The 72,089-nt window shown below is 38.6% G+C and overlaps 3 protein-coding genes across 3 annotated transcripts; 2 read left to right on the top strand and 1 right to left on the bottom strand.

Annotated features, from left to right (window-relative positions):
• Positions 1 to 12,067: 12,067 nt before the first annotated feature.
• Positions 12,068 to 42,138, bottom strand: LOC113278901. The gene is made up of 6 exons (XM_026527624.1): positions 41,894 to 42,138; positions 17,682 to 17,751; positions 15,782 to 17,123; positions 15,498 to 15,660; positions 15,257 to 15,366; positions 12,068 to 12,531 (listed from the first exon to the last, which is right to left on the bottom strand). The coding sequence occupies exons 1-6, from the start codon at positions 42,136 to 42,138 to the stop codon at positions 12,068 to 12,070; spliced, it is 2,394 nt and encodes a 797-aa protein (XP_026383409.1).
• Positions 42,139 to 42,395: 257 nt separating this feature from the next.
• On the top strand, positions 42,396 to 43,028 carry LOC113278900. The gene has a single exon (XM_026527623.1). It carries the CDS (start codon positions 42,396 to 42,398, stop codon positions 43,026 to 43,028), a length of 633 nt encoding a protein of 210 aa, XP_026383408.1.
• A 16,839-nt stretch (positions 43,029 to 59,867) lies between these two features.
• LOC113277354 lies at positions 59,868 to 61,176 on the top strand. Its single transcript, XM_026526476.1, has one exon. The coding sequence runs from the start codon at positions 60,056 to 60,058 to the stop codon at positions 61,037 to 61,039; it is 984 nt and encodes a 327-aa protein (XP_026382261.1). The 5' UTR covers positions 59,868 to 60,055; the 3' UTR covers positions 61,040 to 61,176.
• The last annotated feature ends 10,913 nt before the right edge of the window (positions 61,177 to 72,089 follow it).

Raw genomic sequence — 72,089 nt, 5'->3', positions numbered from 1 at the left:
CTTGAACGTGTCATTCGAATACTGGACGAAGAAAAATTATCTGAATTGTAAGAAGCGTAAAATAATTATTTTGCAGCAAAAATCTATTAGGGAAACCAATAAATCCAGTTAAGGCACCCCAATCATGAATAACAAAGTAATCCTTCTTGAAAATGCGGGGGTCTAACAACCACACCCAAAAATCCGTTTGGCAATCTGAGAGGACTTACTCCAATACACTTTCCAGAGAATCAACTAGACAGTCAGACTCAATCTATAATAAAGTATATCAAAGAGTTTAATATATCTAACTCTTAATTCAATCCGCAATCAACAAATAGAAATCTGCAATCCCAATTGAATATAAGAGGAATTACTTGAACGGTACCAAAGACCAATGTTCAAGTATCAATCAATGTAAATCAACAACCCAAGGTTGGATATTCTAATTGATTGATCTTAACGTACAACCTGTGATATTTCAATTATACAACAAAATATAATGCAGAAAAGAAATAACACAGACACAACATTTTGTTAATGGGGAACTACAAATGCAAAAAAACCCCGGGACCTAGTCCAGATTGAACACCACACTGTATTAAGCCGTTACAGACACTAGCCTACTACCAATTAACTTCGGAATGGACTGTAATTGAACCCTAGTCAATCTCACATTGATTCAAGGTACAATTGCGCTCCTTACGTCTCTGATCCCAGCAGGATACTACACACTTGATTCCCTTAGCTGATCTCACCCACAACTAAGAGTTGCTATGACCCAAAGTCGAAGACTTGATAAACAAATCTGTCTCACACAGAAAAGTCTATAGGATTGAATAAATCTGTCTCCCATAGTAATACCCAAGAGTTTTTGTCCCGTCTTTTGATACATCAAGGTGAACAGGAACCAATTGATAAACATGACGTGTATTCCCGAAGAACAGCCTAGTATTATCAATCACCTCACAATAAACTTAATCGATTAGCGAAACAAGTTATTGTGGAATCAAAAACGATGAGACGAAGGTGTTTGTGACCACTTTTGTATCTTACCTATCGGAGATATAAAGCTCAATCCAATTTTACAATTGCACTCAATCACGATAGAAACAGCAAGATCATATCGCGCAACTACAAAGAGAATAGTTGGGTCTGGCTTCACAATCCCAATGAAGTCTTCAAGTCGTTAACCTACAGGGTCTCGAGAAGAAACCTAAGGTTAAAGCAGAATCGACTCTAGTTATGCAACTAGTAGCACACAAGAGGTGTGGGGATTAGGTTTCCCAGTTGCTAGAGTTCTCCTTTATATAGTTTTCAAACCCGGGTTTGCAATCCAAGTTACCTTGGTAACAAAGCATTCAATATTCACCGTTATATGAAAAACCTGATTCAACCAAGCTAATATCTTTCAACCGTTAGATCGAACTTAGACTGTTACACACAAATGAAATGTACCCTCATTTAGGTTTATTTAACCGTACCCAAACGTGTACACCATGTTGGTTCACAAATAGTTAACCGAGGTTATCCATATGATTACTCTCATATCAACCTTATTCATCTTAACCAGAACTAGTTCAAATGACTCAAATGAAACTAGTTAAAGAGTTGTTCAATTGCTATATTCTCATGGATTTATACAAGAACACAATTGAAGCAAAATCGGTTTGATTCACTCGAATCGATACATGAACATTATAGCCACGGTTTGCAAAGATTGCATTCCTTGTTGATAAATATTTTAGGATCATGTACAACCGATTTTAGAAAGTAACCTACTTAAGTATGCGTACGCGTATGCGTACTTAAGTAACCGGATTTGAGTTTGTTTTAGTTTTCAAACTCAGCAGATATTCATGGACGTAAGCTTTCCGCGTAATTTAGGTAACCGGATGAGTTTGGTTTTGGTTTTCAAACTCAGCAAAAAATGACGGAGTGAACTTCTGCCAGTATACATACAGGTACACATACTTACCCAGTCTCCTACAACCTTTTTGTATACACACGAGTATGCATACTTTAAGCTCCCAGTTTTGGACTTATACACTAATGTGCGAACACACTATGCTTATATCCAAAGATGGTTACAGGTATCTAAACTCTTTATTTCAATCATTGAAACATTATTCTATAATGACAATAGACGTTTTCACACACTATTAGCATCAAAGCAATTTTCAAGATATTGAAATAATCATTATCGAAACATTCCAAGTCTTAAACCAAATGATTGTATCACACAAACCATGTAAGATTTTACTCGACAATTTTCTCATGATATAAGATGAACTTGGTCGAAGCGAAAGCTTACCAACGTATATTTCGAGAAATATGTAAGCGAGATATACTCAGCTCGAAATCTCAAATGTGTATAGAGAAAATTATATCGTAAGACGACTTATGTCTCAATAATGGAGATAGAGTAGAAATAGACTTTCCAAATGATGGATGAGTTTAAGTCTCCACATACCTTTTGTTGATGAAGTTCCACAATCTCTCCTTAGTAGTTCTTCGTCTTCAAGTGAAAAACGCCGAGAAGTCTAAGCTCAACTACACAAACTATGTCCTAGTCCTAGACATCTATAAATAGGCTAGAAATCAAGACTTATAGTTTTGATCACTAACATTGACAAACATGCTTGAGATAGCAACGCATGCGAGTTCGACCGAGAAGTGCTCTAACACTTCTCGACTGCCCATATCCATTTTCTCAGGTAATTAGTAAAACCCATTGGTTTTGGGTAAAAACCAAATCGATTCGAGAAGAAGTGGACTCATTTTCTTCTTGCTTCTATTTTTTTTTTCTTATCCTCCATTTTTCTTAGTATGTGAGATTTTGAGAGATGAAATTGAGATGGGTTTGAGGTGTGAGTTTAGGATGAAAAAGAATAGAGAATTCAGATTTGAATTTAAGTTTTTAGTGAAACTAAATCTAGGATATACGAGAATTAGGTATGAAACTGAAGAGAAGATTGGGGAATTTGAGTAATCAGTAAATTAGGGTTTTGTTTAGAAATTTCTGGTGAACCTCAAAATGAGCAATTGAAATAGCATTGATATCGACGAAAAAGAGTTGTGTTTTATGAGGTGATAATTGGCCGGCTGTTAAGTAGGTCTTCTATACGGTGACTTAACTGTAATCTGTCAGTAAATATTTTGGCTCAATTGTTTCAATTTTCTTTCCTATTTCATCAGAATTCGATCAAATTGGACCTGATTGATCATTTATTTTGAAATCTTAATCAGATATATGCAGTCCCAATTTCATTTATGATCCATCAAATCAATCAAAAAATATCAAAATGGTCTTCAATTGTGTTAAACCGTCGCGCAGTTGAACCCACCAAGCGTTGGTATGTCAAAGTTGGTTTTCATATTTTAGTATGATAAGTCGCTTGATTAGATTACTAAAGTCAACTTCGTTAGGTTAGACTAGGAAGTTTAGAAATATTGAGACATACAAGTATTACTCTGAAGACCTGAAGATTCCGAAGACGTATCAACATCAATAATAACATCATCCTTTCTTTTGAGGTTAGTAATGCATGACTTGACTTGTTTTCGCTTCTATATCATAAGCTTTCAAGTCATTTATGATTGAAAACATAATATGCAAAGTTATATATATGAAACTCTAGAATAAGAGACTTGATCATCATATTGTGATCAAAGTGTCAAAGAAGTGATGAATGTTTTATATTGGTATATGGAATACGAAGTATAATTCTTATATTTTGAACTTTGTTCGCGAAATCAACATAATCTTTGTCACTCGTTACTAAATTGTGTAGTGAACATAGATTTGATTTCATGCCTAGAAAACTATGTTCAATTATATGAGTTTAAGGAAGTAGACTTACAAATTTGTTTCGTAGTTGAAAGAAATCAAAAGGATCAAAGGTACGTTTTTCATTGAAGATCTTAAGGTTGGACCGATCCTAACCTATATAAGGAGTCATGGTAGAGCCGATCCCTACCTATATTCGGAGTCAAGGTATAACTGATTCCTAACCCATGTTGGGAGTCAAGATAGAACTGGTCTCAATAGGCAAAACCAATTTATCTAAGTCACGTACACTTTATGGTTTGTGTGATTTGGACATTGGGTTTGGAAAATAGGAAAGTTCAAGATGTCGACATAATAAGTAATTTGAACTTGTGCTGAAATCTTATTTCTTAATTGTTCAAAGATAATCCTTGATACTCAAGGTGAGATCCCAAACCGAAATACTTAATTTTTTTTTTTTTTTTTTTTTGAGATTTTCAAATTAATATGTTTTTTTTATCGGCAAGCAAAACATATCTCTGGAAAGATATATTAGTTAAGTGCTAGCTAGTATTGAGTTTTCTAAGAGATTTCAGTTATACAGTTGGATATAACCGAAATATTGGTTGGAATTAGACAAAACTGATTTTTGGTGCTTTATTGCACATCTTGAGAATATTTTTAGTTATGGAAATTCCTTGGTGTCCAAACTATCTTGGTCTAGAAGATCATGCATATTTGGCGAGTCAAGCTCTGCAAATCGGGCGACTGACTCGGTGATTTTTTTCTTCCCAGATCTTGGTTTTCGAGCGTTTTCATCATTAATTCATGTGAAAATCAGTCTTTGATTCGTAGTTTTCAAGCGTTTTCATCATTAAGTGGGAAGTTAATAATCAAGTTTTACATATTAGAAATTGGATTTCAAATTTTAGGCCATTATTTCAACGTACTTCTAAAGCTCAAGTATGGGTTCGTTTTCCAGGATTGGGTTTAGAATTTTGGAAAGAAATTATCTTATTCACTATATGTCAGGAGATTGGTACGCCAGTGAAAATTGATGATGCTACTGCAAATGTGAAGTAGACTATGAAAAAACGGGGGTCTAACAACACCACCCAATAATTCGATTAGCAATATGTATGGACTAACTCCAAAATACTTTGCTAGAGAATCAACTAGACAGTCAGACTCAATCTAGATAAAAGTATCTCAAAGAGTTAATATCTCTCTCTTGTTTTTGATATCACTCAAGCTAAAAGAAATCAGCGAGTCCTAATCAAAACACAAGGAATACTTGGACGATACCAAAGACCAATGTCCAAGGATCAATCAATATCAATCAACAACCAAAGGCTGGATTTCCAATTGATGATCACGAATGCACAACCTGTATTATTTCAATTATATAAAATATAATGCGGAAAAGAAATAACACATACACCAGAAATTTTGTTAACGAGGAAACCGCAAATGCAGAAAAACCCCGGGACCTACTCCAGATTGAATACACACTGTATTAAGCCGATACAGACACTAGACTACTGCAAACTAACTTCGGACTGGACTATAATTGAACCCCTATCAATCTCCCACTGATACAAGGTACAGTTGTACTCCTACGCCTCTGATCCCAGCAGGATACTGCGCACTTGATTCCCTTAGCTGATCTCATCCACAACCAAGAGTTGATGCAACCCAAAATCACAGACTTGATAATAAACAGATCTGTCTCACACAGAAAAGTCTATCGAAGGATAAATCTGTCTCCCACAGATAAACCCTAGGTTTTGTTCTGTCTTTTGATATAGAATCAAGGTGAATAGAAACCAATTGATAATCCGTTATTATATTCCCGAAGAGCATCCTAGATTAATCAATCACCTGTCTACAATCCTTCCTGACTACACAAGCGGATTTTCGAGGAATCACAAAAAGTGAGACGAAGATGTTTGTGACTTCTTTATCTTGCCTATCGGATAGCTCTCACGATCTCAAGACAATCAATCGATTGTACTCGTACGATAGAAGATGCAAGATCAGATCACACAACTACGATAAAGTAGTATCGGTCTGGCTTCACAATACGAATGAAGTCTTTAAGTCGTTAAGCTGATTTTAGAGAAGAAAATCAAAGGTTAATGGAGATCGAATCTAGCGAGCGCACTAGTAGCACACAGACGTGTGGGGATTAGGTTTTCTCAATGCTAGATGTCTCCTTTATATAGCCTTCAAATCAGGGTTTTAACTTAGTTACAAAGCAATCCATATTCACCGTCAGATGAAAACCTGATTTAAATTCAAGCTAATATTTCTCAAACGTTAGATCGAAAACTTTGCTTGTCACACACACTTGGGTATACGTTTACTGGGTTCGTGAAAACCATGCCCAAACGTGTACGTTCATGTTGGTTCAACATAGTAACCCAAAAGGTCAACCATATGAGCATTTCATATTAACCTTGTTCTTCTTCACCATAACTAGTTCAATTGACTCAAATGAACTATTTAAAGAGTTGTTCAATTGCTATGAGATCTTATGTAACTACACAAGACACAATTGAAACACAGATTATTCGAGTCGATCGAATCGGTTCATGAACATTATAGCCACGGTTTGCATAAAGCATTCCTTAGTAATTTAATGTTTCTTGTTCAGAGAACATCTTTAGATCATAACCTCTTAAGTTCACAAACAAGTTCGCGGACTTAAGTTAATCGGTTGAGTTTTCCAAACTCAACAGAAATTCTCGGCAAGAGAACTTCCGCCAGTTCGCGGACTGGGTTCGCGGACTGAGTTCGCGGACTTAGCACACAAACAAGTTTTGGAAATCCCAACAGAAATTCTCGGTCGAGAACTTCCGTCAGTTCGCGGACTGAGTCTGCGGACTGGGTTCGCGGACTTGGCAAGCCAATTCCACAATCCTCCCGATTTCACTTGATCAACAAAGTTCGAAAACTTAGGTTCAAGGAATACATGGTTATGTAATCTTTACTCTTATTTCAATTATTGAGACATTCTCAGAGGACGCTATGTAGCCGTTATTCATAGACCGATTCACGTCAGAGCAATTCTCAAAGTGATTGAAACTTTCATGACTTTCGGCACTAGGTGAAGATAAACTTGATCAAAGCGAAACGCTTTACCAACACACGATTTAGAGATAAAATATAAGCAATGAATGCTCAGCTTGAAATGTCAAGTGTGTATGATCTAGTCTATATAGCGTACGACTTTTGTCTCATATGAAGTTGGAGATAGAATAAACAGACTTTTGAGTGATAGATAAGTTCAAGTCTCCACATACTTTTTTGTTGATGAAGTTCCACGGTTCCTTGTGTAGATCTTTGTCGTTGTCGTTGAATCGCCAGGAAGTCCTTGAGCTCAACTACACTTTTCCTATCCTAGTCCGAGACTTAACTATGTAGGCTAGAAATCAAGACTCATAGTTTTGATCACTAACATTGACAAACATGCTTGAGATAGCAACGCATGCGAGGTTGACCGAGCTATGCTCTAACAGACTATTATGCTAATGTTTTAGTGGAAATTTATTTTGCTAATCCTATTCCTAATAAAATTTGGATAAGAACCAAATTTGGAGGATTCTTTCAAGATATTCTCATCCCTGATTGTCCTAATTTTTTTCATACTTGCAAGATTATTGGTCACTTGGTTTCTGAATGCAGAGTGAAGAAAGGTAAAAATCATTTTGCTGGTAGAAATCCTCAGCACACAAGTACAGTATAACTTCTATAAAATAATAGGCTTGGGACCAAGAAAAATTATTATTTTAAAGAAATATTATATTATCGATAATATAATAAATTATTATTTTATAATTAAATAATGTACAATTACTTTAAAAAGTAATTCCTAGCTTGGAGGTTGAATAATACTTGTAGGTTAAGTAAAATATCAACTAATTTTGTAAAAACATTATATTATTGATTAATTGCAGTATAAATACATGCATTCCAAGTATAATGACACTTAAAAATTACTTCTTTGTTGTATAACAATGTGGCCCCGAGTACTTTGATTGCATTACGAATTATTGTGTATGAACTACAACTTGATTTGAGTTCTAAAGAAAAATAAATCAATATTAAATCATATTTTGGAAAAGTTTAATATGTATGATATTAATTTTTTATTTTTCTAGTAGCATTATTATTTTATATATTATTTGGGACCTAATAATCATTAAGGTGAACTTTAAAATGTATTATTTTATAATTTTATCGAATTTATTATTTTAGCACTATGGGCCCGAGTCGGGACCAGGAAATTTTATTATTTTAACGAGAATATTATATTATCGAGTATTACTTTAAAGAAGTTATACTGTATTGGTAGAGTAACTCCACACACTCCTTTTGATATATGTGACAGATCAGAAGTTGAATGCAGCCCCACAAAACAAGTGAGCACTTCTAGCCCTGTGCACAAGCTTAATTTAGAAGAAGATTCTATTGTGAACAATGAAAAATATCGATTGAATGAACTTTTGACAAACAAAAGTTAAGCTATTATGTCATTATGCATATATGATGGAAGATAGGATGAACTTTTGTTTACAAAGATTAAAGTCTATTATATATTATTGTGCAAATAGTGATGAAAAATAGAATGAATCTTTGTTTATTCCGCAGTATTGATCTTCCCTGATCCATATCTTTATGTAAATACTGTGCGGCTCTGTAAGTTTTCTTATGTGAGCATTTCTGATTAAATTAATCATGGATTCTCTTGTGGTTAATTTAATTGAGATTTTTGGATACAAATTCATATTCTTATGTGATTTGTTAATGTCCAAATAAATCCTTCTTTTCTTGTGAAAGTAAGGTCGCTCTTGTTGTTCTTTCGGGAATGACATTTTACGGGGGAGAGTTCTTAATTGAACTTGTGCTTATTTTCCAAATCTTTGTGGGGAGTGCGGCTGTGGAATATTATAGGGTTATCTTGTATCTTTATAAACTCCTTGATGAATGCATTTAGTTTCGGCTATACGATTGCATCTAAAAAAGTTGATATGTGCTTATCTTTTGATCATGAAGTATCTCTATGGAAATTTCATTAGGATCCCACTAATTCTCGTACCTTTGCCAGTTTTATTGACAAAAGGGGGGAGAATTAATGTGTAGTTCACACTACAAATATATATGGTTTTCGGATCATTATGTAAGGGGGAGTGGTTTTCATGTGAGATGAAGTACTGACTAAGGAGGAGCGATACATATCACAATAGTATTGTTGTCGAAGTTGTGATACAATTGAACTTTGATGTTGTGTAATAATACTATGACACTGTATAACAATGACTGATAGCTATTGTTTTCTCATTGTTATAGCTACAGATCTTGAACAACGATGATACTAAATTGAATGCATTTAGAATCATTGGAGTACTTGGAAGTGATGAAGATTTCGAGTAATGTTGAAGAACCAAGGAGATCAAGCATTTGGATGAGAAGCTATAAAGTTTATTTATTTTGTATTCCATATGCATTGATAGTTTTGTCACTAAAATTGACAAAGGGGGAGATTGTTAGAGCATTGCTATCTCAAGCTTGTTTGTCAAGTTTAGTTTCCAAAACTATAAGTCTTGATTTCTAGTCTACTTATAGCTAAGTCTCGGATTAGGATAACAAGTGTAGTTGAGCCTTAGACTCCACGACCATCGATTGAAGACGAAGAACTACTCAAGGGAACTTATGGAACTTCATCAACAAAAGGCATGTGGAGACTTGAACTTATCTATCACTCAAAAGTCTATCTATTCTATCTCCTATTTTGTGACAAAAGTCGTTGTAACACTCCCTGTCTTCTTCTCGGGTTTAACCAAATCCATTGACCCAAATTTTGGACTTTGCATGCCTAAAACTCTACTCAATTTTTTTTTGAAAATTCTTAGGTTGCCTTAAAGAATAAATGTAAATGCCTAATAATACGAGTCTTCCCAAAACCAAAATATGCGTTCTTAGAAGGCAACTTGTAGCTTAGATCATAAGCTTGGGTGCCACAATAGTGACCCATGCAGCTGGGCACGTGCCACGTTTCTGTCCACATGTAAAAGAGATCTCGGAGAAAACGGGGTGATCTATTTTTATTTTATTTTTTAAGATTTGGGGGATTTTTTTCTTCGTTTTTGGTTTCCCATCTTTTCTTCCTCCGATGATTAGAAAAATAAAAAGGAAGCAAAGAGATGAAGGGGGCTTCTTTATTTTCTCTGGGATTTTGTGATGTACTGAGATATATGATGAGGTAATATAGAACATTAAGTGGTACTAAAAAGTATTCAAGTCACACAGTACATCTAAGTAGAAGAGTAATGGAGATATATCAAGTAAACACAGTAACCTCAGTAACACTGTGCTGCCTCTTCTCTTCTATTTTCATGATAAACATTCAATTCCAGGTACAGGCATAATAAAGGGAAAGAGACTTTACAAAACCCTAATGCATCACTGACCGCACACGTGTTTGTACTAAACCCGTACAAACTTATCAGACTATTAACTTAAAGCAGAATTAACTGAAGTAAAATGACTAATTAACTGAAACAGAATTTACTGAGGACTAAATACACCCCAAGGGTGGTTGTAGGCACCATTGTATCATGGCAACACTCCCTCCTTCAGAATATCCTTGTCCTCAAGGATGGTAATTTGGAAAATGCGCCCTTACATGGAATAAGTCCTCCCAGGTTGCATCTGCTGGTGTGGTGTGAAACCATTGAATGAGAAGTTGTTGCACTGTTGTGCCTTGGCGAAAAACCTGGCGGGAGTATAAGGTGGCAATAGGTTTGAGTATGATCTCAACCTATGAATCCACCAAGGGCAATTAAGGAATAATAGTGGCAGTAACTCTTATCTTCTTCTTCAACTGGGACACATGGAAGACATGGTGAATCTTGGAGTTTGGAGGCAGTTGTAGTTTGTAAGCAACCTGACCAACCTTCTGAATCACTGCAAATGGTCCATAATATCTGGCAGATAACTTGAAGTTCTTTCGCAAGGCCATAGTAGTCTGTCTATAGGGCTGCAACTTCAAGTAGACTAGATCACCAACAACAAATGACCTATTTGTTCTTTTCTTGTCAGCAAACCACTTCATTCTTTCTTGTTCCTTATGCAAATTTTCCTTGAGAATGTCCAGAAATGCATCTCTCCTTTGTAAATACTCCTCAACTGATGCTACAAATGTATTTGAAGTTGTAGGAAAAGCCAAGTGAGGTGGCACATAACCATAGAGGGCCTGGAAGGGTGATATCTTCAAGACGGTGTAATAGTTGGTGTTGTACCACCATTCAACAAGTGGCAGCCAGTTATACCACTGTTTTGGCTTGTGACCTGACATGCATCTCAAGTAACTCTCCAAGCAAGAATTTACCCTTTCAGATTGTCCATCTGACTGCGGGTGATAAGCAGTACTCATGGAGAGATGGGTGCCAAGGGTTTTGAAGAGTTCTTGCCAAAACTTGCTGGTGAAAACCTTGTCTCTATCAGAAATAATTAAAGCTGGTAGGACATGGAGCTTAAAGACAGTGTTCAAGAATTCTTGAGCTACCGTGATAGCTGTATATGGATGAGTAAGTCCACTAAAGTGACTATACTTAGTGAATCTATCCACCACAACTAGGATAACATATTTATTGTGTGATTTGGGGAGACCCTCAATGAAATCCATGCTAATGTGTTGCCAAGCTTGAGTATGAACTGGGAGTGGTTGCAGAAGACCAGCAGGGTGATGGTGATCAAGCTTGTTCTGCTGGCAAGTATCACATTGGCTCACTAAGAGCAAATTGTCTTGTTTTAAGCCTTTCCAGTAGAAATAGGTTTTGGCTCTAACATAACTGCCATGAATACCATAATGGACACCAATGGCAGAGGAGTGAATAGAATGTAAAATGTGTCGCCTCAGGTTGGAGTTAGTACCCACATAGATCTTGCCCTTGAATCTGAGAATTCCCTCCAAGTAAGTGAAGTGAGGAAGTGCAGAAGGGTTGATCAAGAGTTTTGGAATAAGTGTAGAGGCCACTGCATCATTAGGTAACTGTTGATGATGTCCTGAGCCTAAACTGGAGTACATAATTCTACAGCACTGGAAGTTGAGGTAGATGAAGCATTTGGGAGCCTAGAAAGAGCATCTGCAGCTTTGTTTTCTAAGCTTTTTTTGTAGTGAATTGTGTAATAAAACCCCAAAATCTTGATGAGTCACCTTTGCTGCAATAAAGTTGTAATTTTCTGTTCCATGAACTGCCTGATACTCTTTTGGTCGGTGTTGATGATGAAGTGGTGCCCAGTGAGATAATGTCTCTATTGGGTTACTGTATTGACAACAGCCAACAACTCTTTCTCATAAGTAGATAGTCCCAAAGCTTTTGAACCTAATAGCTTGTTGTAGAAAGCAATGACGCTCCCTTCCTGCATGAGAAGAGATCCAACGCCTCTAGAACATGCATCAGTTTCTACCACAAATTGTTTGGTGAAATCGGGAAGTGCAAGCACAAGAGTAGTGCACATAGCATTTTTAAGGGTATTGAAAGCTTCTTCATCTAATGAAGACCAAAATAAGGAATTTTTCTTTAGTAAATCAGTGAGAGGTTTACTGATTGTGCCATAACCTTTTACAAACTTTCTATAGTAGCCTGTGAGGCCCAAGAAACCTCTTAACTGCTTGAGAGTAGTAGGAATAGGCCAAGACTTCATACAAGCAATCTTTTCAGGATCAACAACCACTCCATCTGAAGTAATAATGTGGCCTAAGTATTCTAGAGAATCTTAGGCAAAAAAATATTTAGAAAATTTGACAAATAACTTGTGTTCTCTAAGCAAGGAAAGAATCAGTGAGAGATGTTGCACAAGTTCTTGAATGTTGGATCTATAAACCAGGATGTCATCAAAGAATACAAGAATAAATTTCCTCAAATATGGACCAAAGACAGAATTCATAAGTGCTTGAAAAGTGGCAGGAGCATTTGTAAGGACAAATTGCATTACCTTGAACTCATAATGGCCATGATGGGTTCTGAATGCTGTTTTATGTATGTCAGGGGTATTGTTAGAGCATAGCTCGGTCGACCTCGCATGCGTTGTTATATCAAGCATGTTTGTCAATGTTAATGATCAAAACTATAAGTGTTGATTTCTAGTCTATTATATCTAAGTCTCGGACTAGGATAAAAAAGTGTAGTTGAGCTCAAGGACTTCATGGCGTTTCATCATACAACGACGAAGATCTATACTAGGAACCGTGGAACTTCATCAACAAAAAGGTATGTGGAGACTTGAACTTATCTATCACTCAAAAGTCTATCTCTTCTATCTCCTACTTCTTATGAGACAAAAGTCGTATGCTATATAGACTAGATCATACACATTTGACATTTCGAGATGAGTATTCATTGCTTATGTTTTCTCGAAATAGTATGTTGGTAAAGCGTTTCGCTTTGATCAAGTTTATCTTCACCTAGTGACGAAAGTCATGAAAAGTTTCAATTACTTTGAGAATTGCTCTGACGTAAACCGGCCTGTGAATAACGGATACATAGCGTCCTCTGGGAATGTCTCAATGATTGGAATTATAGTTTATATTACATAACCATATATTCCTTGAACCGAAGTTTTCGAACTTTGTTGATCAAGAGAAATCGGGAGGATTGTGGAATTGGCTTGCCAAGTCCGCGAACCCAGTCCGGGAACTCAGTCAGCGAACTTTCGGAAGTTCTCGACCGAGAATTTCTGCTGGATTTTCCAAAACTCGTTTGTGTGCTAAGTCCGCGAACTCAGTCCGCGAATTGGCGGAAGTTCTCTTTCCGAGAATTTCTGCTGAGTTTGGAAAACTCAACCGATTAACTTAAGTCCGCGAACTTGTTTGTGAACTTAAGAGGTTATGATCTAAAGATATGCTCTTAACATGAAACTTAAATTACTAAGGAATGCTTTATGCAAACCGTGGACATAGAGTTCATGATCCGATTTAATAAAATCGAATCATCTTTGTTTCAATTGTGTCTTGTGTAGTTACATAAGATCTCATAGCAATTGAACAACTCTTTAACTAGTTCATTTGAGTCAATTGAACTAGTTATGGTGAAGAAGAACAAGGTTAATATGAAATGCTCATATGGTTGACCTTTTGGGTTACTATGTTGAACCAACATACACGTACACGTTTTGGAATGGTTTTCACGAACCCAGTAAACGTTTACCAAAGTGTGTGTGACAAGCTATGTTTTTCGATCTAACGGTTGAGTAATATTAGCTTGAATCTAAATCAGGTTTTCATCTAACGGTGAATATGGATTGCTTTGTAACTAAGGCAAAACCCTGATTTGAAGGCTATATAAAGGAGACATCTAGCATTGTGCAAAACTAATCCCCACACATCTGTGTGCTAATAGTGATCTCGCTAGAGTAGATCTCCATTAACTCTTGAGTTTCTTCTCTAAACTCGAGTTTACGACTTAAAGACTTCATTGAGATTGTGAAGCCAGACCGATACTACTTTTATCGTAGTTGTGTGATCCGATCTTGCATCTTCTATCGTACGAGTACAATCGATTGATTGGATTAAGATCGTGAGAGTTCTCCGATATGCAAGATAAAGAATTCCAAACATCTTCGTCTCACTGTTTGTGATTCCTCGACAATCTGCTTGTGTAGTCAGGAAGGATTGTAGAGAGGTGATTGATTAATCTAGGCTGTTATTCGGGAATATAAGACCGGATTATCAATTGGTTCCTGGTTACCTTGATTTTATATCTTAAGATGGAACAAAACCTAGGGTTTATCTGCGGGAGACAAATTTATCCTTTGATATACTTTTCTGTGTGAGACAGATATGTTTATTATCAAGTCTGTGATTTTGGGTTACAACAACTCTTGGTTGTGGGTGAGATCAGCTAAGGGAATCAAGTGCGTAGTATCCTGCTGGGATTAGAGGCGTAGGAGTACAACTATACCTTGTATCAGTGGGAGATTGATAAGGGTTCAACTATAGTCCAGTCTGAAGTTAGTTTGCAGTAGGCTAGTGTATGTAGCGACTTAATATAGTGTGTATTCTATCTGGACTAGGTCCCGGGGTTTTTCTGCATTTGCGGTTTCCTCGTTAACAAAATTTCTGGTGTCTGTGTTATTTCTTTCCCACATTATATTTTTATATAATTGAAATAATACAGGTTGTGCGTTCGTGATCATCAATTGGATATCCAACCTTTGGTTGTTGATTGATATTGATTGATCCTTGGACATTGGTCTTTGGTACTGTCCAAGTTCTTCCTTGTATTTGATAAAGACTCACTATTGATTTTAGCTTGAGTAAAAATCAAATCAAGAGAGAGATATTAACTCCTTGAGATACTTTTATCTAGATTGAGTCTGACTATCTAGTTGATTCTCTAGCAAAGTATTTCAGAGTTAGTCAATACAGATTGCTAAGCGAAATATTGGGTGGTGTTGTTAGACCCCCGCTTTTTCAGGTATGAACTCTGATTTGGTGATAACCAGCTCTTAAATCCAGCTTAGTAAAAATTCTTAATCCATGTAACTCATCCAAAATCTCTTCAATAACAGTGATAGGTAATTTATCCTGGATGATTATGAAATTGAGCTTCCTATAATCAACACAAAACCTCCAAGTATTATCCTTCTTTTTCACTAAAAGTATTGGAGAAGCAAAGGGACTATGACTGTCTTGAATATCCCATTTTTGAGCATTTCTTGGACCAAGGATTCCACTACTGACTTGTGGATGTAAGGGCATTTATATGGTCTGAGATTGACAGCTTGTGAATCAGGTTTAAGAGGAATTTGGTGGTCCAAAATTCTGGGTGGTGGTAATTGTGTTGGCTCCTCAAAGACATCAGAGAATGTGTTGAGTACTTCTTGAACAAGTGTGGGTATGTCAGCTGGCAAAAGAGTAAGAGTAATAGAAAAAAAATTGGCCAACTAAAGCTGGAGTGTTCTTCCTGATAAAGTGTTTCATGGCATTATTACTAAGCATCATGAGAGTTAGTTTAGTAGATGCACCTTGGAGAGTAATCTCTTGACCATTGTGAATAAAGGAAATAAAAAGTTTGGCCAAGTTAAAGGTGACATCTCCTAAGGTTCTCAGCCAATCAGACCCCAAAACTATATCACACCCTCCTAGAGAAAGTAATCTCAAGTTTGCAAAAAATTGTTGTTGTTGCATTGTCCATTGGAGTTGTTGATAGATTCCAGTGCTTGTAGTTTTAGCTCCATTAGCCACAGTAACTAACATGTGAGCAGTAGGGTGGACTTCACAACCTAATTGAGTTGCAAGAGCAGAGTCAATGAAGCTATGAGTACTACCTGTGTCAATTAGAACAATTATAGCTTTCTTTTTAATGAATCCTGGGATTCTAATGGTGTCAGGATTGGCATTGCCAGTAAGAGCATGACAAGAAATCTCCATATCCGAGTCAACGAATTGCTCTTCCATAGGCACTTGTGAAGGTTCTACTTCGTCAGCTTCATTATCAGCCACCATCAAAAATAACTGTTGGGACTTGCATCTATGACCTGGTTGGTATTTGTCATCACAATTGAAGCAAAGTCCTTGGGATCTTCTTTTACTCATCTGCTCATAAGAGAGTCTTCTGATTGGTGGTATATAGGGAGTTTTAGGTGGTGTGTTTGGAGGAGCTGATGTATTGGATGTGGATGCTCCAAAAGTGGAAGGTGGAAGAATTGGTTTGGAACTAGAAAATCTGCTAAAACCAGAAGTAGTTGGAGGTGATTTGAGTGAGATGGGGTTTGAAGGTTGCTGTTGAGATGCAAGTGCAACTTTTTGTAATCTAGCCAAAAAAAAAGATTGAGAGAGTGTTGTAGGTTTGTGCATCTGAACTGAGCTCTTAAGAACTTCTTTTAACCCACTGATAAAGCTCAGTATAAAGTACTCCTCAGTAAGATGAGGGTTTTTACTCAGCATTAAGGCCTTTAATTGTTCAAACTGCTCAAAATATTCTTCAACAGATGTAAGTTGAGACAATTTTTTAAAACATCCCACATAGTTATCATTTTCTAGATCCTCAAAACGATTACAAATAGCTTCAACAAAAACAAGCCAATAGATGAAGGTTTTACCAGTAAGGAAATCTAGAAACCAAGAATCAACTTTGCCTTCCAAGTATAAAGAAGTAATTTTTGTCTTTTGTTCATCAACAGTTGAGTGGATCTGAAAGAACCTCTCACACTTACATATCCAACTGCGAGGGTTATCACCAGAAAATCTAGGAAAATCAAGTTTTGGAGCTTTAGAGAAGTGACTGAAAGTACCCTTTTGATTGTTGTTGTTGGAGCTCGCAGCAAAAGGAGATCCCTGTGGTTCTGGTTGAGGTCTAGAAAGAACCTGTATTAGTCAAACTTAGCTTGATTCGCCTCAAAAATTTTCACCAAAGAAGCAAACAAGGTATCTTGTCGCTGAGCAGCTGATGTACGTTCTGCTGCTTCATGAGTATGTAGATTTGTGAGATTTTTGATGAGTTGAGACAGTTCACGGGTGGCCGAATCTACATCTTTGATGGTTGGACCAGTCATGGTGTGAAGGAAGAAAGAGAAAAGATCGACTGAATGATACAAAATGTGATCTACTGAGATATATGATGAGGTAATATAGAAGATTAAGCGGAAATGTTATTCCCCTCCCCTTTCTACTCCCTACTCCCCTCCCTGATGACGTGTTTGCCCACATGTTTAGCTGATTTGGACGAAATACATTATCTATCTCTCTGACGTGTGGTGTATTTTATTTATTTCATTGACTTTCCCCTTTCTCTATTCTCGTCTTCCTTCATTCTTCTTCTTTATTTTCATCTCTGATGTTAATGGTGATATAATTCTCTTATACACCGAAGAATGGATTTTGATCAACAAATATAAAATTCTTCCTTATATAAGAGAATCTCACCTCCATTACCATCAGCAGTTTACCATCACCTTCGTAACAGTTTTGTTTTACAGGCTTACTATCAATACAACTAACACAAAATCCAACATTAAAATCAAGTTATTGATCAAATTGCATATGACCCATTGTTTAATAGGAAATTTCGTTACCAAATATGATCTTAAACCTATTCTAGATCTTGATTTCATATTTTCCATCATCATATCTATCTTGTTTAGATAAATCTCAACACCTGTATCGTACTTTCCAATCCATATCAATGAAATAGACCTAGAAAATCTAGGATTTCCAATGGTAAATTGATCAATTTAATTCAGGAGCTAAGATTTTTTTTTTTAATTTTTTTTAATTTAATTTTTTTGAGATGAAGTAGAGATTGGAGGGTTACCTTTTCCAAATAGCAGAAAATTTGAAATCTTTAGTTTACAGAAAGATCATAGCTTTTGATAAAAAATTTGAAGTTCATCCATTTGTGACTGGAAAAAACTTAATCAGAAATAGTAGGAAAGAACAGAAGAGATAGAGGAGAAAACAGTGAAAAAAAATATAAGAGTTTTGTGGATGACGTGTTTTATTGATTTTATTTATCAAGTGACACATGTAAAAAACCCTCATCAGGTAGGAGAGTGAGGAGGAGAAAGGGGAGGTGTATAGCACTGCCGAAGATTAAGTGGGACTAAACAATATTCAGGTCACACAGTACATCTGGGTAGAAGAGTAATGGAGATATATCAAGTAAACACGGTATCCTCAGTACCACTGTATTGCCTCTTCTCTTCTATTTTCATGATAAACATTCAATTCCAGGTACAGGCATAATAGTGGCGTGAGCTAAGTCCACGAACTGGCAGAAGTTCTCGACCCGAGAAATTCTGCTGGAGTTTGTGAACTCAGTCCGGGAACTTAAGTCCGCGAACCCAGTCCGCGAACTTGAGTAGGTTATATCTAAAAACGATGTTTGTGAACTTATTCTTATATAAACTAAGGAATGCAAATTGCAAACCGTGGCTATATAGTTCATGAACCGATTCGAGTGAATCAAATCGTTTTTGCTTCGATTGTGTCTTGTGTAGTTACATAAGATTTCCTTGCAATTGAAAAACTCTCTAACTAGTTCATTTGAGTCACTTGAACTAGTTATGGTGAAGAAGAATATGGTTGATATGAAAGTGATCATTTGGCTAACCATTTGGTTGACTATTGTTGAACCAACAAATGTACAAGTTTGGGTACGGTTACACAAGCCTAGAAACGTGCATTTCATTTGTGTGTAACAAGCTAGTTTGCGATCTAACGGTTGAAAGATATTAGCTTCAATCTAATCAGGTTTTCATCTAACGGTGAATATTGAATGCTTTGTTACCAAGCTAACATTGATTGCAAACCCTGATTTGAAAGACTATATAAGGGAGAACTCTAGCAACTGGGAAACCTAATCCCCACACCTTCTGTGTGGTACTAGTTGTGTTAATCTAGAGTCGATTCTCCTTTGACCTTTGGTTTCTTCTTCTAAACCAGGTTAATGACTTAAAGACTTTATTGGGATTGTGAATCCAGACCGATACCACTTTCTTGTAGTTGTGTGATATGATCTTGTTGTTTCTATCGTACGAGTACAATTGTAATAATTGGCTTGAGATTGATATCTCTGATAGGAAAGATATAAAAGTAATCACAAACACTTCGTCTCATCATTTGTGATTCCGTAATATCTTTTTTCGCTGTGTCGATTAAGATTATTGTGAGGTGATTGATAATACTAGGCTGTTCTTCGGGAATATAAGTCCGGGTTATCAATTGGTTCCTGTTCACCTTGATTTATCAAAATACAGAACAAAACTCGTAGGTATAATCGTGGGAGACGGATTTATCTATTACAGTAGACTTTTCTGTGTGATACAGATTTGTTTATTAAAGTCTTCGACTTTGGGTAGTAGCAACTCTTAGTTGTGGGTGAGACCAGCTAAGGGAATCAAGTGCGTAGTATCCTGGTGGGATCAGAGACGTAAGGAGCGAAACTGTACCTTGGATCAGTGTGAGATTGATTGGGATTCAACTAAAGTTCAGATCGAAGTTAATTTGGAGTAGGCTAGTGTATGTAGTGGCTTAATACAGTGTGTGTTCAAACTGGACTAGGTCACGGGGTTTTTCTGCATTTGCGGTTTCCTCGTTAACAAAATTCTGGTGTCTGTGTTATTTTTTTTCCGCATTATATTTTGTTATATAATTGAAATATTACAGGTTGTGCGTTGTTCAATCAATTAGAATATCCGACCTTTTGGATGTTGATTTAAATTGGTTGACACTTGGATATTGGTCTTTGATACCATCCAAGTTATCTCTCTAGTATTTGATAAAGACTCGCAGATTTCGATTTGCTTGAGTATATATCAAATTGAGAGATTGAGATATAAACTCTTTGATATACTTTTTATCTAAATTGAGTCTGACTGTCTAGTTGATTCTCTAGAAAGTATATTGGAGTTTGTCCACACAGATTGCTAAGCGAAATATTGGGTGTGGTTGTTGTACCCCCGCTTTTTCACTTAGGATAGTTTGCAAGAAATGAAAACTCAAGTATTTAAGACCAAAGTTATCTGGACATCAAGGAAATTCCATAACCGAAAATATTCTCAAGATATGCACTAAAGTACCTAATTTTTTTTTTCTATTTCCAATTAATGTCAAACCATATTTCCGAAATCTCTCTTAGAAAAATCCTATTATTAGTTTTGCACATTAACTAACTAATAAACCTTTTCCAGAGGATATGCATTAATTGATGGTAATTATAACATATATGCTTGAAAATCATAATTAAATATTTTTGAATATTTCGGTTTGGGATCACCTTGAGCATCAAGGAATATCTTTGGATAGTTAATGATAAGAGTTATGCACATGTTCAAATAATTTCGACATCTAGAAGTTTCCTATCTTAGCAAACCTAATTCCAAATTCGCACACAACATAGAGAAATATGTGAATATTGGAAACTCGGTTTTGCTCGTGGGACCTGTTATACCATGACTCACAATATAGGTTGTGATCGGTTACACCATGCTTCCCAGTGTAGGTTGTGAGCGGTTACACCTTGCTTCCCAAAGTAGGTTGTGAGCGGTTACACCTTGCTTCCCAAAGTAGGTTGTGATCGGTTACACCATGCTTCCCAGTGTAGGTTGTGACCGGTTACACCTTGATTCCCAAAGCTAGTTAGGATCGGCTACACCTTGTCACACAATATAGGCTATGACCGGTTATACCTTGATTCTCAATATAAGTTAATATCGGTTCTACATTGTCATCTTACTTTGGTCATGCAAATATTATTCAATGAAGAATCGGACCAACAAACTTGTGATTTCCCTTTCGATTATGAAACAAGTTCATACATCTACTTCCTTAAACCAATGTAATAATACATAGTTTCCTAGGATGAAATCACACCAATATCACACACATAATCAAGTAACTAAATACACAGATTATGTTGATGTCGTATTTACGAAGTTCAAAAGATAAGCGTTATACTTCATAATTTATTATAATTTCTTGATACTTTGATCATTATGCTATGACCAAGTCTAATCACTAGAGTGTCATAAATAGAGCTTCGCATATTATGTTTTCGATATAAATTGACTTGAAAGATATATTAGGAACGAAAACAAGTCAAGTCAGTATTACTAACCTCAAGTGGAAGGATGATGAATTCGCTGCAGTCCTTACTTTTTCACATTCTTCAGGTCTTCAGAGTGATACTTGTAAGTCTCAACATTTCTGAACTTTCTAGTCTAACCTAAACGAAGTTGACTCTAGTAATTAATCAAGCGACTCTAGATGAGTTTTGATACTAAAATATGACAACCAAACTTGATATATAAATGCTTGGTGGGTTCAATCTAGCATGCTCTAACCCTTGGTCTTACTAATGTCATCATAGAAGAAGATAATCTGGCTATAGTCAAAGGTTGTCATGGTAATCTGAAAGAGGGGCAATGGGAAGATATGATTTTGTTAAATGAGTGTCAGAGTGTGCTAAAATCTATTAGTGGTTGTGTTGTTCAATTTCAAAGAAGGGACTATAACCAGGCATCTGATAAGCTTGCCAAAGCAGCTATAAATAGTATTAGGCATCAAGTTTGGTGGGAATGCCACCCAAATCATTTAGTTAATGTCCTCAGTCAGGATCAAATGTAAGCGCCTGTTTGGTTTTCCCTCCCAATGAAAGTTTCTTCCTGTTTGCTCACCAAAAAAAAAAAAAGAGGAATCCCATATAATTATTCTTTTTGATTTATGAAATGCTCTTTTATAAGTAGTGGTTTGCTACCTACAAATCCATGTAACTAACTCGGAAACCAAAAGAAAAAAAAAACTATCGCCACGTACAAGTGGAGTTCGAATTCTTTTTTACAGCCACCAAGTGTCTATCTTCAGGTATAACATAGTTCAAAATATATTATCATACATAAAAAAATGGATATTGTGTCATCCAAAAGGCACGTAATTGTCTTTATCCTTAAAACATTGAAATGGGGGTTGCAGTCGCTTAAACTCTACCTAGCAACTTTCAGGAACAAATTATGGACTCCAAATTTGTTAGGGAATTTTTTTTGGGAATGAACATACCATAGATTTGCCAATCTTGCTCCCACTATGGGATGAGAAATTACAAAAAAGGATGGGTAAATGGACAAAATTATTGGTCTACCCATTCCAGTCCAACAAGAGACGTGTGTCTCATCACAGTGCGTGTGGGTCATCTTAAGACGCGCAGGCCTTCTTGAACCGCTAATAATTGTGCTTTAACCGCCCGAGAGGCTTTTTTGACCGTCCAATACTTTTTGGGTTCCCGATGGATTTTTTCATTACACTGTTGTTTATGGGTGAAATCTGTTTCTACTGGTTTTGGTAAATTTGGATGTGTGTGGATGAGAAACGAATCTAAACCCTAAAAAAATGCAATGCACGGGAGTGCTTTTGATTCGAGAGATCAATCTATACAATTCTGGCCTAAACCAAGAAATGGCCGTTCCAGACTTGCTTCGGTCACAAAGTGAAGGAGATGGGGTTGATCTTAGGGAGGGAAGCGAAGAAGGTGTTGAGATTGTGAAGGTGTTGGCTGTTTATGACTTGTATCAGAATGTTGAACTGGCTTGCACAATGTAAGCTATCAGTTCTGGGTGTTTTTTGGATACTGTAACAACACTTGGTTTTTACAAGTGTTGTTTGGAAATTTGTGAAGGACCTATTTATACAAGTCATGAGGCGCAACCCTCATCTCTCGTAGGAAGTGGAGGAGGTGAAGTGATGGAGTAGTGGGGTCGTGTATGAGTGGTGATTGTCACACGATCACACCTTTGCCCACTTCCCTCATCACTGTTAACCGTCCACCTTTTCCTGACACGTTCTCATAATGGCGCGTTGCACGCTGTAAACCGCCAGACCAATACCCCAGTAAGTATCCCCCAGTTTGTGACATGCTTGATGTCTCGAATGAGTGGATCGTGGGACCCACTGCAGGAAATAACATACAATCTAAGTTAAATAATTAAGTTATTTAAGAAATTGATATTCATGAAATATCGTGTATGCTCGATGCATGTAATGCATCGAAAACAATCAATATGTATGAAGCATTGCTGTTTTAAAGCTTAACCGAATAAGTCGCGGATTAAGCGTCCTAAAATAGTATCACGTACAACCATCTTCGAGTAATCGTTTGGAGGCCGCATGGGCGAGCCATCACCTGGTCGATCACTCCCTGTTGAAGAGTGGCAGACGCTGATCATCGAGGTGCTTCATTAGTCGCCTAACTTTTAACCTAGGTTGTCCGACCAAGCTGGAAAAGTTGGTCGGACAAGATGGTTTACGAAATATATTTGCACCGTTGATGGAATTTTAGGGTTTTTAAGAGGTGCGCAAGCATACCTCTTTGGCTTGATCGAACTCAAGCATGGGCTTTAATTTTGGTGGGACTGACCGGGCATGCATGTAGACGGCTTGCCGGCGAGCATGTCTACACCTCTCGGTTTCACAAATATTCGATCTAGGCCGCTCAATTTGACCGACAAAGATGAGTGGTTGTGATCGATTAACGACAGAAATCCATTGCCGCAAAGGATTGAAGGCCGCGTGGCATGCCACCTTCGGGAGTGCGTTTCGAGGCGCTTGGCCATAGTTCGCCTAGGCCGGTTGGTCACACCCACAGGTGGGCCCGCGGTGATCACGTCAACATCCTTGGGACCTCTTGAGTCCATATCTACACCTTCCGTTTAGGCTGACGAAGATAGATGGACGTGATCGAACTACGACAGACATGCATTGCCGCAAACTCTAATTAGGGTTTTTAAATAGTCATGCACGCGTGACTTTGTCCAAACAGTTTGGCGAGCTATGCTTCTCCTTGGGAGAGACCGATCGTGTGGGGCCCATATTGGGATGACGGTGAACATGTGTGCACCTTCCTGATGGTCCTAGGCGCGATCTAGGCCATCCAATTATGCTGGCTAAGTTGGATAGTTGTGATCGTTCTAAGACGCTAGTAGAATTTCCGCGACCCTTTAAACCATCACGCCAGCCATGTTTCGAGCAAACGTTCATTGATCCATGGCTTTGCCATGAGAAAACTGATCAGGTAGGTGAGGAGCGGGTCCGCCAACGTGTGCGTTAGCGCTTTCCTGATCATTCGCGGGACGATCCAAGCCGTCCAACCAGGCTGGCGAAGCTGGACGGTTGTGACATTTTTAAGACTGACCTGATCCGTCTCGCTCGTTCGAGCCTTTCCAAAAACAACATGGCCACCCTATTTTAGGGCTGGCGTTCGGCGGGCGTTGGGAGTATAGCGTGGTGTTCGACCGACTAGGGCATAAGCGGGACCGCCGGTGGTCATCACAGTGATAGCCTGCTCCTATTAGGGTTCATCTAGGCTGGTTAAATCATGCGGTCAACTTGCATGGCCGTGATCGTTTCTGAGACTGATACGGACAGTCCAGATTTCCCTTAGGAAATTAAATATGCTCGATAGGGATAATATAAGCACGCAGATACGAGATTCTCTTCGTTAGAGAATGGTGTAGTCTGTACGGGTATTTCGTGCATACCTCACTATTGACACTTAGAGATTCATGTTAATCTTCTGAGAGTAACACTCAGTCATCATGCCACACCAATAATGAGTGTTCTGCTGAGAACAACACAAGAAATATTAGGAAAATCATGCATTAATTAATAATTCTATAAATTCACAGAATATTTCGGATTGTTGCTACATGCACCATTCTGGGTGAATTTTGTATATTTATTGAATTGCTTCAAATAAATAAAGCGAGAGGTTTTCTGCGCTCATCGCTTATCAAATGGATTTATCCTTTGCAGGATGTCAGCACATTAAATATGGTTTTAGAATTTTATACCTGAACTAAAATCCACCATCAACATTAAGTCCCCTACCTAACACATAATGGTTGCATTATTATGGGGTAGGCATTAGATGGTGAGAAATAAAGATAAAACTTATGAGAAAAAGTTAGATGTTACCAGGAAAGATGGGTCGTCCTGTCCTTGGAGCATGTCACGTTCAAGAGGCGTACAGGTGAGCGTTCCCCTAGCATGATGTCGGTTGTCCCCAGGTAGATTAGGCATATGGTTGTGTTAGAGCATAGCTCGGTCAACCTCGCATGCGTTGCTATCTCAAGCATGTTTGTCAATGTTAGTGATAAAAACTATAAAGTCTTGATTTATAGCCTATTATCTAAGTCTCGGATTAGGATAGGAAAAGTGTAGTTTAGCTCAAGGACTTCATGGTGATTCAACGACAATGACGAAGATCTACACCAAGGAACCGTGGAACTTCATCAACAAAAAGGTATGTGAAGACTTGAACTTATCTATCACTCGAAAGTCTATCTATTCTTCTCCTACTTCTTATGAGATAAAAGTCGTATGCTATATAGACTATATCATATACACTTGATATTTCGGCTGAGTATTCATTGCTTATTTTTTACTCGAAATCATGTCGTTTATCTTCACCTAGTGACGAAAGTCAAGAAAGTTTCAATCACTTTGGAAATTGCTCTGACGAGAAAGGTCTGTTGTTCTTCACGAATGAATATCGCCCTCTGAGAATGTTTCAATGATTGAAATGAGAGTTTAGATTATATAACCATGTATTCCTTGAACCGAAGTTTTCAAACTTTGTTGATCAAGAGAAATCGGTAGGATTGTGGAATTGTCTTGCCAAGTCCGCAGACTCAGTCTGCGAACTGATGGAAGTTCTCGACCTAGAATTTATGTTGGGATTTCCAAAACTCGTTTGTGTGCTAAGTACGCGAACCCAGTCCGCGAACTGGCGGAAGTTCTCGACCCGAGAATTTATGTTGAGTTTGGAAAAATCAACCGATTAGCTTAATTCCGCGAACTTGTTTGTGAGCTTAAGAGGTTATGATCTAAAGATGTGATCTGAACATGAAACATTAATTATTAAGGAATGCTTTATGCAAACCGTGGCTATAATGTTCATGAGCCGATTCTAATCGAATCGAATCATCTTTGTTTCAATTGTGTCTTGTGTTGTTACATAAGATCTCATAGCAATTGAACAACTCTTAACTAGTTCATTTGAGTCAATTGAACTAGTTACGGTGAAGAAGAACATGATTAATATGATATGCTCATATGGTTGACCTTTTGGGTTATCATGTTGAACCAACATACATGTACTCGTTTGGGCATGGTTTTCTCAAACCCAGTAAACGTGTACCCAAGTGTGTGTGAAAAGCTATGTCTTTCGATCTAACGGTTGAGATATATTGGCTTGAATCTAAATCAGGTTTTCATTTAACGGTGGATAGAGTTTGCTTTGTACCTAAGGCAAAACCATGATTTGAAAGGCTATATGTAGGAGACATCTAGCATTAGCAAACCTAATCCCTACACGTCTGTGTGCTACTAGTGATCTCGCTCGAGTCGATCTCCATTAACTCTTGAGTTTCTTCTCTAAAATCGAGTTAACGACTTAAAGACTTCATTGGGATTGTGAAGCCAGATCGATACTACTTTTATCGTAGTTGTGTGATCCAATCTTGCATCTTCTATCGTATGACTACAATCGATTGATTGGCTTGAGATCATGAGAGTTCTCCAATAGGCAAGAAAAGAAGTCACAAACATCTTCGTCCCACTGTTTGTGATTCCTCGACAATCCGCTTGTGTAGTCAGGAAGGATTGTAGAGAGGTGATTGATTAATCTAGGATGTTCTTCGGGAATATAAGTCTGGATTGTCAATTGGTTCATGTTACCTTGATTTTATATCTAAAGACGAAACAAAACCTAGGGTTTATCTGTGGGAGACAGATTTATCCTTTCGATAGACTTTTCTGTGTAAGACAAATTCGTTTATTATCAAGTCTGTGATTTTGGGTTGCAGCAACTCTTAGTTGTGGGTGAGATCAACTAAGGGAATCAAGTGCGTAGTATCCTGCTGGGATCAGAGGCGTAGGAGTACAACTTTACCTTGTATCAGTGGGAGATTGGTAGGGGTTCAACTATCGATCAATATGAAGTTAGCTTAGAGTAGGCTAGTGTCTGTAGCAGCTTAATACAGTGTGTATTCAATCTGGACTAGGTCCCGGGGTTTTTCTGCATTTGCGGTTTCCTCGTTAACAAAACTTCTGGTGTCTGTGTTATTTCTTATCCGCGTTATATTTTATATACTAGAAATAATACAGGTTGTGCGTTCGTGATCATCAACTTCTCTAATCCAACTTTTGGTTGTTGATTGTAGTTGACTGATCCTTGGACATTGGTCTTTGGTACCGTCCAAGTTATCTCTCTTTAATAAAGACTCGCTATTTATTTTAGCTTGAGTAGAAATCAAATCGAGAGATTGAGATATAAACTCTTTGATATATTTTTTATTGATTGAGTCTGACTGTCTAGTTGATTCTGATAAAAAGTATATTGGAGTTTGTCCATACAGATTGCTAAGAGAAATATTGGGTGGTGTTGTTAGACCCCCGCTTTTTCAATTGGTATCAGAGCAGGAAAATACGTTAAAGATATCATCAATCTGTGTTTGTAGCGATCTGACTCTATGGACAAGAGTAGTATCTCTGATAAATGCGTCACCGGTAATAAATATTCTCTCTCGTTGAAATATATTAATGAGAAAATCTATTCTATCTCGAATATAGAAAAACCTGGTGGGTTGACGAGATAGACAAATCTTGACATGGATGCTCCTGTTTTCTCCTCGAAAGAGACCAGTTCCTCAAATGAATGGGATACAGCTGAAAAGAGTAGATTGATTCTAAACCTGATTAGAATTCAAACTGTTAAATTGAAACAGTTAAAGCTCCAATCAATGATCTTCTTGATATTGTAAAAGATTGCAAAGTCCATGGTAATGCTGAAGATCAATCTCTTGAGAGCATCCTCGAAAAAGATGCCTTGGATATTGAACGCCGTTTGAATAAACTCTATGTTCAAGGTTGTTCAAAGCAATCTAATATATCAGGAACTTCTGATGTATTGCGTTCGGAAGTAAAAACAGATGTTCCCAATTTTTCCACCAAACTTGGGTCAGTCTGTAAAAGTGACAAATCTTCTGATCAAAAGGTATGTCTTGTTTGTGAGACCAAGAGTTCTGTTAGACAAAAGAGAAACTCTAAGTTGAATAAAGACTCCTTGGTTCAACTACAACACACTCTAGATTTGATTCTCAAAAGTGTGACTGACACCCGTATGATTGAGCCAATTGGCTTTCGCACCTATCCTGTTTATGTAACCAGGAAAGTCAGTACTGTGAGTTCCTCCAATGTCCAAAGGCAGAATAGACGTCTTAATAAAAATCGTCCGAAGGAAGTTCAATGCCGTATCTCTAAAAGAAACGATGTTCCTATTGAGAAAGTCATCCCAGAAGAAAGAAAAATTGATGAGATAAGAAATGATATTAAAGAGGTAATTGTAAGATACAAATAGCTTGTCAACGGTTTATCCTCTTCGTCTTGTCAAGACTCTTCTGGTACTATGTCTCGTATTTTGATGACAACAAATTCTATGATAATTTCTCGTGTCATACAAGATTCCTCTCTAAGACTAAGAGGAAAAACAAACTTAACCGAAAACAAAAAACTCTTAATGAGTCTGTGGCTCGTACTTGTGCTAATTAATCACAAGTTGGAGAGCTTACTCATATAAACCCTGTTGAGTAAGTACGTGTTAAAACAAGTATACTTGTTGCTTGCATCTGTTAAAGTTAGGATATTTTCTTATCGTCCATAGCAAAACTTATGATTGACAGATCCTCTAAGAACAAGTATTGGTTAATTCAAAAGTTTTTGTTGCATGAAATCGTCTTTGTGTTCAAGTCATGTTTTCAAACTTTAAGGGATTTATTTTTCAATGGGTTTTCGTCGTACTCGAACGGATTTAGTTCTGGCCCGAGTCAACAATTTATTTGAAACCCTAAATTGTTGTACCCAAGGATAAATACCCAACCTCTTAGGGTTACAAGTCACGTTCGTGTACTTCGGGTAGCTTTGGTGTTTTGAGAATGTCTTCCTCCTCTTCTTGCTATGGCGGTTTTGGAAAAGGATTCCTTGACAATTTCAGGTTGATTCCAAGAAGAAGAGAACTCTTGTAGATGAAGATCATCCCAATGCCTCATGCTTCTTTGCGTATTCTCATAGAGATGCTGAAAATGATGATATGATCTCTGCTGAAGTTGTTCATGACTTTCTTAAGTACTTTGGGGAAACAAAACTGCAGCTTGTTGATACTCTTAAAGGTCTTGATAAAGTGAAAACCGAGTTGGAAAAGGTTGTGTCTGACCTTGGTCTCATAAAATCTCAAATCAATGATCCTCGTAAAGAGAATCATCTCTCTGATGACGCAGAGAAGGCTGTCGTTCACAAGTCGGAAGACTCCTTGTCCTGTGAGGATCTTGTATTGGCCATATCCCTCTTTCGCGGTCAGGGAAACGACGGAGTCTGATTCTCTCTAGCTTGTTTCTTTAGATGCCTAGTATGTCTTATTTTTGGATTAGATGGAAGAATAACTAGTGCTTTGAATAGCGATGATTGTGAATACACATAGCTATTTTTGTTTCATCTTCTTATGTTATTTTTTTTAGGTTTATTGGTATTAAATTCTAAAAATATTTGGAGGATGATGATTTCTTGGTTTGTTATATTGCAATATTTTTATGGGATATGTATTGTTTGCGTCCGTGAACTTGAAGGTCCCATATTGCGGTCAAAAGTAAAGTCGTCCATGAATTGGTATTCGTATTGGACGAATGGACTTTTGACATATACAAAATTTATGCCTATGCAATCATGTAATTGATGGAAAATAGGATTAAATCTTTTGTATGACAAGGATAAAGTCATTTATGTTGTTATGCATGTAATGATGCAAAGATATAATAGATCCTTGTTTGTTATCCACGGTATTGATCTTCATTGATCCATCTTGCTATGTTTTACCTTGAAGGCTCCATCGTGTGCCTTATGTTGAGCACCTTACAACTAAGTCGATTAACCTTGGCTTTGTTGGTTGTTCCGTAAGATGTTATATGTTGAGCATTAGGAACTAAATTAATCAACTAGTTTGGTTATTTAGTTTTGTAGTCCATAAGTTTTTCTTTCTTATGTTGAGTACATGTACAATTAAGGTTGTCATGTCTTATGATAATCTTAGTCGGGGTTCCATAATCTCTTATGTTGAGCCCAAAATAATTAAATTGATTACCTCGGTGATTAGTTTGGTTATTTTTTTGTATTCCGGTTAGATTAATTATAGGTTCTCTTGTAATTAATCTAATTGAGTTTTCATATATTCCACAAGTTCTTGTGTTGAGTATATGAAAGGCTACACTATCATGTTATATTGGTTAATATAGTCGTGTATTCTGTAAGGTTTTCCTTATGTTGAGTACTTGAACGATTAAGTTAGTCACCTCCACATGATTAACTTAGTCGTAGCCTGTTTCTCTGTGAGTTTACTTATGTTGAGCACTTTCAATTAAATTGATCACTTTTGTGGTTTTGATTTAATTGCGTATTCTAATTAGAATACTCATGGGTTTACTTGTGAGTATTTTGGTTGAGTTTTGGATATAAAAAATCATTCACATGGTTTTTGGTGTCCAAATAAAAATCCTTCTTTTCTTTCGAAATTAAGGTCGCTCTTGTTGTTCCTTTGGGAATGACATCAAATGGGGGAGAGTTCTTTTGAACTTGTGCTTAATGGTAATATCTTGCGGGGAGTGCGGCTGTGGAATTTTATAGGGGTTATATTGCGTCTTAAAACTCCTTGATGAATGCTGTTAGCTTCGGCTATAAGATTGCATCTAAATTAAGATGATATGTTGTCTCTCTTTTGGTCATGAAATGTCTCTTCTGGAAATTTGTTTATGAACCCGTTCTTGTACCTTTGCTAATTTTATTGACAAAAAGAGGGAGAAATATTGTAGGTCACACTACAAATACATATGGTTTTCGGATCATTGTGTAGGGGGAGTGGTTTCCATGATCGAGATGGAGTATTGACTAAGGGGGAGTGATACATATCACCATAGTATTATTGTTAAAGTCGTGATGCAATTGGAATTTGATGTTCATAATAATACTATGACACTGTATAATAATGATCGAGAATCTCGATTTCTCTCATTGTTATAGCTACGGATCTTCAACAACGGTGATACTAAACTTACAATCTTTGGGATCATTGGAGTACTTGGAAGGACGAATATTTCAAGGAACGTTGAAGATTGGACTATGGAATAGGAGCCACTAAAGTTTATCTTTTTTATATTCCATATGTATTAATAGTTTTGTCACTAAAATTGACAAAGGGGGGGATTGTTAGAGCATAGCTCGGTCAACCTCGCATGCGTTGCTATCTCAGGCATGTTTGTCAATGTTAGTGATCAAAACTATAAAGTCTTGATTTCTAGCTTATTAGCTAAGTTTCAGACTAGGATAGGAAAAGTGTAGTTGAGCTCAAGGACTTCATGGTGATTCAAAGACAACGACGAAGATCTACACCAAGGAACCGTGGAACTTCATCAACAAAAAGGTATGTGAAGACTTGAACTTATCTATCACTCTAAAGTCTATCTATTCATCTCCTACTTCTTATGAGACAAAATTCGTATGCTATATAGACTAGATCATATATAATTGATATTTCGAGCTAAGTATTCATTGCTTATCTTTTACTCGAAATCATGTGGTTTATCTTCACCTAGTAACGAAAGTCATGAAAGTTTCAATCACTTTGGAAATTGCTCTGACGAGAAAGGTCTGTTGTTCTTTACGACTGAATATCGCCTTCTGAGAATGTTTCAATGATTGAAATAAGAGTTTAGATTATATAACCATGTATTCCTTGAACCGAAGTTTCAAACTTTGTTGATCAAGATAAATCGGTAGGATTGGGGAATTGGCTTGCCAAGTCCGCGAAACCAGTCCACAGACTCAGTCCGCGAACTGACGGAAGTTCTCGATCGAGAATTTCTACTAGGATTTCCAAAACTCGTTTGTGTGCTAAGTCCGCAAACTGGCGGAAGTTGTCGACCCGAGAATTTATGCTGAGTTTGGAAAACTCAACCGATTAGTTTAATCCGCGAACTTGTTTGTGAGCTTAAGAGGTTATGATCTAAAGATCTTCTCTGAACATGAAACATTAATTATTAAGGAATGCTTTATGCAAACCGTGGCTATAATGTTCATGAGCCGATTCTAATCGAATCGAATCGAATCATCTTTGTTTCAATTGTGTCTTGTGTAGTTACATAAGATCTCATAGCAATTGAACAACTCTTAACTAGTTCATTTGAGTCAATTGAACTAGTTATGGTGAAGAAGAACATGATTAATATGAGATGCTCATATGGTTGACCTTTTGGGTTATCATGTTGAACCAACATACGTGTACTCGTTTGGGCATGGTTTTCTCAAACCCAGTAAACGTGTACCCAAGTGTGTGTGACAAGCTATGTCTTTCGATCTAATGGTTGATAGATATTGGCTTGAATCTAAATCATGTTTTCATCTAACGGTGGATAGAGTTTTCTTTGTACCTAAGGCAAAACCCTGATTTGAAAGGCTATATATAGGAGACATCTAGCATTGAGCAAACCTAATCGCCACACGTCTGTGTGCTACTAGTGCTCTCGCTAGAGTCGATCTCCATTAACTCCTGAGTTTCTTCTCTAAACTCGAGTTAACGACTTAAAGACTTCATTGGGATTGTGAAGCCAGACCGATACTAATTTTATCGTAGTTGTATGATCTGATCTTGCATCTTCTATCGTACGAGTATAATCGATTGATTGGCTTGAGATCGTGAGAGTTCCCCGATAGGTAAGATAAAGAAGTCACAAACATCTTTGTCTTACTGTTTGTGATTCCTCAACAATCCGCTTGTGTAGTCAGGAAGGATTGTAGAGAGGTGATTGATTAATCTAGGTTGTTCTTCGGGAATATAAATCTGGATTGTGAATTGGTTCATGTTACCTTGATTTTATATCTAAAGACAGAACAAAACCTAGGGTTTATCTGTGGGAGACATATTTATCCTTTCGATATACTTTTCCGTGTGAGACAGATTCGTTTATTATCAAGTCTGTGATTTTGGGTTGCCGCAACTCTTAGTTGTGGGTGAGATCAGCTAAGGGAATCAAGTGCGCAGTATCCTGCTGGGATCAGAGGCGTATGAGTACAACTGTACCTTGTATCAGTGAGAGATTGGTAGGGGTTCAATTATAGATCAGTCTGAAGTTAGCTTGGAGTAGACTAATGTCTGTAGCGGCTTAAAACAGTGTGTATTCAATCTGGACTAGGTCCCGGGGTTTTTCTGCATTTGCGGTTTCCTCGTTAACAAAACTTCTGGCGTATGTGTTATTTCTTTTCCGCATTATATTTTATATAATAGAAATAATACAGGTTGTGCGTTCGTGATCATCAACTTCTCTAATCCAACTTTTGGTTATTGATTGTAGTTGACTGATCCTTGGACATTGGTCTTTGGTACCGTCCAAGTTATCTCTCTTTGATAAAGTCTCGTTATTGATTTTAGCTTGAGTAGAAATCAAATCGAGAGATTGAGCTATAAACTCTTTGATATATCTTTTTATTGATTTAGTCTGACTATCTAGTTGATTCTCATAAAAAGTATATTGGAGTTTGTCCATACATATTGCTAAGCGAAATATTGGGTGGTGTTGTTAGACCCCCGCCTTTTCAGGTTGGTTGGATTCTCAAACTATTCATGACGAGGTCGTAATCCTCGAATCTGATGAGGACTAGCCCTATCATGAGTAGTATCCTTAAAAGTATGCTGAAGCAATTTCTGAAAAAGATGTTGAAGCAGCTCCCAAAGAGAACGTTGATTTAGCTTCCAGAGCGAACGTCGAGGCGGCTCCTGGAGAGAGCGTTGAAGCAGCTTCTGGATCGAAAGTTGAGGCGTCTCCTGGAGAGAGCGTTGAAGCAACTTCTGGAGCGAACGTCGAAGCGGGTCCTGGAGAGAGCATTGAAGCAGCTTCTGGAGCGAACGTCGAAGAGGGTCCCAGAGAGAGCATTGAAGCTTCTTCTGGAGCGAACGTCGAAGTGGGTCCCGGAGAGAGCGTTGAAGCAGCTTCTGGAGCGAACGTCAAAGCGGGTCCCGGAGAGAGAATTGAAGCAGATTCTGGAGCGAACGTCAAAGCGGGTCTCAGAGAGAGCGTTGAAGCAGCTTCTTATGGAGAGAGAGCTGAAACGCCTTCTTCTGGAGAGAGGTGAAGTGCCTTCTTCTAGAGAGAGTTGAAGCACCTTCTTCTGGAGAGAGCTGAAGCGCCTTCTTCTTGAGAGAGCGTTGAAGCGGCTTCTTCTGGAGAGAGTGTTGAAGCGACTTCTTTTTCAGTTTGACTTCCCCTTGCGAATTACATGCTTCTTGATTGACCATCTATCTTGTGTTGAAAAAGTCCTTGACTGACGGCGCAGGAACTTCATGTTGATCGTCCCCAAGCGTGATTTATATAGTTCTATCTTGTATGGTCGGTGGGTTTACCATAATAAAGATATTGCCATCTCTCCTCCGTGACTCTATTACTTCTCCATGGGAAAATAAAATATGCAGAAGTTCGGATAACCTCTGTCCGTAGTGGTTGTTGCTATGGTGAAGCTCGGGATTGGCAGTCTTCATATAGTGGTAGAGCTTGTCTCGTTATTAGAGGGAAAAGCTAATGATGGAACCGATAGCTTCCCTGATGTTGCCTCATGGAATGAAAAATAGGGAGACAGTCCCCTGCCCACGAGTATCTACTGAGCCTTCGACTTGATAGACGTTGTCACGCTGGGTTCATGAGGTCGTCTTTACGTCTGCATTGCGTTTCATAGACGTCCAAGAACATCACTGGTCTTTGACAACACGTCTGCTCTCTTGAGTATATCCTCGTATTTGGACATCTTGGAATCATAATGATAGCGTGCTTGCATCTCTCTAAATTCACCATCTTTGAGATGGGAAGTGCTAAGCAGTCCCCAGTCACACTCCTTCTCCATTATCATCTTTGGATCGTGTCTTTGAGGAGTAGGGAAATTCCTCTTAAGTCCCAGGTGCAATCTCCTCTGGTAACTACTTCTTCTACGGGAGACACTCTGAAATAGTCTCTCATTGATGTTTCTGCCGTCGATACAGATATGAAATATCTTGGACATTGTTTATCATTGTGGCAGTCGTGCATGTGGTACTGGAGTTGGAGTTGGCGATTTTGGACGCGCATGATGTTGTATCTTGGAGGTTTTCCTCTTGTTGCTTCAGCGAAACTGCTTACAGAAGGCCAAAGGTTGTATTGCATGTTGGTGAAATGTATGCTTCCACGAACATCATGAGGCTCTTCATTACTGGAAGGCTTGTTCTTTCTAGCAAGGAAGGTGTTGTCGCAGCTGAGCATTTAACAGCTTCACGGAGTTCAGAGGATGTCTGAAAGCGCAGGTTCTTCGACAAATCACGATAGACAGGTACCATCCTATTGATGCACAATTACACCACTTGTTGCTCAGTCACATTTGGATCGTGACCCTCCAGTTCCTGAATTCGGAACCTCTTGACATAATCATTTGGATGTTCGTTGTTTCGCTGAAGCATTCCTCTTAAGTCTGATAGAGTGATTCGCCCAAGCTGTGGATTCTTTCTCGACATGATGATGCATACATCGTTATCTTCTTGAGGCTTCTCCCTTGAGGTGTCGGCTCCAGTAGATCCGAAGACTTCCCAGGCTCGCTCTCGTCCGGGCTGACATAATAGGCGAACCCTTTATGATGATTTTGAGATGACAATATTCGTTGAATCTTCCGAAACGCTTCCTGTTGTAGTGCGGTCCAGATGAAACTTTCTCATTTCTTCAGCAAGGGGGTGAATGAAGCAACAAGCTGGGCTAAACCAGGTATAAATATGTAGTTCACCTTGCCAATGAATCTTTGGAGTTCCTTCATAGTTCGCAGAGGCAACATCGTGAGGATAACTTGGATCTTGGATGGGTCCACTTTGATTCCCTTAGCAGTCACCTTTCGAACACTTGTCGTAAGACTCCTGTGTGGGACGCCCGAGCTTTTGATTTGACTACTATATCATCCACGTAGTCTTCGACTTGCTTATGCATCATGTCGTGGAAGATTGCCGCCATAGCGCGTTGATACGTTGCACCGGCATTAACCAAATGACATTACAATATAATAAAAATTTCTGAGAGGAGTTTGAAAAGTTGTCTTACTCGCGTCATGCTCATACATCCTTATATGATTGTAGCCTCTATATCCATCCATGAAGGAGAACATGCCGTGTCCGCTGGTGGCATCCACTAACATGTCGATGTTAGGTAGAGGAAAATCATCTTTGGGGCAGCATCTGTTCAAGTCTCTGAAATCCACACAACACCTGATCTGTCTATTTTTCTTTTTTACCGGAACCACATTAGCCAATCAGGTTAGATGATGAATGGGTTTGATGAAGCCAACAGCTAGCAACTTCTGAATCTTAGCCTTGATTTGCTCTTTTTGGGGCTCAACCAAATTAAAAAAAATAGAGAATTTTGGCAAAATCGCATTTTTGGGCTACTCTCTATTCGGTAGTTTTATGAACTATCTTGACTACCGATTATGGTAGGATATCAGCAAAGAGGTCTACTGTATAATCGGAAATCAGGATAACTTCATTTCCTACCGATTATAGGCTCAACCAAAATTCAAAAAACAGAGGATTTTTGCAAAATCGCATTTTGGGGCAACTCTATATTCGGTAGTTATATGAACTATTTTGACTACCGAATATGGTTGGATATTTGCAAAGAGTGCCACTGTATAATCGGAAGTCAGTATCACTTCATTTCCTACCGACTATAGGCTCAACCAAAATTCAAAAAATAGAGAATTTTTGCAAAATCTCATTTTGGGGCTACTCTATATTCAGGAGTTAAATAATCCAAATTCACTACCGATTATGGTAGCATTTTTGCCAAAGGTCTAGTTTAATCGGGGGTCAAGATAACTGTATTTACTGCCGATTATAGGATAATCAAAATTCAAAAGATAAAGGATTTTATTTTGGGGATACTTTATATTTGGAAGTTATATAGACTATATTGACTCCCGATTGCGTATTAACTTCCCGATTGTAGAGTTATCTACCGATTGTAAAGGGTAGTTTGGGCATTACAAAAACGGGAAATAAGGATGGCTACATTTTACATTTGGGTGACCTTTTGTGTCTTTTTGTGTCGCCCCTAATTCTTTTGCGGTCGCCCCTAAATACGCCAGGTAAAAAAGGAAGACAAACAACATGTTATTATCTGTCCCTCATAGCCACATCATATATTGTCCCACATCAAAACTTTATCCGTGGAAACACACAATTACTCGTCCACGTTGCTTCACAAATATTTCGATTTGATAATTACGATAGGAACTGTCCTTACCTAGTTTAGAACGATTTTTTAGGGACCATGGTTTTTTTGAGGGACCATGATTTTATTAGGCCACCTTCCCTATAGTTATAAGGGAAAAGCGCTTAAATGACTAACCTACCCTTAACCTAATTTAATTTAAAATCAACCTAATAACCATATATATATATATATATATAACCACCACCTCCTACCACCACCACCAACCACCACCGCCGATTACCACCACTACCACCTCTGATTATCACCACCACCAACCACCGATTACCACCACCACCTCCGGTTACCACCACCACCAACCACCGCCACCTCTATATATATAGCTTAATTTAAATCATTAACAAAGATATTCTCACCAACCCATTACTTGTCATTTGTTTTTGGTTGAAAAAATGAGAAGTAATCATCAGAATGAGTTGAAAATGGAAGTTGCAAAGAGGTTTAATGGAGGTTTTTTTTCCAGAGAAAGGTTCGGTTACGTCGCAAAAAAAAAGTCTCAGCCGAATTTTTAGTTCGATTACGTCGCAAAACGTTCGGTTTCGTTGCAAAAAGTTCGGTTATCACGAATTAACTTTTTCTTAACCGAACTCAGAGTTCAGTTGATTCGCAAAAAATAATTTTAACCGAACTCCTTGTATTAGAACAACACAAGTCCATAAGTTCGGTTCCTTCGCAAAATAAGGATATCACCGAACTTTAGTTTACGAAAATAATGAGAAGTCCAAAAGTTCGCTTCGTTCGCAAAAATGTTAAGTTTTTACTTTAACCGAACTTCACTCTGATATTGAGTTCGGTTAGATATGATGTTGGGTAAAAGTTTGCGAACCAACCGAACTTCTTACACTTGGTATAAATTTGTTTTACGTAAAGTTCGGTTAGATAGTTTGTTGGTATGAAGTTTGCGAACCAACCGAACTATGTACACTTGGTAAAATCTTATGTTCCCATAAAGTTCGGTTAGATATTGTATGCGAACCAACAGAACTTCTAGACCCTAAAGTTCGGTAACATTGCGGGAAAACCGAACATTACTTTGTAAATCCTATAAACAAAGTTCGGTAACATGTTTGTTAACCGAACGACTAAAAACCTCCATTAATGAGCGAGTTCGGTAACCTGCATGTTTGGAAAAAGTAACCGAACTACACTTTCAGATGTGTTCGGTTACATGTTCTTCACATAAGGTAACCGAACAAGGCCAAATCTACTTCAAAAATTTACATTTTTTTGAAAATTCGGAGCAATTCAACCAACATTATCTAAGTTTGAAGCATACCTGGGTACCCAAATACTCTTCCTCTGGTTTTGTTCGGTTACATGATTCAGATGAGCCATCAATTGAATCATCACTTGAATACTCAAGCTTAGTGAACTCAATTTTTTATTTTTTTCCATGTTTTTCTTCTTCATTTTCTCTAACTTTACTAGGGCTGCACAAGACCCGTCCACGATACCCAAACCCACCCGTACCCGCTAAACCCGTGGGTTTTTAGTCCATACCCGCCCACTGTGGGTGCGGGGTTGGTTATGGAAGAAAAAACCGTTGTCTGTGGGTGCGAGGTTGGTTTAAGATAATACCCGCCCATACCCTCCCAAAAAACCCGCAGATTATATACCATTAGATAAAACTAGTCCTAGCCGTCCATTATGAAACCCTAATACTAGTAGACAGGATAACTGATAACCCTCATTCACTTTCTACACTCTTCTCTCCGTTCAGCCTCTCCTCTTCTTCCTCCTCAGTTCTTCTTCTTCACTTACGAACGACAATTACCAGAAATCTTCACCAGAAATCGACAACAACAACTTCAAATCTTCACCAGAAATCAACAACAATCGAAAAATCAACAGATTCAACACTTAATCTTCATCTGTGAACTTCCTAGTTATGAATATTTTGGGGGTTTTAGTTTTTTTTCTCACTTAATCAAGGATAATAGAAGTTAATCTAAATACTTGAATATAAAGCGGGTTTAAACCCGTTTAAACCCATACCCGCCCAGCCCGTAACGGGCGGGTAACAAAACCCGCCCGTTGTTTGTGGGTGCGGGGTTGGTTATGAAAAAACCGCAGTCTGTGGGTGCGAGGATGATTTTAGATTATACCCGCCCATACCCGCCCATGTGCAGCCCTAAACTTTACTCAATAATTTTACTTCTTTTTAAGAAAACCCATCTGATTTTTTAATCTAACTAATTATATTTAATTTAATCATTTCACTAATGATTATACTAACTAATATTAACACTAACTAATCATTACCCAAAATTAATCAGGAGGGTAGTTTAGGTATTAATATAAATATCTAGATAAGGGGTGACCTAGATTTACTTCTAAATGTCTTACTTGTATGCACATAATCCATCTCTCGACACGTGTCCAAAGATCTATACGTGGAAGGCATGCAGACCACTATACCAAGGGGCACTGAAACTACGAACCACCGAGAAGTAGGGAAAGATGCCCTAAACGTTACTTTACCCAATCTCAAGGATAACTCAAAGATCGACGATAGGGGTTAAACATACTGACATGGGTGTGATGGGACCTGCAGACAGCTGACTGTCGCACGCAGACGACCCAACCACCCACATTAAATGCCCTAACCATAAGGTACGTGTCAAGATATCTAAGGAAGAGAAGGCATCGATCCAGCGGTATCAACAACAGTCGCTGGGGGCATCGGTTCGGAACGAAGACACCAGCGGGATTGGCACATAGAACAAAAAGATAAGATTTCAACGGTCTCTGACAAGAGACCCCGCATATTTTTCCTATAAATACCCTCCTCCTCTGAGAGACAAGGGGGCGACCAATCTGTAAGAGTGAAGAGAGACCTAGGAGAGAGAAATAGGAAGAGTAACTATGATTTCCATTTCCTCCATTATCGTATTTCACTTAAAGTCATTCGAATTCATATGTAACCCTTCAACGCATAGTGAAACTCAACACCCCGTGGATGTAGGCCTTAGTGCTGAACCACGTAAATCTCTGTGTTATTTACATTTCAACATCGTATTTACATTTTATTACTTATATCTGAATCGGTCATGCTTCGTAACCCTGTGGGATGATTGATCTAACTTAATCTCGACTAGACAATGACGATTCCGAAGAATCTGAGTCGATGAGTCATCGTGTTTATGCTATTTATAACTTTCATATTGTGTATAACGTCTTTCAGTTATGAATGCGAACATTGTTTGTGGAAACGTGGATGCCCTCGTGATTTATGTGTTCACAATCTGGCGCTAGAAACAGGGACTTTGTCCCGGTAAAAGATTTATCTTTCCTGTGATTTTTGAGCCTTTGATACTATTCCTCGTGAAATAGTATCTCAGACGGTTTATTCTAACTTCTTTATGGCCACCTTTAAAGGCCTTAGCAATTCTATAAGAGTTTTACGCTGATTCTTCTACAAGAATTTTACACTGATTTTTCCATAAGAGTTTTACGCTGATTCTTCTACAAGAATTTTACACCGATTTTTCCATAAGAGTTTTTCTACAAACTTCGTTTACGGACTTGTAAAAACAGCAGATCTGTTTCCTAGGATTTGTCTTCTCTGTTTTAAGGTAACAGATCTGCCATCTGTCCTTTTAAATACCGAATCTGTCGACTTTGAGTGTTGAAACCGCAGATCTGGTACCTTTGCTGTTTAAAACAAACAGATCTGCCAACCATTATCGTTTAAAACCGCAGATCTGTCGTATTAGGATGTTAGAACACATTTAAAACTCCCTCGTGTTATTCTTAGAGCTTCACGATGGATCGAAGTAATCAAGAAAATCCAATACCTCTGAAGAGGGGAGTAATAGCTGGAATATCTTTTTCGTACCTTCGGTGTCGTGATCGCCCACACATAAGTTTAACTATGCTAACAAAACCGTTGCGGTCCCCTTTTCCCTCGACTGCTTATCGTCTTTTGCAGGAATCTGACATGGAGAAAGTCAAAGAGGTAGGTAAAGTAAAGTCCCCATCAAAATAAACGCTGAGGACCACTCCAGTTGTGACCCGCAGTAAGCAGAAGGGTGAGAAGGCAAAGACAACGACCCAGAAGGTGGACACAGCTTAGATCACCTCACCAATGAACGCCAGCACGATAGCAGCGGCAGTGGTCAAATCCCTTGCGGCACAGGCTGATAAGACCAATCTAGCAACGGGATCACGCGTTCATGAGCAACGTGAAGGGTTCGCAGAATCAACAATGCATCTGGCAGCCTTCATAATGCCGCAGAAAAATGATCAAAAACAGACCATTCCAACCACTCATCCATTGCTAACGATGAATCAACCCATCGTAACACAAGGAGAGCCACCGATGAGGGATATCGATCCCCCCGCCCCCCAAATCCATAAAATCGACGAAGGTCGAACCATGGCGGTTGGAGGGAAGGGACAGGTCGGGACACCAAACCAAGGATCGAATCATTCCTCCCAATTGATGGCAGAGCTCGAATAACTAAAGAAGAATCAGAGATCATACGCAGAAGCAGTGCCATTACTGGCTAGAGAAAACCAGGAGCTCAAAGATAAGATGGCGAACCAGCATGACGAAGCTAATTCAAAAGCACCAGAGCCAAATCACGATCGAAGAATGGTCGTAACAAACGAAGCCAATCCCGAGCCCTTGAACCGAGGACACATCAGGGGAAACCGATCGTCAGACCAATAATGTGTTACCAAAGACTCGGATTACTTCGATAGTAATGATCGAAGACCAGGGCAATCCGAAGCAATAGTCGGCCATCACCGTGCGATGGAAGATCTTCGCGCTGAAATGATGGCAGAGATCAAGCAGCTGAAGGCCAGGCAAGGAGGTGGAAGATTAGAGGAAGTCATGAGAGAAGCTAATACTACTCCTCTAGTCCCAAGCTTATCCAAAGATGAAATCCCCAAGAGATGTCCGATCCCAGCATTTGAATGCTACGATGGATCCAGCGATCCCGCGGCCCATCTTCGGTATTACAACCGTATGTTGGCCCGATGGGATCAGGACGACGTGGTACTCTGTAGATATTTCCTTTCACGATTGAAGAGATCGGCTCTGTCCTGGTTTGATAACCTACCTCCCAACTCCATCGGATCATATGAGCAACTCACCGAAATTTTTTTAAGAACTTACATGTATAACAAGGCTGTCCACGCTGGGATGGACAAGTTATTCTCATTAGCCATAAGATACAAGGAGACGACCAGAAAATACACGGATAGATGGCATAAGATATGCCAGGCTATAGGGAATGTGGACCCAGTGGTCAGCATTAACTGCTACAAGTGGGGTTTAGACAGGATGAGCCCGTTGTTTGTCGAGATTCATGGGAGAGTACCCACGACGGAAGGGGATCTTCGAGTAATCATCGAAAAACACGCCAAGTTGGAAGAAATCTAATGAGAAAATCTGAGGGACCATGCTCAAAGATCTCATCGAACTAACTCCACAGAGCAGGCCAGCGGATCGAAAAGAAGTTCAATCGAACGCCCATACGAAGATAGGAGAGGAAGAAGAGAAGGTCCTCGAAACGATGATCGAAGATTCAGAGATCAAGTCTACACGAAGCTAAACACAAGTTACGCTCGAATCTTAAAAGAAATTAAGGGTCGAGAAAACTTGGAATGGCCATGGTAAAAAGGAAAGCAACCCCCAAAATCCGAAAAATTGAAGGAATACTGCGACTACCACTGTTTCAATGGGCACCCAACCGAGAAGTGCAAGAACTTGAAGATAATGGTCCAAAAGCTTATCGACAGCGGAGAACTGAAGCAATACATAAGGAAGGAAGAAGCAGATGACAGGTCGAAACGAAGCAAACAATTTCAACTTCCTGAAGGCAATCGAACACTAAACACCATTTCGTGTTTGGAAGCCGCTGGACCATCATTAACAGCGCAGATTGGAAAAAGGCTGAGAAAGCAATTCGAAGACTACTGCGAGCTGTACAAGATCGATGGGGTAGAGATAGACGATCACGAGCAATATATGGATGCACCGATCACTTTCGAGGAAGATGATATGGAGGAAGACATGTAGGATCACAATGATCCTTTGATCCTCACACTGCCCATAGCAGGGTGCAACATCAAGAAGATCCTCATTGACGGAGGAAGTTCAGTCAACGTCTTGTTCTATGATACGTTCAAACGAATGGAGCTAAACGGCGAACAACTGATATCTTCGTACCACACCATTTATGGATTCAACGGGGCTCCTACGAAACCATTGGGGGACATTGTTCTACAAATAAATGCAGGACCGATGAAGATAGACACCCGTTTCAGCATGGTAGACGCTCCTTCCCCCTACAATGCTATCATCGGACGAAGATGGGTACACAAGCTCAAGGGTATAACATCAACTTATCACCAGTGTCTTCGATTCCCATCACCCGAAGGGATAATGGAGATCAAGGGTGACCAGGTCACTGCTCGGGAATGCCAAGCTATGCAAAACCAGCTCAATAACGAGCTAGATGAGCAACGAAAATCCTGCAGAAGCCGGAACAAGGAAGCTACCAAAGAAAAAGCCATTGATTTGCACCTCGAAGGAATCGCAGAAAAAATCCTGACAAAGGGGGGCGACGTCCAATGCGCTGAGGCAAGTACCTCAGCGGCCAAGACGACAGAGGATCCTACCAAATAACAATTAAAGAACGTCCCTCTCCTAGGGGAACCGAAGCCTACATTTACATCTTTGGAACCCGCTAAGGAAATCAACATAGGGACAGACAAAGATCCGAAAATGATCAAGATAGGAACTTTAATGAGCAAGGAAAGAGAGCTAGCCCTAACCAAACTACTCATAGAGTACGCAGATGTCTTCGCGTGGAAATTAGGAGACATGCCGGGAATAGATCCTAAGATAATTCAACATGAGCTCCGTATAAAACCAGGCACAGCTCCTTTCAGACAGAAGGTACGCAAGATAGCTCTAGAGTATCATCAGCCCATTCAGAAGGAACTCAGCAAGTTGCTAAAAGCAGGATTCATCAAGGAGGTGAAATACCCCACGTGGATTTCGAACATGGTCATCGTGCCAAAGAAAAACGGACGGGTGAGAATTTTCATCGACTTCACCAACCTCAACAAGGCATGCCCTAAGGACAGTTATCCACTCCCTAGCATCGACCAACTGGTCGAAGCTGTGGAAGGATACGAAGAACTGTCCTCCATGGACGGTTACTCAGGATACAACCAGGTTATCCTGGCGAAAGAAGACCAACAACACACAGCATTCTACACCCCTCGCGGCCTCTATTGTTACACAAGAATTCCCTTCGGACTGAGAAATGCGGGGGAAACATATCAGAGGATGGTTGACGCTATCTTCAAACAGTGGATAGGGAATACGCTGGAGGTCTACGTAGATGATATGCTGGTCAAAAGTAAGCTGCGCGCGGATCCTCACCAGGATTTGAGAGATATCTTTGAGGCCATGAGGAAGCACAACATGAAAGTAAACCCGGAGAAGTGTACGTTTGGTGTTACTTCAGGGAAATTCCTTGGATACCTAGTAACTAAAAGGGGAATCAAGGTCGATCCTGACAAAATCCAAGCCATCGTAGAAATGCCATCCCCGAAGAATTTGAAAGAAGTCCAAAAACGCTGCTAGGGAGGTTTATCTCAAGATCATCAGATAGATGCAAACCATTTTTCAACATCCTCAAGAAAGGATGCAAATTCGAGTGGAACCCTGAATGTGAGATAGCTTTCCAACAAATTAAGGAGTACTTGGCAACAATCCCCATTCTCCAGAAGCCGGATCCTGACGAAGTATTGGCTCTTTATATAGCTGCAACTGATGATGCGGTCAACGCAGTGCTGGTTAAAACCAATACTAAGATGAGCATCCAATTTACTATGTCAGCAAGACACTTAACCCGGCGGAACGGAATTACACGAAGATTGAGCAGCTCATTTTGGCACTAGTATGGGCAACTCAGACGTTGAGAACTTATTTCTTGACTCATTATGTTCGTGTCCCCTGCAAAGCACTGTTAGAGGCTATTCTCAAAAGCACTGGGAAAGTTTTGGCAGATTTCCTAGCGAACTTACCTCTGGACAATGATGAAGAAGTCCAAGGCATGCCAGAAACCGAAGATGGAAAATACCCTGTCGATATTCTCGAACCTACAAACCAAAGGCAATGGGAAGTCTTCGTAAACGGGTCCAGAAATCGGGAAGGTGCTGGCATAGGCATCGTAATCACCACCCCCACCGTAGAAAGGATCGTCCATGCGCTGAGACTAGAGTTCAAGGGGCATACCAACAACATCGTCAAATACGAGGCTGTGGTACACGCTCTTCGTTTAATAATAGAAATAGGCTTAACCGAGGTACGCTTGACAATTGACTCACAGCTGGTCATACGGAAAATCGGGCTAGAATACAATGTCTACGACGAAACCCTTTCAAAGTATATGGCGTTAGTCCAGACACTGGCAGCCCAGATACGAACATCAAATTTCGGCACCTATGCAGAAAGAAACTCAGGCATGCTGATGCCTTGGAATACATTTCATCTATGTTAAAAGATGAGAGCGTGAAAGCTATCAAAGTATCCAGGGTGTACGAACCTTCCATCATCCCTCAGCAATCCCTCGCCACACACCGCAAGGACAACGTTGGGAAGGACATTGCTGAGGATGATGTAGGGGAGGATATTGCCGACGATTTCATGGAAGATGACATCGTAACGAAAGCAAATGAGGATGAGGATTTTACCAAGGAAAAAGATTGGAGATCTGAGATTCATCTTTACCTTCAAGAAGGTACTCTACCTGCAGACCTGAAACTAGCCAGGAAGATACAAGCCAAGGCATGGAGATATGACCTCCGCGACGGGATCTTATATAAAAAATCTTTCCTCGGTCCATTACTACGATGCGTGTCAAGACAAGAGGGGCACCTCATTCTAAAAGAAATACATTATGGCGATGCAGGTAATCATAGCGGAATGAGATCGTTATCGGACAAGGCAAAAATGCAGGGGTATTACTGGCCGCATATGATAAGAGATGCAGCTAGGATGGCCAGAAGATGTGAAGAATGTCAACGGTTTTCCAGAAGGATACATGCTCCCACAAAAAAGTTAAATTCTGTAGATATCCCCTGGCCCTTCTCCAAATGGGGAATAGACATTGTCGGACCCCTGATCGAAGGGTCAGGGAAAAGACGATTCTTAATCGTAGCCACGGACTACTTCAGCAAGTGGGTGGAGGCCAAGGCTCTGGCTAGAATCCGTGACTCAGACGTATTCACTTTCATCTTCCAAAATATCATCTGCAGGTTCGGTATCCCAGCGAAAATCGTATCCGAAAATGGCAAGCAATTACAAGGAAAAAACATAGACATGCTTTTTGATACTTTCAAAATCAGGAAGAACAAATCAACACCGATCTATCACCAGAGCAACGGACAGGTCGAAGCCACAAATAAAACTATCGCCCTCATCCTCAAGAAGCAATTGGACGAACACAAAAAACGCTGGTGCGAACAACTACACAACGTCTTATGGGCATACCGAACCGTGCGTCGGTCCGCCACCGGTGAATCTCCATTCCTCCTTACCTACGGTGCCGAAGCGGTCATACCAACGGAAATCCTTATGCCAACAACGAAGACCGAGGCATGGGAAAGGAACCTCACCACAGACATGATGTTGGAAAGGCTATATGATTTGGAGAAAAGAAGGGAAGCGGCGTTACAAAGGATGGAAAACCACCGGAAAAAGTTAGCAAGGGAATACAATAAAAAGGTTAAGCTTAGAAATTTTGTAGAAGGGCAGTATGTGCTGAGAACTATACCCCAATACCAGCGAGATAAGAAGTGGGGTAAACTAGCACCAACGTGGGGAGGACCATTTGTTATACACGACATCACAGGAAACGTGGAATACTACCTGCGTAACCTCAAAGGAGAAATCCTCAGACACCCTTGGAATGCTAAATATCTCAAACCATACTACTCATAATGCAGCGCAGCCCTGCACCTGCGTGAAGAGTACCGGAAGAAGAAAGCAACGTACTCGCTCGACATGTTTCTATCTCTGGATGAGGAGTAGCAGCCCTCAATATATCAATCGAAACGATCCAACTTTTTGAAAAATCTATCCATTGGGGAAAGTATTCACTTACAATCTCTCAGGACCCCCCTTTAAGTGTTTATAAGTGTAAAACCATGGGGGAGATATCCAGCAAAAAGAGATACCCAACCAACTCTAAGGTAGCGGTTCAGCGGAATGGGTGTTTGTAAATATTTCAATAACTCACCAGATATCTGGGAACGCTGCCTCGACCCCCACCGTCTGGGAATCCTCTTGCCCATGATTAGCCATCGGGGTATAGGTCCCAAGATGATCACAAAGGTGCACACCTTTGGCATCGCAACCAAACACTTTTATCATTTGAAATCTTATTAAGCATCTATTATATTAACTGACCAAATGTTGCAGGTAGGAAGAAAATTGTAAATATACCAAAAAGCGTTGATCTATTTCATGAAAGTTGATTACAAGATCGGGCAAAACACAAGAAAATAATATTATATCCAAAAAATGGTCCGAAGCCAAATAATCAACAAAGATCAACTTCCCAAATAAAGAAACCTATTTTCCCCTAGATGACTCAGCATGATCAGTGGGATTCTTCTTTTGAGACGAAGGAACGCTCCCACCCGAAGAAGGACCAGAGGATAAAGTCATAGGTTCGGGCATGGAGCGACGGGGATAGTTCTTGACAATATTATGATCCCTTAAGAGGCCTTGCTCGACCCGTGTCAAGACCTTGTTGACCTCCTCGGCCAACTGATATCGAGCCTTGTGACCGATAACAGTAGCCCGAAGCTCTGATTGGGACAATAAAGCAGTCAACCGAGCCACTTCCTTAGCTACCTCCGTCGCCGCTTCGTCATGAGAACCAGCTAAACCTTTGTAATACGATGTCTGGCTCTCCTGCTGCACTAGGGAAGATTGAGCCTCTTTAAGCTTTGCATTTGTAGCAAGAAGTTGTCCCTCGAGCTCTGCACAAGGAATAAACGCAGCGTATAAGGAATTAAAGATACTAATTTACACACCAAAAAATAAACATATACCTCCGACTCTAGCCGAAGCTTCCTCTAAATCATAAACAACAGCATCGCGGCCTTCAGCGAGAAAATAGAAGTCATCGGATATTTTCTTATAATCCAACTGAAGATTTGAGAGAGCATATTGACTCTCATATGACTCTACCTGCTTCATAGAGTCCTGGTGAGGAAGGTGGTTAACTTCATCATTCATTTTCTCTATCCTTTTATTAAGCCTATACATGTTCATATCGAGATTCCTCTCAGACTCGACCATACGGGCAACGTCAGCACGAGAAGCAGTCAAACCATTGCTAAGAGCATGGGCTTCGGCCCTAGCATCGTCTCTCTGTCGAACGAGCTGTTGTATATAATTAGTAACCTCAGGACCATGAGAAGAACGAGCTTGATGTAGCTCCCTCTCTAACTGCTCTACCCTAGACACCAAGATAGAGGCATGTTCAGTGGCCTCGCGAAGACTATTTTGTATATCAATAAACTGGGCTTTCCTGGCCCTTAACCCAGCTAGCAGCTTGTTATGCTCTTTGGCCCTAGCATTCCACCTGGTGGCTTCAATCTTGATATTCTCCACTAACACCTTGATATGAGAGGCAAGCCAGACCCTCTCCTTCCGAAGCCACATCAACTCTTCGGCGTCACGCGCGGGAGATAGGGTGGGACTCAGATAGAACACCAAGAAGACTAAGGAAGAAGACGAAGGTAAGATAACGAAGAGAACACGAACCTTTAACAGACGAGGAGCCCTTGCGAGCTTCCTCCAACTCGCTGCGAATAAGAGCCAAGTCCGTTCGAAGCTGCTCTTCCATAGCACCCAGTTGCTCTTTCCCTTTCAATCTGTCCTTCAAATCCTGAATCTCTTTATCCTTAGCAGAGATGAGAGACTCAGCGGTGCTCAACTCCTCTTCCCGGTGACGAAGCTTGGCCTCAAGATTAAGGGCTTTGGCCCTGAAAAAATGGTACAGAGTATGGTTGCAATGCTCAATCCTCATCATCTGATGGAGCAAAGTAGAAGTCAGATTTTACGCTCACGAAAGAGTGATCAATCAGAGATCTAAAGAACATACCTCGAGTACCCGCTGTTGAGGAAAACCATATTGATAGCCATCAGGAATGGCCATCATCTCAGCAACCGATGAAGGAGGATCAACCAGGAGTTTCGAAGAAGAACCCCTTAAATCTTTGTCCCACATTTCTGCAACTTTCCCTTCGGGAGTCATCTGCATCATCTGACGAGTAAAGGCATCAGACTTTTTCTCACCAGGAACCAGCGGTGCAGGGTGGGGAACGAACATCAGCTTGTTCTTCATCATCCAATCAAGGATTACATTGTCACCTTCAGGCGTCTGCAACTGAGAAAATTCCTCTGAGGATGAATCGATGATAGTACCTTCGACGACAACTCCTTTTCCTGTATCAGGATTACCCGTCACTACAGAAGTTTTTTGAACCTCCTTCTCCTTGCCAGCAAGAGCTTCTGCATCTTCACCAACAGAACGGTTCTCCTCCCCAACAGTCTTGTCACCCGTACTGATGGGGTCACCACCCATCCCGTCGCCAAGAACATCCCAATCATAGTTGGGAGAAATAAGAGAGAAATCCTCAGCCAAATCCATGGCAGCGCCCATATCAACCGGCCCACCCAAAGAGTAAATCTTTCCAAAATAAAACTCTTGGGTATATACAGGCATCGAAGATTGAGGACCCGCTTCATCATTCCCGTGAATAAGAGTGGGGGGAGGACCAAGGCCTCCACCAGGGGCAACTTCTTGCTGCACACCTCTCCCAACGACATCTTCATGTTCCTTAGCACCATCATCAGGAATAACATCTTTCTCAGCAGAACCATCACCATCATGCTTGGACTCTTCGTGCTCATGGGGGGAAATACCAGTACGTTCTTCATTCTCAATAAAGTCTTCGTTCACTGGACCATTCACCTCATCAGGAATTTCCGGCTCTTCAGCAGCAGCGGTAGAGGATTGAACGGGTCCAAGCTTTTTCTTCTTCGTTGCCTAAAAACCAATATGTAGAGAGTCCGATGAGTTTTTCTCCTCAGTTTGACTAAAATGTAAAATTCAACAGAACAGGGGAAAATACACGGACTAACAATAAACCATACCTTGATGGCAGTGGAACTCTTCGGAGGAAGATCAGAACTGTCCTCCTCATCCATATCAACAACGTCGCATGCATATTCAGAGTTCATCCCCTCAAATTTTAATCGCCACAGAAAGAAATCACCATAGCGAGAGGGAGGAGTTTCACGAGCCTTGCTACCAACAACGGGACGCCAATCACGTGGACCAGGTATCCAATCGTAAGCCCAAGGACCAATAACCTCAATAACGGTAGCATGCCCCTCATAATCATGATCACGTTGAATCCTCTCACGATTAGGAAGAAGCATCCGCTGGCTTGACTTTTCGGTACCAGGAACGTATTTCAGCTTGGTACCACACACTTCGATTAAAAGATGAACACCACAACTAGGTGTCGTAATAGTACGAAGACCAACACTCCAAGGCTTGCGGTTCCTCCCATTAACATAATCTCCGAAGCAGCTATTAAAGTTCTCAGGAGTATACCATCCCCGCTCAGCTGGGTTAGGAACATAGCAGGTCATCGTTGTTTGCCCCTTGCTATGGAGATAACATTCCTTGAGTGCACGAAGATAATTCCCGGTCAGCTGCACCACGGAACGACAGTGTGTAGAGAAAGTAGAACCCTCGTGATTAGCCAAGGCGTCGTAATAGAAAGAATCGCCAGATTTATAGAAAGGCAACATCAACCCGGCCTCGAAGGCCCCCACCGTAGTAAGCAGATGATACTCATCGTACTTATAGATTGATATCATCTCAAAGGTAAGATCATCATCAGGAGCATAAAATCTAACATCAAAGTGTTCGAGTTCTTGTTTCGCTTTAAAAGCCTCGAGATCTATGTGCTTGAAAGTTACCTTCTTTCTGGCAACAGAGAGGCTCCGTATCAAGGGAAGGGCCTCGGAATCTTCATCTTGATCTGGAGAAGACCCCTTCAGGGAACTTAAGTCCGAAGCTTTTCTCTTAGATGACGGATTCCTAGATGAACCAATCTTTGAAGCGTTGCCTTTAATGATCTTCCCTCTCATCGGAACGGCCGGAGGGGGGGAGGCATCGTGTCAGGAACAACTGAGCGAAGAGGTTGGATATCCAGTGGCGGCTCAGTGAGACGATGAGAAGTAGGTGGTACCGTTGCTGACCCAGCCCGTTGGGTATCCGCGGGACGACTAACAACGTACCTTGACCCTTGGGGGCCCCTCGCTTGATCCCCCTCCTTAACAGAAGAAGTTCTAGAACGTGGGGCAGAAGAGGTCATTTGGGCACGGAAATCTGGGTGCGAAGACCTAGATGGACCTCCTTCGGGCGGAGATATATCTGGGTCCCTAGGAGGAGTCCCATGAGGGCTCGGTGGCGGAGTCTGGTAGGGAGCCCGGTGATGATCAACCATATCTACACGTAGAAGGCATGAAAACAACACGAAGAGTCAAGAAAAGAAACTATAAGGATCAAAAAGTGCAACTTTTCAAGTTTTGTGAACTCATCATGAACATCAGTTGAAAACCCTAAAAGAGAGTATCTAGCGGAGAACCCTAGGTAGGTTGCAAACGAAAGAAGTAAATCCACAGAGCAAGAAGTTTATAGGTTTAGTGATGAAGAACAGGGGCAAGTATATATACTTTCGTATAATTGTTCTTCATCACTAAACCAATAATACCGCAGCAGAAAAGAAAAACAAACGCAACTGAAAGAAGAGGACAAAACCCCGTACCTGCAATTCAAGCTTACAGAGGCGAGTAAGGAAGGTAGCGACAAGTGGACAAAACTCTGAAAAATCCTAGGATATCCTGCTCCTTGCAGCACCAGCAGTAAAGAACTAAAGAACAAAAGAAAAGAATAGAAAAAGAGGATGAAGAGTCAGAGAGTTGAAGACTGATAGAAGAAAGAGAGCGTAAAAGAGAATGTGGATTTATTTCAAAATTAACTCTCTCCCACCATTTATAGCACCAGGAATATTGAGACCAACCCACGAATCGAGAAGAAGTTATTGCAAGGGCGTGGGGAACGTGCCCTAAAATCCAGAGGAAGTTATTGAAGAGAGATGGGAGGACTATGACGACAATTATCTTCTAATCTTGACTAAACCCCACATTAGAAGAAAATGGGAAAATTGTATGCACATAATCCATCTCTCGACACGTGTCCAAAGATCTACACGTGGAAGGCATGCGAACCACTAAACGTTACTTTACCCAATCTCAAGGATAACTCAAAGATCGACGGTAGGGGTTAAACATACTGACATGGGTGTGATGGGACCTGCAGACAGCTGACTGTCGCACACAGACGACCCAACCACCCACATTAAATGCCCTAACCATAGGGTGCGTGTCAAGATATCTAAGGAAGAGAAGGCATCGATTCAGCGGTATCAACAACAGTCGCTGGGGGCATCGGTTCGGAACGAAGACACCAGCGGGATTGGCATAGAGAACAAGAAGATAAAATTTTAACGGTCTCTGACAAGAGACCCCGCATATTTTCCCTATAAATACCCTCCTCCTCTGAGAGAGAAGGGGGCGACCAATCTGTAAGAGTGAAGAGAGAACTAGGAGAGAGAAATAGGAAGAGTAAGTATGATTTCCATTTCCTCCATTATCGTATTTCACTTAAAGTCATTCGACTTCATATGTAACCCTTCAACGCATAGTGAAACTCAACACCCCGTGGATGTAGGCCTTAGTGCTGAACCACGTAAATTTTGTGTTATTTACATTTCAGCATCGTATTTACATTTTATTACTTAAATCTTGATCGATCATGCTTCGTAACCCTGTGGGATGATTGATCTAACTTAATCTCGACTAGACAATGACGAGTCCGAAAACTCTGAGTCGATGAGTCATCGTGTTTATGCTATTTATAACCGTCATATTATGTATAACGTCTTTCATTTATGAATGCGAACATTATTTGTGGACACGTGAATGCCCTCATGATTTATGTGTTCACATTACTAAAGATAGAACCATGATCCGCCAAAAAAACCGTGGTCCCTAAAAAATCGTTCCTAGCTTAGGTTCACCATACAATACAAGCTCAAACTTAGATTGAAGTTCTGATTCCCCGGGCTTAGTGATGACATAAATCTTTTTCAAAGGTAGACCGCACGCTTGGTTACCTTGGATAATTAGTTCTTCTAGATGTCAATTTGAACTGAATTGTGGAGCCTAAATATAAATGACCAAATTTTACTTTGACATTAAGATGTGGTACAAGTGCAACGAGTCGCCTTTGCTGACATTTTTAGTTTTTTTGTTGGCATGGCTTTGATGAATTATGATTCAAGACCCGCATCTGTGCATAAGATACAGACATATATATATTTATGTTGAATTTAGTTGGTGGATTATGTATGTGCACGTAGTGCCAGTACTAGTAAAGGAAGACTGAAATGATAGGCTTGGGAATGCATATATTGGGATCAACCACCACTCATGCGTACATTCATTTCTTAGAAACGTAGACATGTTGAGTCCAAATGACTGATGAACTGAATCTCTTGTCCTTCCATATAAAAGTAGGCCGATACACTATTTTTTTTTAACGTTATGGTTGACGATTCCGCAAAATGATAACTTGACGTGGTATTCATGTCCTTGCATTCTTATGGACCCCAAAAGATAACAATCCACACCCTTGGTGCTGTGCATAGTTAAAACCACGATAGCCTGACTATAAATAATAACTGACCCAGTGGAAAGAAAAAACAACCTCTAATTAAGAATGGCTGCTCTCACTTGGGGTGTCAAAATTCTTTAAGACAAACCAGGAAATTTTCCATCTTAGATGGATTTTCATTTATCTTATCCTTCCTGATAATCTGGCACCCATAAGTGATGTTGTAATTGAGTTGCATGTAGTTACCCTCCTCATTCACCATATTTTAAGTTATGGCAAGCGGATCTTCCCCTCCCCTACATGCTTATTACTAATATACCGCGAGGAACTGTCTCGTTGCATATGCACCCTGTTGCTTGGACAGGTTACGTACCCAAAGTAATTTAAACAAATAAGATTTGGATTTTGGATATGCACGAGTAACCGAAGACAGTGAAATTACCAAGATATATTCATGGTCCACCGCCAAACAGCAGTAGTCAGTGTCAGCACCACTGCACGGTGTTTGACTGTACCAGTTTTTCTAACTTTCTTGGTTTTAAGAATTCTAGCCAAATAACAATGTCTTGAGATAATTAGTGTACTAGATTAAGTGTATCTTAAGAGTGTCATCATAAACTGACCCTGCTTTGCTGTTCTATTCTATTCTATGACTATGATATAGTAGTAGTACCATTGATTCAAGAGATAGATTCTCTTGGGGTATTCCATGTTTGATTTGCTCAAAACGTAGAAGTTCGATCTTACACGGTTTTTCTTTCTTACCTTCTGACTCAAGACAAGATATTAAGAAAATAAAAACTTTTGTCTTATCAAGTAATCTTCCCTTCGATATGTTTGATTTGCTAATAAACTTACGAATATTGATAGCATGTTTGGATAACAGAAATAGAAACAAAAATCAGGAACGAAAACAAGTTAAAAAGCAAGTTGTTGAGTGATACCCAAATTATCTATAAATATAACCGGCATTTGGGAAGTTGATCATATCTTGTAATCCCATTCACAAGTAATGATATCTCTTTTTTGTTAGCAAAACAAAAGAAACTTTGTAGAGGGAAACAATTCCACATACTACTCTGTACTTGTGAAGTGTGTACAAGCTGTGGACAACTCTAATCTTGCATACCGATAACATCTCAAAGGTGTTTGTTTTCTATTACTCTCTAGGTGTTTTATGTAATGTTTGGTGCTAAAAACTATAATCTAATTCATAAAGCGTGGAAATTAATAAAAATGTAGCATATTCGCAAGACACTTTTCTATTCTTCTGTTTTACTGTATAAAGATGCACTAATGTGGAAACGACGAAGTTAGTAGTTTATATGCATCTCGTGCAAACGCCTCATATGATGATACAGATAAAGTTCGGTCTAAAAATTTGAGTGTCTCGATTCCAATATCTTCGCTGCAATGCTGTGCTTTGTTTGTTCTTTAAGAATATCCAAGTTTGAAATTCTTTTTACTCAAGAAAGACTTACTTATATACCAGCTAAGATTAGAGAGTCTAAGCTAGATTCTCGCCGAAAGATCACTCGTCATCGTCTTGGCTAAAGCTGGATTTTAATTCATTTTAGTCTTATTTAAAATGGAAATTACTATTCATGTGACACCCTGTAGATAAATGTGATTGTTCTAGACGCTTTGTCCTCGTTTTGGTAACAAGGTTAACACGTGTCTCATCACAACTGGTTTCAACTTTCAATCAATAGATACTTAAAGACACTAATTTGCATCTTGACTTCAATTTTTCGCCTTAGTGAAAAATAATTATAATATATTTTTATGCTACATTCTTTTTCCTCTTTTTTCTTTTAGACAATAAATATATTTCGATTCATCCAAATCAAAATAGTGATTACACGGTGCTTTCCGGAACAATAAAAATATCATAATATAAATAATCAAAACCCTAATATTATATAGGCGTAATTTTGGTTTTTATTTGTACCACTAAATAGGCGTAGTTTTATTTTAAGATGAAATTTCTCCTAAATACCCTCATTTATTGTGTATGGAAAATTGTGTTGAGAACAAGACAAATGGTAGAATAAGAAAAGGTAAGGAAAATGAGGAAATCAATGCAATTTTCTTAACCTAAGAAAATTGGTCCCCTCCGCCTATATATGTAATACTGAGGGAGTAAGTTAGATTACATACTCATAAGAATTCCCGGTTGTTTAAAATTTGTTTAGAACTAACAAACTTAAACATTCCAAAAAAGCTAGTCTGCTTGCTTGATTATAACAATGGTTTCCGTTGCATATTTATGAATCCCTCCAAACACCCAATTATTCCTTTCTTTCCATATCAGCCAAAAAACACTAAAATGAAGTATCTTTCAAATTTCCTTTCCGCATCCAATTTTTGTTTATGTACGTGTAAGGGAGAGATGATTGGTATATCCCGTAATCAAATCCGACCATTTAATCTGATAGTGTTCTTCTTCGGTAAGAGATGCTCCTAAAACAAATGAGTACTTTGCCATAAACTTGTAGATCCACACGAACTCGGATGCTCTAAATCACTTGGGTATGGATTCAAAACGATGTCGTGATGAATCGTCGATGTTTTTAAATCGAGAATAATAAGGCACGAACCAGCCATGAAAGTCTGAAAAACTCACCCTACAACGACGAAGAAAAATTACCCAAAACGAAGAAGATATATGTCGAAAGACACCAAAACCGATGTAGAAGCTCTTATTAAATTAAATATTATCTAAAGCTTCAAAAAAACAAATACTATCTAGTCAAAAATGACCAAATCTAAGCAATAAAGATTAGACAAATATAAGAGTTTTTTTTCTTCTTTTTTATGAGAAAGGGAAGAGAGGAGAGGGAAGAGGAAGAGAGGAGGGAAAAAGGGAAGACAAAATAGATAGAAAGGGAAGAGAGGAGAGGAGGAAACAATTATACAATCTTGCCATTTATCTTGTATTTTGGTGTTTTAGATGATCTTGTACACAATCATGTAATCACTATTTTGATTTGAATGAATTGATATGTGATTTCCATTACAAAAAAAACCATTTTAAGACTCCTATATCAGATAAACATAAGTGCGTAATAAAAATTGATTTCTCATTTTTTTCGTAACAATAATTTTACGCCCAAAAGAATAATCGACGATTTCAATACGAACAATGTGGGTACCCAGTGATCTAGCATATTTTAAAAATACAGTTCCACATCCATATCCAGTAAATACCAATATTAGCATGCAAGGTTTTTTAATCGTGAAGGGAAGCGTGGCTTGTTTTTTATTTTAAGAGTCGATGCATCGGTTGACTCGTGAAGCGTAAGTTCATGATTGATGTTTGAATTGAATAATTTCCTCTAAATAACATTAACATTAGTTGTTATTGGTAAGTTATAAATTAATTAAATACTTCTAATATCATTCAAACAAGAAATAATATATATATATATATATATAAGTTTAACGTGGGTCAGGTCAATTATGATCAAACACAAGGCTGTGGCACAATGGTTGAAGCTATTTTAGCTGAGTGGTGGCAGGTGATAAGTTAATCCTATAATTAAAAAAAAAATTATCCGATTCATGTTAATTTCGCTTCCAAATCCCGATTCAGAGTGTTTTGAGAAAAATTAAGACAACTCATACGAATCAAAGCATGTGCCACATGCTTTTAGGAACCATTTTAACAGGAGATGATACATTTAATATAGGATAAAAAAAATATAAACGAATGTTAGTCGTCGATCGCCTATTTGGTACCGCTTGCTAATACAGTAACTAATAGTGGTTTCCTTATTATTATAAATCATGCAGATATTCAACATATTTTTTCTAAGTCATTGAAAAATAAACAAATGGATTATGTCATCCTACCGAGCATAATTTACAACACATTAAGGAGCTTAATAGTTAATCAATAATGACATTAATTAGTAGGATTGACTAATTAGGTGAGATCTAGTCTTCTTTGAATATGAGAATGAGATTTTTACTTTAGGCGGGAATGGGAATCAATTGTTATTGAAAATTCAAGCCTTCACGGTTTGTTCTTGAAACCTCCAACACCATTTTTCATTTTCTTTTGTTTTTGTGCTTACAAGTTACAACATCTCTCTCTCCATTAAGTTTTACGGCGGTTTGTATCTGTCCCCTCCCAATTATTGCAGGAAAAGCATGTAACTTGGACAACTAACATAGTCCAGATAGGATAAGTAGGAAATACCATTACGTCCTAGAAATAATATATCAGAGAGAGTCTAATCCAATTAACCTAGTCAATTGTCTGTTTGGTCCTATTTGGTAATATAAATTATAGTTTGTTCCTAAAAATTATAATTTGGTCCTAGGATGATGTCATGGATGATGTAGATGTTATCATGTAGTGGCAGAAATACCCTTATATTATTGTTTGGTCCTAGAAAATAATTGATTGGTCCTAGTTTTCTTTCTCTCTCCATTTTTGTTTTCTTTTTTCTTTCTGCTAGTGTTTATGTTTGCAGACGATGAATATTGATGTGTAGATTTGATCGGTTACTGTTTGAAGACGAGAAAGATGATAAAAACTTCTCGAAATCTGTTGTTGTTGAAGATGGTGATTGTTGTTGTTGAAGAAGAAGATTGAAAAACGATGAATACGATAAAGACGACGAAGAAAATGACGAACGACTGAGTTTTTAGGGTTTTTTCTTCTCTACTGGTGTTGATGTTGCTGCTGATGATGTTGAAGTCTATCAAGATGATAAAGACGATGAAGTTTTGTGTTTCTTTTTGCACATCTGGTGTTTGCTGTTGTTGTTAAATATGATGAAGACGATGTTGATGCTGCTTTGTTGAAGACGATAATGTTCTACTGATGTTGTTGAAGAAGACGAAGATGATGAAGACGATGAAGTTCATTCCTAGAATGACTTCATTACAGAAATGAAGTCTGGTTTGTATAGGTTTTTATATGGACTTCATTTCTGTAATGAAGTTTGGTTTGTATAGGTTTTTATATGGACTTCATTTCTGGAATGAAGTCTGTTTTTCTTAGGTTTTTATATGGACTTCATTTCTCGAAATGAAGTCTGTTTTTCTTAGGTTTTTATATGGACTTCGTTTCTGAAATGAAGTCTGGTTTGTATAGGTTTTAATATGGACTTCATTTCTGGAATGAAATCTGATTTGTATAGATTTTTATATGGACTTCATTTCCGGAATGAACTACTACAAAAAATAAGTAAAAATTAACACAGAAAGATACTTTTATCCATTTTATATTTTTAAATAATTATGGACCAAACAGTTTAGACGTTTGACCATAGGACCAAACAGACATGGACCCGCCTAAAAATGACCCATACCCCCAAATCCCAACCCCTAACTTTTTATATTATTCAATTCAATTCACCTGTCCTTTGCTCATATATAAATAAAGAACCCAACCACACACACACACTTGACAAATCTAAATTGTTCAAATCAAAGCAAGATCGATCGAATACTCCACCGACCATATAGACTCTCTTAATATTCAGCATTTCGGCTAAATCCTTTCCTTCATCTCTCAGCTTTCTTCTCCTTCTCTCATATATATATATATATATATAAATCAGCAAGCAAGGTTTTACTCACATATATGGGAGTATAGATAGAAAAGATGGGCTTAAAATCATTGATAAGCTTACAAATGATACCATGGCCGTGTGTTCCATTGATATGGAACCATATCTCTTGTATACATATCAGAGGAGAGGAAGGACATCAACAACCTCAACCTCAACAACAAGGTGGTGGTACAACAACAATCAAAGTCATAAAATCAGATGGTTTAGTGAAAATCTATCACAAACCAATCAATGCATCAGATCTCATGACAGAATTCCCTAAACATCTTATATGTCATTCTGATTCTTTCTATATTGGTCAAAAGATTCAAGCTTTATCTGAAAAAGATAAGCTTCAGTTAGGCCACAAATACTTTCTTCTTCCTCAGCATCTCTTCCAATCCGTTCTTTCCTTTGTTACCATTGCTTCTTTTGCTGCCGCTTCTAAATCATCATCACAGGTATCTCCTCTGACTACTACACCCTCTTCGGTTTCATCCACCAATTCGGTACTGACAGACAAAGTTAGGAAGAATGCCGATGTTTTAAACAAGGTTAAAAGTTGTCAACCGTTTGATATAAGAAAAACAGCATCTGGGTCGTTACAGATTAGAGTATCAGATGAGTTTATATCAAAATTAATGGAATCACCTTCATCAGTCAAAGAAGATGATGAAAAAAATGAAGATAGAGTAAAACAGAGGATTTGTAATACGCCTCAGTTACAAAAAGATTATAGCCAATTAGTTGGTTGTTCTAAACAATGGAAACCTAAACTTGAAACAATATCAGAGTCCTCATCATCATCGTCGTCGTCCAGGATAAGAAAACTTGGTTCTTTTAGTATTATTCATAGGAAAAACAACGTGAAATCTCATCATGATCATTACCAAACACAGATCACTCAAAGATCACCAGAGTACTACCATTATGGAACAAGCAACCATGATCAACCTGATCTTACTTCAAAAACAAATGTCAAGATCATCAAGATGTCAAAACAAAGCATCAACAACAGAATGATTTGTAAATTTTAAACTTTTTTTTCTTTTTTGAATCTCTGGGTCCTTTAGTTTCCGAATCAACAAAAGAAATGTAGTTTTGTAAACTAATTAATTAATCATTTAGACACTTTATATCACACAAGCAGCTTCATCATTGGTCTATTCTTTCAGTTCATTTTCGCAAATCCTGGCCGTGGTCATGAAAATGTGCATGATTTTGTGTATGTGTGCATGTGTGATTGTACGTGTGAGAATGATGTAGTGTACTCTGATTTGAATGATCTTCTGGTCAAATGAGGTGAGCCTTTAGGTGTTGTTTTTTGTGCTGTTGTCAGCTAAACAAGAGCTTTCACTGCTGGTATCATTGTTCATGGGTGTGTGTTTGCTAGTAGCTGGCATTTTTCGAATATTCTGAAATTTGAAGTTTTCGTCGGAAAGACAAATTAACAGTCAAACACTAGTCTTACTTCCCATCTCTCAATAGAAAAAGGGATTTGGAATCTAGAGATGGCTAGATAACATAACATGGGCTGTTTGTGGTTGTGTCTGTCTACTTCATCTATTCTTGTGGTTGGTGGGAACCACCACCAATAAGATCCTTCCGACTTATCTTTGGACCCTATTTTGATCAAAACTCGATGTCCCATTCCATTATTCCCCATGTCTTGTTTTGTTGCAATGAAGCCCCAATCTGATGCTTCATGTCTAATTTTGTTGCGGTGCAATTTCAGCTTTAATAGTGTTTCTTTCGAATACGGTAACGTAGATGTCAATGCTGGATGGTTCTGCAAATTTGGAAAATTTAGCTTTTGTTTCCTATTCAAGTAGGATTTATTTTTATTTTATTTTTATGGATAAAAAAGTTCCGCAGAACTGATTACACCTTACTGCTAGTTCTGGATTCCAGATTACTAGTCCAGTTTGAGATTCTATGAGTTTCTTCATGATTTGATACAATAAACTCCCCAGTGATAATGGGGATTAATTGGGTTAATTTGTTTCCATGCCAATACTTTTTAGAGATACTATCTGTGCTAATTATAGCCAGATTTACAGACACAAAATTTACAGATCTATTTGGTGCCGCTAAGATTGCTAATTTCAAATATTCCATCTCTGTTTGCAGACCCGGTGAATCTCTGACCAATTCTTTTTGCGTGCATTCTTCTCACCAGCTTAATAACTTCTCCCGAGTCTGATTCAAACTCAATCTTACTTCTCAGTTGCACTGCCCAGCTGAAAGCATGTTTTGCTACTCTCCAACAGATGCTTGTCAAGTTCTCCTGATGTACCCCAATTCCCCTAGCTTCTCTGCAATAGCCTGTGTAGTCAGAAAGAATTAGAGCTATGCCTACAATCCTTGTGTTGTTATTATAAACAAAAGCTTTGTTCATTTTTAATGAGAAGTTAGCCGGGGGTAGCCACTTAAGCCTGAATTCTATGATTTTGTTTTCAGCTTGTTGCTTAGAATAAGCAATATGCATAGGATTGTCACCATCCTTTGCATTGACAGCAAGCTGAGCATTTATAAAATGTTTTATATTTTTGGATGTTCGTTCAGGCGAGGGCTTGATTTCATCAAACACAAGATTGCATCGTTTCTTTCCATACATGCCATAGCACAATGGAACATATTTCCTTCCAGCTTAAGTTATCATGCTTACTGTTAGGAGAGTTAAGAAGGTCAGTAAGCCAAAGATGAAAATCACTGAAAATTTTATATATGAAGCTGAATTTAAATTTTAAAGCTTGCCAACCTGAACCACTAAAGGACAATAGATAAGCAAATGAGTGAGAGACACCCTTTGACAACTGCAGATTTTGCAAGTGTCTTCTATATAGTTCAGATGTTTGCCGACTCTTTCTCCCGTTGGGTTGGCAGGATCGAATGAGCAACCTTCCAAATGAACATTTGCACTGAAGGAGAAGTTTTCAGCTGCCAGATTGCTCTCCAATTCGCAGTTCCTCCTGTTGTTGGTTTGTTGTTGCCGATTAGTTCCCTATAAAGGAAGTTTACTGAGAATTCACCATTTTTTGTTAAAGTCCATTTCACATTGTCCTCTTGAAGAGGTTTTATTGTGATTTTTCTTATTTTGGCTGCCACATCAGGGTGAAAGTAAGTTGCAAGCTTAGTTTCATTCCATCTGTTGCCATCCAAAATGATATCAGATACCATCTCAATACTGTCAGGGCTATTTGTTGATTTTGTAATGGGTGGAATTAGATCTGGGATCCAATTATCACTCCAAATGCGAACTTTATCACCTTTTCCTATTTCCCATCTCCCAAATTTTTGTATATTAGCTATCCCAGAAAGGATTCCTTTCCATATCCAGGAATCCTTTTTATTTGGAGTAGTAGACATGTGCGTTAAATCATGGTTTTCAAAATATTTGGCTTGCATAACCTGGGTAGCAAGAGAATCAGGTTGTTTTGTCATTCTCCAGCCCATTTTTGACATTATGGCTGAATTGAACTTTTCCATATTCATGAATCCAAGTCCACCTTCATTTTTATGTTTCCGCATAGAATTCCAAGCTTTAAGATATATTCCTTTGGAAGTAGCATCATCCTTCCCCAAAAAGAAGTCCCTTTGAATTTTGTTTGATTCCTCAATGACAGTTTTTGATATATTGAACGTCCCCATCTGGTAAACAGCCATAGTGGAGGTTACTGCTTTGAGCATTACAGCTTTTCCAAGAGGGTTCAATGTTATTCTTTTCCAACCAGCGAATCTGGATTTCATTTGTCAACAATCGGATTAAAAGTCTTTACTTTAGACTCTAGGTAGTTATCGTTGATAGAGATATGCTTCACTCCCATAATGTGGATGATGGACTCTTGTTGGGGTTTAGGGGTATTTTTGTTGGAAAAAACCCCAGATTTATCCAAGCTGATCATCTAGCCAGAGCATTTACTGAAATCCTCAAAGATTTTAATAATGTTTTTTGCTTCAAAATATGTAGCCTTACAAAAGACTACGCAATCGTCCGCGAATAACAGGTGGCTAACAGGTGGTGCTTTATTAACTACCCTGATACCATTAATCTTCCCATGTTGTTCAGCATTCATCAAAGTTCTAGAGAGAACTTTCATACATAAGATGAAAAGATAAAGGGATAGAGGATCCCCTTGTTTTATTCCCCTAGTAGGTATGAAACGTTCACATGGAACCCCATTTAACATGACAGATAAGTTTGTGGTGGAAATACATTGAAGTATCATATTACACCAAGTGGGAGCAAACCCCATTTGATTGAGTATAGCCATTAAGAATGGTCATTAAACTCTGTCAAATGCCTTGGACATGTCAATTTTGATTCCCATTCATCCTTGGTTGTCTCTTCTAACTCTCATATTGTGAATTATTTCATGAGCCACCATGGTGTTATCATTAATTTGCCTTCTAGAGATGAAGGCAGATTGATACGGGGATATAGTTTTGTTCAATATGGGTTTCATTCTCTGAGCAATTATTTTAGCTATGAGTTTATAAGTAGTATTGCAGAATGCAATAGGTCTAAACTTAACAGGGGATATAGGGGTTTGCACCTTAGGTATAAGAGAGATAAATGTGGAATTCATCTCTTTTAACATAAATCCAGTGGTGAAAGTTTTTTGCACCATCTTGATGAGATCGGACCCTATGGTTTCCCAATTATCTTGAAAGAAATTTGGTGGGAAGCCATTATGACCAGGTGCTTTTCCTCCTTCCATAGCGAAAAGAGTTTTTTTAATCTCCCCAGGACCAGGGATAGCCAGTAAATAGTTGTTATCCTCATTCGTTATGACCTTGGGAATGAGAGCAATCATATCACTATTGAGAACTGGATTTGAAGATGTTACAATTTTACTGAAATGGTAGTAAAACACTTTGCAATAGATATCCTATCATTTAGCCAGCACCCATGGTCATCCTTAATAGTCTCAATTCTATTCCTTCGGTATCTTGTTCTAGCTGAATTATGAAAGAAAGAAGTGTTTCTATCTCCAAGTCTTATGATGTTATTCCTGCTTTTCGTTTTCCAATAGTCCTCTTCAATATCTTTCCAGTGTTGAAGAGAATTCTCAAGCCTTTTTATGGTTATAGGGAATCTATCAACGGATTGAGACTTCTCTTCAATACTATTTTTTATTTTCTGTATGTTGGTTTTGATGTTTCCGAAGGTTTTCTTATTCCAGAGCACAAGCTCTTTTTTCACAGACTTAAGACTTTTAGCAAAGGAATAGCTAACGGAACCCTGAGGTGTGGAACTCCAGGATTCACTAATTAATCTTTTGCAGTCCGGGTGAGCCATCCATCCTCCAAAATACTTAAAAGGATAAGTATCATGATTCCAAAGGGGATTAGTCTTGAGAATAATAGAGCAATGATCAGAACCCCTAGTAACCAGATGGAAGAGGGCAGAGCTTGGGAAGTGATCTATCTAGGCTCCATTGCAGAGATCCCTGTCTAGTCTTTCCTCTACTCTGTTGTGATCCAATCTTTGGTTACACCAATTGAATGGATATCCAGAGAAACCTAGGTCCTGGAGACCCATATTAGAGATAAGGGAGATAAACGAGGAAGCTTCATTTCTATCAAAGGGAATTATGCTACTTTTTTCATTTTCCGACAGTACCACATTTAGGTCACCAAGCACCAACCAAGGAATGTTGATGTTATTGGCAATACTGTTAAGCATACTCCAGGAATCAATTTTCCTATCATAAGGACTACCATGAAAAGCAGTAATCATATAGTTCAAGTTGAGATTCACATCTTTTATTATTGCATTTATCTGATTATGTTTCCAGCTGTCTATGTTAATGTTTATATTGTGTTTCCAAATTAGAGCCATACCCCCTATCGTCCCTCTAGGAGGAACAAGCCAATAATGCTGAACGTTTACATCTCTAAGTATTCTATGCATATTCTCATTTTGTTGCTTTGTTTCAATCAAACATAAAATATCTGGGTTTTCACCATTAAAGAGATCTTTCAGGTAGTCTTGAGTAGGTTTTTGACCCAATCCTCGGCAATTCCAGCTTAGGATTTTAACAAATTCCCATAAATAGGAAATTATAGGATACACCTTCCTTTTGTTAATATGATTTATCCGCCAGAGTCTTAGTTCTAGACTCTTGTCAGTTTGAACGTGTGTATGTTCACTAATGATCTGTTTGATAGAAAAATAAGAAGGGATAGAATTTTGTTACCTCCGGAGCTTTATCTGCCTTTCTATTTAGTTCTACTCTGTTAAAATTGATTGTGTCATTTCCAGCTGCTTCATCTTTTTGTATCTGTCGAAGTTTCCTAACCATTTGTGTAATCGTTGGCCTGCAGTTTTATTAGAGATCCGGGTATTTCTCTAGTAATAGGGATGTCGTTGTTGAGCTTGGTTTTAATGATGGAGATTAAATTATTTTTCTATAATGCAGCTCCACTCGATAACCATTTTCTTCTCCCTCTCCACCTTTTGCTATCATATCTTGTACAAATCCCCAATCTTTGCCCGTCCATAGCAGCAAGCGAGTCTTTTTTACCCTTGCAATACCAGTTTCTGATTGTTTTGGCCATCAATATCGATTTTGTGTATTTAGTCAAATTAACAAACATGTAGCCTTCAATATAAACCAGAAGAAGCAAAGGGAATGCAAGCTAAAGAAGGAATCCCAGTGAAATAGAAGGAAACAAGAGACATATTCAGCAACAAAGAAGGAAGTCTGAATTAAAATTCACACGATGGGAACAAAAGCAAAGATCAATAAGGATCGGGAAAAAAAAACGAATCACCGGAGAAGAAACTCCAATTAAGAATCACCGAGCATGAATCCCTTAAAAAGAATATCAGAAACAAGATTCACAGTAACAAGAATCCAAGAGTAACTAGAATCCAACATAAGGTAACTGAAAACAGATTATATTTAATCTTGAAACAAAATGGAGTCTTCTGTAACCGGTAATGAAAAAGAGTCTTTGGTGTCTTCGAGTCTTAGTATCTTCTCTGTGTTTTAGAAAACATATGGGTCTTCAGTGTCTTGGTAACATAATGTTCTTCACTGGTTTATTTTGTGTAGGGTTTATTTGAATATGAAATACTGTAGTTTATTTTGTTATGTATTGTAAGCCAACCTAAGGCTATATTTCATGTACAAGCAAGTTATGCAATCCACGCATATAAATAAACAACATATTTACTTTCGGTTTTCTCCCTTTAAGAAACCTATCAAAACTTAAAGTATGTCTTGGTATCAGGTAGGTCGGTTTCTACACGACCTGTTTAGGGTTTTTATTTTTCAACCTTATCAATCTTCTTCTTCTTCTTCATGGCTGTTTCATCGTCTCAATCTTCTTCAATTTTTTCAACTACTTCGTCTATGTCAACCTTCTCTGTTACATCTTATCTTTGTAGATCAGACACCCTTTGAACGTCTTCATGGTGCTATTTCAGAAAAGTTGACAAGTCATAATCATTTGTTATGGAAAGATCAGTTCACGCCTTATTTACAAGGCTATGATTTGGAAAAATATGTTGATGGTTCTCTTGAAACTCCATCAGTTCTTCTCAATGGAACCCCTTACCCGTTATTTTTGTCATGGAGGCTTACCGATAAACTTCTTCTCGGTTGGATTATGTCTTCACTTACTGCTCCAGTGTTAGCCAAGGTCAAGCGTGTTATTCTTCTTTTGCAATATGGACCAAACTTGAATCCCTGTTTGCTTCTAAAACTAATGCCCATCTTACCCACCTTAAAGAGTCTCTTTCATCAATCAAGAAAGGAAAGTCAACTATGTCTGACTGCATCCAACCAGTTAAAAATATTGTGGATTCTCTTGCTGCAAGTGGTGTTGAACTTTCTGATAAAGAGCTCTGTCATTATGTTGTAAAGGGTCTTGATTCATCATATATATCAATTGTTAGCTCATTAATCACTACCATGGGTGTTATTCCTGCTGATGATTTTGTATCCACGTTGATGTCTTATAATTTTCGTGTCACTGCGCATAATCAGGTTGCTAACCACTTGCTAATATTGCCTTTGTGACTATCCCTATGAACAATTCTGCAGATGTTCCTCTTACAAGAGACGGTAAACCAACCGTTGTTTGTCAGATATGCATTAAACCTTTTCACAATGCTAGGGATTGTCGCAAAAGGTTGGATACTGTGACCTATCCTCCTCGTGAGAAACGTTCACCGTATAATAGTAATTAAACTAGAGAAAGAAGACCTTCTTCCAATGCTCTTGCTGCATATACTGCCTCTCACAACAATGTTTATGCATATGAATGGCTTCCTGATAGTGGTACGAAAAATCACATGACTAATGATCTCGGCAATTTACACACTCATCATGAATACAACGGACTTGATCATATTCGAACTGTCAGAGGTTCATCCTTGCCGATTTCTAATACTGGTGATGGTATTCTTTCTACACCTTCTCGTAAGTTTCTTCTTCCTAATGTTCTTCATGTTCCACATATTTCTAAAAATATATTATCTCTCTATAAATTTTGCCTTGATAATAATGTCTTTTTTGAATTCTATAACTCTTTTTACCTTGTGAAGGATCGTCAAACTGGGGAGGCAGTACTTCGAGGAATGCTTAATAAGGAGGGTCATTATACTCTCCTTCCTGTTTCACCTGTCTCTGCTCTTGTTCGTGGATGTACTTCTTTACAAACATGACACTCTCGTTTAGAGAATCCAATGCTAAAAACTGTTAAAGCCATTGTCTCGCAGCACAGACCTGTTTCTGCTTTCAAATTTTCTATGCGTTAATCTTGTTTAGCGAATAAGAGTCATAAACTTAGTTTTGCAGCTAGCTTTACGGTTTATGAACATCCTTTGGATCTTATTATTTCAGATGTTTGGGGTCTTACTCCACTTTTATCTAATGAAGGTTTTCAGTACTATATTATTTTTGTTGATACTTTCAGTCGTTTTACTTGAATTTACCCTATGCATACAAAATATGATGTTATTGGTATCTTTGATGTATTTTATCGCCAAGTACAAACTCTCTTAGGTCGTAAAATTAAAATATTTCAGACCGATAATGGTACGGAATATAAGAAACTCATTAAAATTCTGCAACAAAATGGTACCCAAAATCGCCTTATTTGTCCCCATATATCTGCACAAAATGGTCCTGCTGAAAGACGACATTGTCACATAGTTGAAACTGGCTTAACACTCATGTTCATGGCTTCTGTTCCGCCTAGTTTTTGGTATGATGCTTTTTTCACAACCACTTTTCTTATGAATTTTGTTCCCTCAGTTCCCACGAGTGTTAAATCTCCATATGAACTGTTGTTTAATAAAGTCCCAGATTTTCTATCACTTCAAACTTTTGGGTGCTTATGCTTTCTTCACCTCCGTGATTATCGATATACTAAACTTGAATCGCGGTCATCTACATGTGTTTTTCTCGGATAATCATTAATTCTTATAAACCCTAGTTTTCACTTTTTTCTTTGCAGAACTTCCTCTCCGTCTTCTCTACTCACAAAACCAAAAAAGAATTTTTTTTCTTCTTCTAAGTTTGATCCTAAAATCTATATATTTAACTAAGATAATCTAATCAAACTAATTAACTTCATACATTAAAACTAATCATACAGTGAAAGTTTAGCCATTTAAGAAAAACAAAATTGGCTAGGGGTTCTGGAAATTGCTCTTGGATGACCTTTTTTTGTTTCGAAAAAGATCAATGAACCATGAAGAAAACGTCGAAAAAATCGTATACTCATACGGTTAGGACCCAAAACCCCCACCACTATAAATCCTTAGAAGCGGCTCCCAAATCTGTGTGTGTGGTTTTTGTGGTGGTGTTTTTCACGGTTTTCTAAGAACCATTGTTTTCTTTTTATCTGGTAGCCTCAATCAATCCAAACAACCTGCAATCAAACGAGGCTTCAAAATCAAGAGACAAACTGTAAAGATTCAATCCACATGAGCTCAACAGTTGCAATGGCAAGACAACGATATTCAACTTCTGTACTTGATATAAAGACGGTTTTATGCTTTCTCTCCATGAAACAATATTGGACCCCAAGTAAACACAATAACCATTAGTGGAACGTCTAATAGTGGTGAAATGGATGTTGGAGAAAATATGATCGTGTTGATGGTAATCTTAACTTAGAATCTAAATTTAATTGAGTATATGATCAAGAAGATTGATATATGCAGTCGAAAATGAGTGTGCTATTGAAGATTCAATTGCTCAAAATCAAGAAATTGATACTCAAAATGAAAAACTTACAGCTCAAAATACTCAAGTAAGCTACTTCTAGCTTACGAATTGTTTATTTGTTGCTCCAAGTGGACGAATCATAGACATTATATAACAACACAATGAATGAGTCATCGACAAGCATATCTAACATGGTGATCGCTCCAAAGAAAATGGAGGAGTGACAATATCCATTGACTTTGGTGATCTGTTACAAGGTATGCGCAAAAGGACAGTTTCTCATTCCAAATATCGATCAATTGGTGGAAACAACGTACGGATACGGACTATTGTCGTTAATGGATGCATATTCAGGTTATAACCAGATCTCATTAGCGGAAAAGATCGGGAGCGTATTTCTTTCTTCACCCTGCGAGGATTATACTGCTCTAAGAAGATGCCATCCGGACTCAAGAATGCGGGGAAACATATCAGAGACTTGTTAAAAAAATTAATAAATGGATATATAAAACCTTGGAAGTATATGCATACAACATGCTTGTAAAAGCAAACTGCTAAAATATCATTCAAATGATCTGAAAATATCTTCGAACAAATGAGAAGATACAACATGAAAATTAACCCAACCAAATGTCCCTTTGGAGTCACATCGTGAAAATTATTGAGATACCTAGTCACGAAGCTAGGTATCAAAGTAGATCCTTCCAAAGTACAATATATACTGGATATGCCATCACCGCTACAGCGAAAGACGTAAAAATATTGAACGGGGGTCTGAAATCCCTAAGTAGGTTCTTTGCTAGGTCCTCCGATAAATGTAAGGATTTGTTTAACACTCTAAAGAAGGACGAGAGATTCTAGTGGACTCCAGAGTTCGAATAAGATTTTCAAAAAATCAAAAAGCATCTGGATACCCTTCCAATCCTCCAAAAACCTGATCCAGGTGAGGATTTATACATTTACTTGTGAGCCACCAATACTTCAATAAGTGTTATGCTGACTCGCATCGTCGAAGGAAAAGAACAACCTATTTATTTTATCAACAAAACTCTGAACTTGGTAGAGAAGAATTATACAAAAATCAAGAAGCTCGTGCTATCCCTGGTATACTCTACTTAATAATTGAGAATGTATTTTCATGCCCATACCGTTATGGTCATTACCAAAGCTCTAATAGAGCCTATACTCGATAATACTGAGAGAGCTACATGAATTTCTAATTGGGGGCACAAATAAAATAATTTTGGGTCAAATACCAGCCACAAACGATAATAAAATCTCAGGTTATGGTAGACTTCCTAGAGGATTTCTCATTCGATGAAGTCAATGAGATTGAGGATATCTCTGGAATGGAGGACGAGATAAATGATCTACCCGAGCTCCTTCGCTCAGAAAACCCGAGACGGTGTGAAGTACGTGTAGATGGATCATGTAACTCGGAAGGGTCGGGCATCAGAATGGTCTTCACGACACCTACAGGACGAAGAATCATGCACAGTCTAAGCATAAAATTCCCATATACTAATAATATCACTGAATATGAGGTTGTCATTTAGTCCCCCGCCTAATAATTGAGTTAGAAATCGATGAAGTAAGGCTCTCCAGCGACTCATCGCTTGCGCAAACACGGGGGTATAACAACCACACCCAATATTTTGTTCGGAGATCTGTATGGACTAAACTCCAATATAATTCCGAGAGCACCAACTTAAAAGTGAGACTCAATCAAGAAAGATATCAAAGAACTTTATTTCTTTCCCAATACAATTAGTAAATCAAGAGGATAGAAATCTGTGAGACTGATTGATACAAGAATAACTTGGATGTTACCAAAGACCAATGCCCAAGTGTCAATCAAGTTATATCCAACAATCAAGGTCGGATTTATCAACTGAAT

This window comes from Papaver somniferum, chromosome 5, assembly GCF_003573695.1.
Source record: "Papaver somniferum cultivar HN1 chromosome 5, ASM357369v1, whole genome shotgun sequence".
Classification (NCBI taxonomy): domain Eukaryota; kingdom Viridiplantae; phylum Streptophyta; class Magnoliopsida; order Ranunculales; family Papaveraceae; genus Papaver; species Papaver somniferum.
This window is presented reverse-complemented; position numbering and strand designations above follow the sequence as displayed.

Coding starts and splice junctions, on each gene's coding strand:
- LOC113277354 (XM_026526476.1), top strand. CDS start 60,056: ATGGGCTTAAAATCATTGATAAGCTTACAAATGATACCATGGCCGTGT.
- LOC113278901 (XM_026527624.1), bottom strand. CDS start 42,138: ATGGCACTGCTTCTGCGTATGATCTCTGATTCTTCTTTAGTTATTCGA. Junction 17,124..17,681: donor AACTGCTGATGGTAATGGAG/GTGAGATTCTCT, acceptor TGACTAATACAG/GTTCTTTCTAGACCTCAACC. Junction 15,661..15,781: donor TCAAGAGATTACTCTCCAAG/GTGCATCTACTA, acceptor CTCTTTTGCCAG/CTGACATACCCACACTTGTT.
- LOC113278900 (XM_026527623.1), top strand. CDS start 42,396: ATGGAAGATCTTCGCGCTGAAATGATGGCAGAGATCAAGCAGCTGAAG.